The sequence below is a fragment of the Tasmannia lanceolata genome, unplaced genomic scaffold, assembly GCF_043159265.1.
Source record: "Tasmannia lanceolata isolate RefF3 unplaced genomic scaffold, GAP_Taslan_0.1 ptg000016l, whole genome shotgun sequence".
Lineage (NCBI taxonomy): Eukaryota > Viridiplantae > Streptophyta > Magnoliopsida > Canellales > Winteraceae > Tasmannia > Tasmannia lanceolata.
This window is the reverse complement of record NW_027518693.1, coordinates 11,622,836-11,694,924: the sequence shown is the minus strand read 5'-3', so window position 1 is coordinate 11,694,924 and position 72,089 is coordinate 11,622,836. Positions and strand designations below refer to the sequence as shown.

At 38.1% G+C, this 72,089-nt stretch overlaps 4 protein-coding genes across 4 annotated transcripts; 3 read left to right on the top strand and 1 right to left on the bottom strand.

Moving 5' to 3' along the window:
- The first annotated feature begins 14,342 nt into the window (after positions 1 to 14,342).
- Positions 14,343 to 37,488, top strand: LOC143847891 (uncharacterized). Its single transcript, XM_077356680.1, has 7 exons — positions 14,343 to 14,913; positions 15,356 to 17,424; positions 17,921 to 18,345; positions 18,501 to 18,702; positions 25,113 to 25,226; positions 33,849 to 36,581; positions 37,061 to 37,488. Exons 1-7 carry the CDS (start codon positions 14,423 to 14,425, stop codon positions 37,486 to 37,488), a joined length of 6,462 nt encoding a protein of 2,153 aa, XP_077212795.1. The 5' UTR covers positions 14,343 to 14,422.
- Positions 37,489 to 39,980: 2,492 nt separating this feature from the next.
- Positions 39,981 to 42,623, bottom strand: LOC143847890 (uncharacterized). The gene is made up of 4 exons (XM_077356679.1): positions 41,975 to 42,623; positions 41,594 to 41,762; positions 41,245 to 41,387; positions 39,981 to 40,090 (listed from the first exon to the last, which is right to left on the bottom strand). Exons 1-4 carry the CDS (start codon positions 42,621 to 42,623, stop codon positions 39,981 to 39,983), a joined length of 1,071 nt encoding a protein of 356 aa, XP_077212794.1.
- A 4,734-nt stretch (positions 42,624 to 47,357) lies between these two features.
- On the top strand, positions 47,358 to 48,690 carry LOC143847889 (putative transcription factor bHLH107). Its single transcript, XM_077356678.1, has 3 exons — positions 47,358 to 47,461; positions 47,593 to 47,830; positions 48,226 to 48,690. The coding sequence occupies exons 1-3, from the start codon at positions 47,358 to 47,360 to the stop codon at positions 48,688 to 48,690; spliced, it is 807 nt and encodes a 268-aa protein (XP_077212793.1).
- Positions 48,691 to 58,902: 10,212 nt separating this feature from the next.
- Positions 58,903 to 63,835, top strand: LOC143847862 (beta carbonic anhydrase 5, chloroplastic-like). The gene is made up of 9 exons (XM_077356662.1): positions 58,903 to 59,304; positions 59,412 to 59,479; positions 61,968 to 62,129; positions 62,207 to 62,255; positions 62,473 to 62,586; positions 62,707 to 62,760; positions 62,953 to 63,035; positions 63,112 to 63,220; positions 63,405 to 63,835. Exons 1-9 carry the CDS (start codon positions 59,191 to 59,193, stop codon positions 63,600 to 63,602), a joined length of 951 nt encoding a protein of 316 aa, XP_077212777.1. The 5' UTR covers positions 58,903 to 59,190; the 3' UTR covers positions 63,603 to 63,835.
- The last annotated feature ends 8,254 nt before the right edge of the window (positions 63,836 to 72,089 follow it).

Sequence of the window (72,089 nt, the reverse complement as noted above, 5' to 3'; positions counted from 1 at the left end):
GTTTCAATATTCAAGATGCTGTTACATATCTACTTTGTTGAGATTTTTAAGGGATTGGGTATGGAGGTGAGTTATTGGGCTTAGATAGAGTTGAGTGTGGTGGTTAAAGTAGGATATGTGCTAGTAATTATTAGTGAAGGAGTTACCTATTTTGTTATGTGGTAGTTATTGCTATTTGTTAGTAGGTTGCCAATTTCTTTGGCATGCGTGTAGATAGGATAGCTACGAGTTGTTGCTATTTCTTAGGAGTTATTATAAATAATTGCAGTAGATTTAATGAAGGGCTTGAAGAAACTTGTTACGAAAGTGTCATATTTCGGAAATAGTTTCAACTTTCTACCTAGAAGAATTCTTCTTTCAGAATTTTTCCATGGATCTCCCCTAGCATATCATATTATATATTAATAAGATTCTTAGTTCTTATGCTTGCCTTTTCGCCCACATGTAATCCAACTCTATTGTGAATAAACTATGAATATTCTACCATTAATCACAACCGAATGATTTTCACTGTGCAATGTTGAAGAATCATTTCCAGAATTCAAGTGGGTGGTAATGGACAATAATCAGCAAAAAAACAAAGAAAAACAATCGAATGGCTATGATCAATAGAAGGACATGAAAATGACTAATCCAAAAACGGATCAATTCCAAATTGTATGTAGGGAACGTAAACAGATTGGATGGTGAAAATGGTTTATACATCCACCATGTTAACAAGTATAGCACATACACAGATCATTCCTCACATTGATTGAAGAAGCATTTTAAATCTATTCACTTTCGTGAAGTGATTACTCATGAGAGTTCTTCCAGCTTTTAGCTACAGTCAAGATATATTGTAGCAGGAATTTGAATATGCCACCGAAAAGAATCAATACTCAGCAATTTTAGTGTACCAGTAAGAATCTATACTCATTTGAGAATATGAATTGAAACAGATTTGATATTCATATTGATCTTTTTTATCTGTAGCTTGGCCAACATGGAAGAAGCATCCACTGCTTTAATCCACAAAGGACATAGCATATGTCGTGGAATTCCATGCCTCATGTTTGGTAACCATCCAAAATTCCATGGAATTTAAAAAAGGAAAATGCTAAAATGAAACTCACTTTAATGCTCCTTCCTATAAGACTCTTATTGGGCCCCACTTTGGTCTTGTTTAGAGCACTTTCAAGTCTCATCTCTGATGATTCGAGGCCACGAGGATAGTTCATAGTAGCAATTAGACAATCTTAACCATCCAATATGTGTTACCATTACTCACATTAACCCAACCTGGAAAAAAAAACCTTTACGGGGTCCTCTAATAGGATGGTTAAGGCCCAGTTTGCTTCGGATTTTGGGAACGGATAGTGAGTCCAAAACTGATTAATTTTGAGTCCTATGATCAGTTTTGGATTCACAATTGGTTCTCAAAATGGAAAAACAAGCACGGCCTAAGACAATATCGTAAATTGTAGGCTACGCACATCCTTGTGGCACCTTGCCAAATCAATGATCCCAAACCAGGGACGGAGCCAGGAATTTGCTCCAAGGGAGCAGAGAATGGTTGTTAGGACATGACGTATAAATAGGCTGCGCCCGGTAAATCATCTCCACAGGATGATCCTAACCATCTGATCTAGAGGTTTTTTTTTACAGGAATCCTCTATAGATCGGAGGGTTACGATCATCCCGTGAAGCTAGATTATGGGGTGTAGCTCTTTTATGTTGTTTCCTAAGGAATAAATGGTTCAGATCATTCTATGAAGTGGGCCCACGGTACTTTAAAAAAAAAATTAGATACACTAGCCCTTATTTGTACTTGGCCCACTTCATAGGATGATCCAAACCATTCATTTATTAGGACACAAAGTAAATAGCCTGCACATTGTAAATCATCTCAATAGGAGGATCCTAACCCTCCGATCTAGAGGTTTCTTTTACGGGAGTCCACTATAGATTGGAGCGTTAAAATCATCCCGTGGAGATGGATTATGTGTTGCTTTTTTTTTCCGTTGTGGCCCAACAAATAAATGGTTCGGGTCATCCTATGAAGTGGCCCTTATTTGTACTTGGGAAAGCTCACTGTAGTGTGAAAAAAACCGACCCTCTCTCTCTCTCTCTCTCTCTCTGCGCCTGCACGACATATTATGCATGGATTTACAGAGAATAAGGAACGTACGTAGCCTAATTAAGCATTTGATGTGAAAGGAAAACAAAGAAGGAATAACTAGAAAGGAAGTCAATGATAGAAAACACTTCACAAACTGTACCTGTTTTTTCTTTAGAATTCTCAGCTACTTCCTTAACTGCCATCACTGAGAACAGAAGAGCAGACAAAAGAAAACCCAAGAAAAGAAGGCCCTTTGTAGCCATTTTCTCAAGAGAAAGACAAGGATGGCTAGGGCAATAACCCGCTATCTTTTATATATATATAGGAGAGAGAGAGAGAGAGAGAGAGAGAGAGAGAGAGTAGTAGTAGTAGTAGTAGTAGTATTGGACCCGCCTGCACTGGCTTGACTTTAGCTGCCGGACCCGCCTGCACTGACTTGACTTTGGCTGCCGTTTGTGGAATTTAAAAAAAAGAGTGTTTTGAGAAAGTCTCCATGAACCTTCACGGGAGCTTGCTTGGGCAAGGCCATTTCATTTGTAACTCCCGTTATGCACGTGGAGGTTAATCAACAAAAATGTTCTCGGGCAAGGGCATTTCTTCACTAGTAACTACGCGTTTAATAGAGAAAAAAAATGGACGGGAAGAAAGAGTCTTTGACTTATGGTTGATTTGTGGATTTTCGACAAACGTGAAACAGGCACGCGTTTTGCGCCAACTCATTCGTATGGAAAATGAGGGTACAGAGTTTCTCATAGGGTGGTTATCATAGTCAAAGGACATGCATCGCAACATATGTCCAAGCACAAGGGTAGCAAGATCCAAACAATATCAGAACATAGGTATCAATGCAAGAAGATCATATATCAAGTTTAATCAATGGGCATAATCAAACGAAGGACAATGCAACTTCAAGATTTTCGGCTTACTCTAAAAAGCGAGTTATTGCTATCACCGACCGCCCACGTGTCGGAACTAGCTAGTTCCTCACATATCACATACCTGTCGATAGGGCTAGCGTTCCTTCCCACTGATGGGATCCATATAACCAGTGTACTACTCCTAAAATGGTAGGGTTCTTATAGCCAATCCACCGTGCGTATGACATCCCGAGGGGCAGTGTCAACTCTATCAACTCCGTCATTGTAACCATAGAATATGACCCTAATTGAAATGCATACATTTGTCTAATACACTTTGGGGACAATGATAAGAGATATATTTTACATCTGAGAGGGGTTATAATTGGGGATACAATTGGTTCTGGGGCAGTTCCTATATCAATGGGAAATGCCATACATGAGTGCGGTTTGAACTATTGATTTACATAATTGGAAGTAAACAATTAGGTTTACAATGAAACCTAGAAATCAATCACAAATCCAATTATTGATTCTAGAGATATAGTAATGTGGATAAGACAAACTTGTTTCAAGCACAGATAGAGCCATAAGCAACCATTGTTTCAAACCGAAGATGACGGGTTATTCACATTTCATTTGATATTCAGAGGCAAATTGGAAGGTAAGCAGTGGTAATTCTAAAGATCCCTCTGTGAAAAATATAGATGTCTCCTTCGTTATCCCTAATATGTGGAAGTATTAATGTAATTTCATAGTCATTCAGTTTGAATGCTACATGAAGAACGTAATCCAGCCGATAGAACACAGAGACCTAGGATGTATAAGATCATAACATTAGTGACTCTCCAGATTTGGATTCCTATACATCCACTCATGTAGTTATGGGACGTGGTCCAGGATGCAACCACTGCCTCCACGTGGCCTCAGAATGCCGTCACTGATCTCAACCGAATCGTATTGCTCACTCAAATGTGAAGACTATTCGTAAATTGTAACACTAGAAGACTGTTTTTTGCGAATAAAGCAAGGTAGAAGACTGCTTTTGCCAGAAACCCTGGTACAAATTCAACTGTGCTGCTCTTTTCTTCTGGAAAAGAGGGCCCCAATATGACTTTCTGCTATATTGGACTGTATGAATTTTAAGAACTAAAAAAAGAAAAATAGAGGAGGTTTCACTGTTGAAAGAAGAAAACGGCACATTTTTATTCATAACACTCATCATCATAAAACTACTAACATAGCCATCCTTATAAAAATGCCACTGTCGGCAACACAAAACACTCGTTTCTAGCTTTCGTTTTCTAATCGAATTCTACTTATAGCGTGACTCTGTTAAAGATAAGAACAAATAAAAAAACCTCACATGACTAACTCTAGAATAGCTTCTAAAATATTCTAGAAGACACGACTTTTGAATATAGCCGGACTCTATCACAACTTTAACGTGCAAACTAAAAACACTTGGGTAGGCTTGGCTTGGCCCAAAAGACACCGTTTGTATTCCCGTCATCTGATGAAATTTTTTGAACTTCTTTTCCGTCAAAACTTTGGTGAAAATATCCGTCACTTGATCTTCAGTGTTACAATGCTTCAAATCAACTTCTCCTTTGGCAATGACTTCTCTAATGAGAAGGTGTCAAGAGAAGGTGTCTCACATGATATGTTTTCATTTAAAACACATGAGGGGGCTTCCACATTATTTTTTCAATTCCAAGCTTCTTTTTCATTTAAAATAACATCACGACTTATGATTAATTTTATGAAAATAGGATCATAAAGCCGGTACCCTTTTGTCTCCACACTATAGCTAATAAAAATACACTTTCTACTTTTATCATCTAACTTTTGTCTTTTTTCAGATGGAACAAAAGCATAGGCTATAGAACCAAAAATTTTAAAATGACTCACATTGGATTTTCTTCCACTCCAAGACTCATATGGAGTTTTTTCTTGAACTGCTTTTGTAGGAGCGCGATTGCATAGGTATATCGCTGTTGCCACTGCTTCAGCCCAATAGTCATTAGGCAATCCCTTGTCTTTTAGCATGCTCCTTGCCGCCTCAACAAAGGTTTTATATTTACGCTATGCGTCTCCATTCTATTGTAGGGTACAGCTAGCTGTCAACTGTCTTTTGATTCCACTTTCTTTACAGAAATCCTGAAATTCTTCGGAAATAAATTTACCACCATGGTCAGTACGAAGAGTAATAATAGGATGACCACTTTGATTTTTGACATGTGCCTTGAACTGTTTGAAGATAGAGAAAGCCTTATCTTTTTGTTTCAGAAAATATACCCATGTCATCCTTGAGTAATCATCAACAAATAGAATGAAATATTTATTCCCACTCAAAGAGAAAGTTTGCATAGGGCCACAAATATCGGCATGTATAAGCATCAAAGACTTATATGCCCTCCAAGACTTACCTCTTGGAAATTGCTCACTGTGATGTTTTCCCAAAATGCAAGCCTCACATACTTTTCCATCATATTTCAAAGAAGAAATACCAATAGTCATAATCAATTTTTGCAATAAGGACAATCCACCAAAATTCAAATGTCCATATCTTCTATGCTATAACATAGAGTCATCATTATATGCACTAAAAGCATTGAATACTAGTTTTGAAGACATTAGTGGAAACATCTTGTTTTCTGTCATCTTAATAGACAAAACTAGTTTCATACTTTTCTTATTATAAAGTTTACATTCTCCTTTCCTTCATCAAAGATCGCACGATACCCCTTTTTATCAATTGGCCCAAACTTAGCAAATTTTGAGCCAACCCAGGAACATACATAACATCTTGAATTTGTCTCTTGCCAACTAGTGTAGAAACTACGATGGGACCAATTACATGGGCATTAACATGATTGTTACCACCCATCCTTACTCGTGGTTTAACAGTTTCATCTATTTCAAGAAAATAATCATTGTTCCCGGTCATGTGGTTACTACAACCACTATCTAAATACCATATGTCATCATTCAATTCAACATTGGCAATTAGACATGACAAAAATTCGCAACTTCTTTTTCAACTTTTTCATCACTTTTCTCTTCATGATAATTTGCTTGTTCCCTAACCTTTTGATGACAATTTTTTTCAATATGACCATACTTTTTATAATAAAAACAATGTGGTGAATTTCTATTTTGATTTCCACTATCCTTATACCAACAATCCTTATCAGTATGATTTGATCTTTTGCAAATGGAACAAAATAAAGAAGTAGATTCATGGTTACCTCCACTTTGATTTCTTTGATAAATACTGAATTGGCCTCTACCTCTTCCTCTACCGCGGAATCCACCACGTCCATGACCTCTTCCTCCAGGGAAAATTTTATTTGAATCATTTGATATTTTCTTCAAATCCATTTTTGATTGAAACTCTTGCTCTAGTGGATTTTCTGTAGTCCTATTCAATCTCTGCTCATGTGCTTGCAAAGAACCCATTAATTCATTCATAGAATATTTAGTTAAATCTTTAGACTCTTCTATGGCAGCAACTACATGATCAAATTTATTTGGAAGACTTCTTAATACTTTTTCAAGCATTTTTTTATTATCTAATTTCCCTCCATAAGTTCTTATTTGATTTACAATAGAACTCACTCTAGAGAAAAAAAACTTGAATTGATTCAGAATTTTTCATAATCAAATTCTCAAATCACGTCGAAGGGTTTGTAACTTAACATAAATTACCTTCGTAGTACCTTGGTATTCTTCTTGAAGCAAATCCCATTAGGGCTGTGCATTCGGTTATAACCGAACCGGTTTTGCCGAAAATAACCGAACCGAAAAATTTCGGTCATCTAAAAAAGGTAACCGAAACCGTAACCGAAATATACACTAACCGAACCGAACCCAAACCGAAACAAGAATTCGGTTGTTCGTTACTTCGGTTATAACCGAAATGCATTTCCCCATTGAATCTGTAAAATCGATTCAATCTGTAAAAAAAAAAATAGAGAGAAGAACTGCAGAAGGAGGAGAGGGTTTTTGGAGTCCTACCGGGAGCCGGAGAAGAGGAGGAGGAGGAGATCCCAGCAAAGAAGAGGAGGTGGAGCCATGGAGGAGATGCCACCGGAGAAGGAAGAGGAGGAGATCCCACTGCCCGCCGGAGAAGGAGGAGTCATCGGAAGGACCTCAAAAGCGTTGTTTGGGCAAAAATAAAAGTGGAAAACCTCAAAACTCTAGAAAGCAAATGCCCAAAGAAAACTAGAAAATCTGAAAAGGGGGTGTTTTGAGTCTTTTGACTGTTTGTTTATCAAAATTACTAGAAAACCCCTTTAAGTCTTTTAAGTTTCCACCCTTAATACTTTGTCTTTTCCTGGGAATGATGTTTCCCTCCCCTTTCATACAAACTTGAAATTTTGAAATTGACAACCCATGGTTTTAATGAAAACCAGCCCATTGTTTTAAGGAAACCATGTGGTTTTAGTCAAAAGTAGTCAAAAGCTGTTGAAAGGCAATGATGAGTGATACATTTTTTAATTCACTAAAAAACAAATGAGCATAGGAAGGGAACAGATGGGGACAAATAAAATAGCATATGGCAATCCTCCCCAATCGGTTTTTCGGTTCTAACCGAATTATTTTAATAAAACCGACACCGAAATCGAAAACCGAAATTTATTAGTAATAGAAACCGAAACCGAACCGAATTACCATTTAACCGAACCGAAATAACCGACTGAATTCGGTTTGGTCGGTTATTACGGTTATAACCGTATAGTGAACAGCCCTAAATCCCATGCTTCTTTTGATGTAGTTGCAGCCATGATCCTTGGAAATATTAGTTCATCCATGGCTTGTTGGATGAGGAAAAGAGCTCTTGCATCTTTCTTTTTACTCTCTTTCAATTCGTTCTTTTGTGCCGTAGTCAATCTTTCCATTTCTGCAAAATTTTCATACTCATTCTCTACCAATTCCCATAATTCATAAGACATAAATAACGTCTTAATCTTAATAGACCAAAATTGAAAATTATTACCTTTAAATAAAGGTACTCATTCTCTACCAATTCTCATAATTCATAAGACATAAATAACGTATTCATCTTAATAGACCAAAATTGAAAATTATTACCTTTAAATAAAGGAACACTTTGCTAAAAATTTGAAGAATTGGTGTTACCTGCCATGTTGCCAACTTACCGAACCCTTGCCACCAGTGTTTTTTTGAATTCGCCCTAGCTATTTTGGTCTCCAGTTGATTTAGAAATTCCAAGACCTTATGCTTTGATACCACTTTGTAGGAAATTTAAGAACTGTAAATACCCAACATACCCCCCTTTTAAATTTTTGTCCCCCTCTTTTAAAGAGGGGTGTTTTTGTCAGTTTGAAGTTGACTCAGATTAGGGTTTCTTAATAAAGCCTATAAATACATCTTATGAGATATTAAGAAACCCTAAACCATCTTTGCAGCCCTAAGAAGAGATCTTCGTGGAGAAAAATAGGAAGAGCGCGATTCAAGAAAAGAGATCGCAAACCAAGGTAAGATTATTAATCTTTAATGGTTAAACGAATGAAAAGAACCCTAAACTGGGGATTTGATGTGAAAAGAGGTGTGATTAGAGTCTTGGTTTTAGTCTATGGCAAACTCCATGGTAGATCTTGGGTTCCTTGGGATTCGTTTCGTGTTGAACTCCCCAAAGAACTCAAGATCAATTTGTTTGCATCCATAGAAACCTTGTTATTTGAGATTTTCGAGCGCGGAATTGGATTAGATGGATTCCTCTCGTCGATACGAGTCCAACGGATCCAACCACTCGCGAATCGAATGTCAAACGAAGGAGTTACGGCCGTTTTAGTGCAAAAACGGTGAAAAATCGCGTTTCGGAGAAATCTGGGTCCGCGCATGGGACGGACGTCCGTGAGTACTAAGTTTGGCAACAGTAGATCCGCGGACGTCTGGAATTCTCGGATGTTCGACGCGACAATTTTTCCAAAACTTCAGAAATTCATAACTTATTCGGTTCTTGTCCGTTTTCGACGTTCTTGTACTCTACGGATATGTCGAAAACGTCATCTTTCTGTTAAAAATAGTTTCAATAAGTTTTGAAAACTTTACAATGATGAAAATCTCAAAAATACTAAAAGAAACCTAGGATGGTTTACCGATTCGTTTCCGAAGAGACACCAAAGGGTGTCTGATGTCAATATGAGGGCATATATGTCCAATAGGAGAGAAATTAATAATGAAACTCATGGAGAATATTCATATTCTTAATTGCAGGAAACTAAAGTGATTAAGAAAAATGAAATTTTTTTGTCATTGAGATATGTAATAACGTACTACTTTAGGTATTATAAACCATTCTCATTTGAATCAGTATTGACTTTGGAAACCTGTATTGATGCCTTTGAACCTTGGAATTTGCTTTAAGTCTAGCATGCCGTTTTGTTTCACCTACTGCTACTTTAAAACCTTTGAAACAACTGTATGAATATCTATCTGGACTTTAGACCTTTGGAACCATCGTTTTGAATTTTGAATCTTTAGAACTATTTGAATATTTAGAAGTATCTGAACCTCTGAAATAACTGTTCTGAACTCTGAACCTCTGAAATAACTGTTCTGAACTCTGAACCTCTGAAATAACTGTTCTGAGCTTTGAACCTTTGGCATAACTGTTCTGACCTCTGAACCTCTGAAATAACTGTTCTGAACTCTGAATGTCTGAAATAACTGTTTTGAACTCTGAACCTCTGAAATAACTGTTCTGAACTTTGAACCTTTGGAATAACCGTTCTGACCTCTGAACCTCTGAAATAACTGCTCTGGACTCTGAACCTTTGGAATAACTGTTCTGAATCCTGAATCTTTGAAATAAGTGTTATGAATATCTGTTCTGAATTTTGAACCTTCGAAACTACTATTTTGAACTTTGAATATTTTGAACCATTTGAATATGAACCTTCTACACTTTTGAACACTTCTGTGGAGGCTTGGATGATTTCTGGACCCTGCCATATGGGGGTAAAACATTTGGCAACTCTGGACCCATCGTGGGGGTAGTACACTGGAACTTCTGGCCCGTCAGTGGGATAAAATGCTGGCTCTGTCGACTTGTATCTGAACTTGAGGAACTAGTTCTGACACCGTGGACTGTCGGTGGATAAGCAATAACATGTCTTCTGACACCGTGGACTGTCAGTGGATAAACAATAACATGTCTTCTGACCATGCCAATGATTCTGAAGTGTATTTGAACTCTGAACACCATATGGCTTTGACCATAGTATTTGAATTTTGAAAACATTTGACTTTGATCAGAACTTAGACATTGAATTGCCTATTGCACTTTAATTCAGAACCATATTTGACATGCACACATATTTACCTTGTGCCTATTATTCAGCTGTGAACTCAGTCTTCTGCTTTGACTCTAATATCCAAACTATATTAAACCTTGGCATGCTTTGACTGTACTTAGAGTAGTATTTTATTATGTACTGAGCGTTTCAGCTGACTGTGGTTATAAAATATTTTCAGGTTTTGACCCTCGTGAGGTTAACGAGGAACATGACGCTTAGTTTTGGAATTTGGATTTTGACTCAGAGATTAGCTTATTTGTTTTCAGTTCATTAGGAAGTGAGTACTTTGAATAAGATGTAAATACCATATTATTTATTTCCGCTTTGACTCTTTGGGGAGAGATGAGATTTGATTTGACTCTGATGGGTCCGCATTAATTGAACTTTCATATTTCAGTTATGAATTACCAGGTTATTTTGTTATTACTTTGTAGTCTTGTACATTTGTGGGATTCGTCTTGCAGGTGTACGACGCTGTCATGTCTTACGCCTAGGGTGGGGTTTGGGGCGTGACAAGAACTAAAAAAGGAAAAATAGAGGAGCTTTCTGTCACGCCCCAAACCCCACCCTGGGCATAGGACGTGGCAGCGCCATACACCTGGAAGACAAGTCCCACAAATGTACAAGGCTACAAAGCAGAAAATAAAAATAACCTGGCATTCATAATTAAAGTGTCACAGTTAAATTAATACGGACCCATCAGAGTCAAATCAAAACTCATCTCTCCCCAAAGAGTCACAGTGGAAATAAGCAATAATATAATAAGGTCTTTACATCTTATTCAAAGTACTCACTTCCTAAAGAATCTGAAAATGAATAAACTAAACTAGTCTCTGAGCCAAAGTCAAAATCCAGAACTAAGCGTCCTACTCCCCGTTAACCTCACGAGGATCAAAACCTGAGAATAATATATAACCACAGTCAGCTGAAAAGCTCAGTACATAATAAAGCACTACTCTAAGTACAGTCTAAACTTAAGAGGGTTCAATAGGGTCAATTAACAAAGTCAAAACTGAATGTTGGATTCTTGACTGAACAATGGGCACGAGATAGATATAGTGTATATCAAATATGGTTCTGATTTAAAGGTGCAATAAAGCAAATTCAAAGTCTAAGTTCTGATCAATTCAAAGGTTTTCAGAGTTCAAATACACTTCGGAGTCATCGGCATGGTTCAGAAGACATGTTATTGCTTATACACCGACAGTCCACGGTGTTGGAACCAGTTCCTCAAAGTTTAGATACAAGTCAACATGGCCAGTGTTTTATCCCACTGACGGGCCAGAAGTTCCAGTGTACTACCCCCACGGTTGGTCCAGAGTTGCCAAATATTTTAACCCCATATGGCAGGGTCCAGAAATTATCCAAGCCTCCACAGAAGTGTTCAAAAGTGTCCAAGGTTCTTTTTCAAATAGTTCTAAGCATTCAACCAGAACAGATATTCATAACAGTTATTTCTAAGGTTCAGAATAATAGTGGTAAAACACTAGATAGGCCAAACAGAAACATACATACTAGACCAAAGCTAGTTCAGTAGTTCAAAGGTCTCAATACAGATTTCTAAAGTCAATATCGATTCAAAAGGAAAAAAAGGGTTTATAATACCCAAAATAGTACGTTATTACGTACCTAAATGCCGTTCGTTCTTTCCTTAAATCTGATTATGTTTCAATGTTCCAATCTGACCAGGGCATAGACAACAAAGAAGGGTGTTCTTAGAATTACCATTATCATGGAGTCTTCAAACACTCCTGAATCTATTTTTATCATAAAGTACGTCTCCTGCTGAGTCCATAGAGTACAAAAGCATAAAAAACGGATAAGAGATGAAGAAGTTATGATTTTTCAAAGTTTTACACATTTTCAGGGTTCGGAAGTCCAAAGGTTTCTTCGAAAGTCCGAAGGCCTCGGACCAATTCTACTGGCCTCCCTTCGGAAGTCCGAAGGTCACAGACCAATACTACTGGTCTCCCTTCGGAAGTTTGAAGGTTTCTTCGGAAGTCCGAAGGTCGCAGACTGGGTTTTTCGGGAAAATTCCAGATTCGTCCTGAAAACTTCAAGAGGCCATAACTTCTTCGATTTAGCTCTGATTCGTGCGAGGTTGGATTCGTTGGACTCGTATCGACGAGAAGAATCCATCTAATCCAATCTTATGCTCTGAGCTCAAACGTACGATTTATGAAAAATCGTTAAAGATTCTCATTCAGATCTCCATACTTAAAAATTCAGAATTCGGATTCTTAATAATCGACTTTGAGTTTGTTGGAATCGTAGTGTAATATCGAAACCAAGAAAACTCAAGATCAATCCGGAGGTTTCTTATTCCTAATCCATATTGATCAAAGTTCTTATTTCTTTTCGATTTTCAAACCCCAGATTTAGAGTTTCTAATTATCCAAAGCTTTCATAGTTCATAGATCTTACCTGGATTCACAGCTTTGACTCCGAATTCGCGATCACCTTGCTCTTCTTCTTCTCTTTCTTCAATTTCTCTTTCTAGGGCTGCACAACTGTTTAGGGTTTGTTTATCCATAATAATCTATTTATAGGCTTTATTAGAAAGCCCTAATCAGAGTCAAACTTGAACAGACAAAAACGCCCCTCTTTTAAAGAGGGGGACGAAAATTTAAGTGGGGGTATTTTTGTGTATTTACAGTTTCACTGTTGAAAGAAGAAAACGGCACTTTTTTATTCACAACACTCGAATCATAAAACAACTACATATATAGATGCCACTATTGTTAACACAAAACACCGTTTTTAGTTTGCACGTTAAAGTTGTGATAGAGTCCGGCTATATTCAAACATGCACTGCCTCGACTTTGAATGTCCTTTGTGGAATTTCATCAAGGGGCTTTTTATGAGGAATTTTCCATGAACCTTCTAGGTTGTGGAGCTGACCTTCATAACCATTCATTTCAGAGGGCCAGAGTGTGTGTCCATTTCCATTCATTCAATCCCAGCTTACCTACCAAAAGAAATTGAGAGAAAGAACCTGACTTCTATATTGTCTGTGTGTGGAAATTCATGTAGAAAATATGCACTCAATCTATTCATGTAGAAAATATGTGTTTTTATCATCAAGTTTTTAAAAAGTTAGAAAAGGGCATAAGTGTAAGATCCCACATCGGAAAAAGACAGAAAGTTTCTGGGCTGTATATGTGAATTCTCCTTCTCTTGTGTAGACGCATTTTCAGCATCTCGAAGGGGTGGACCCCACGGAGTGGGCTAGGCACGGATAGTGCTGTTGGAAAACAAAACCAAAGAGGGTAAAAGACTCGAAACCTGACCATATTTACACAGTGGGGTCGGGGGTGTGGCACTCCCTTGACTTTGAATGTCCTTTGTGTAATTTTGACAAGGGGCTTTTTATGAGGAACTTTCCATGAACCTTCTAGGTTGTTGAACTGACCTTCAAAACTATTCATTTTAGAGAGAGTGTGTGACCCATTTCCACTCGTTCAATCCCACCTTGTCTACCAAAAAAATTGAGAGAATGAACCTGACTTCTATATTGTCTGTGTGTGGAATTTCAACTAACTGGAAATTCATGTAGAAAATATGCACACAATCTATTCATTGTAGAAAATATGTGTTTTTATTATCAAGTTTTTAAGAGGTTAGAAAAGGGCATAAGTGTAAGATCCCACATCGAAAAAAGACAGAAAGTTCAAGGGTTGTAATGTGAATTCTTCTTCTCTTGTGTAGACGCATTTTCAGCATCTCGAAGGGGAGGGCCCCGCGGAGTGGGTCAGGCACGGTTAGTGCTGCCGGAAAACAAAACCGGGGAGGGTAAAAGGACCAGAACCGGATAATATTTACACAGTAGCGTAGGGGGCGTGACAATAAGCTTATAGATGTGTAAGTGTAGACAGCCTGAAAACTCCATATATGAGTGTTCTTCTCTTGGTTATAAATTCAAGTCCAGAGTACCAAGGTTCTGTATCTCATGACTTTGAGTTTTCTCTAATCCTATGGAGTTTTTCTGTGTGAGTTGTCATTGTAGAGAGTTCGGCTCATTTCTTATCCTTTTCTTGTTTTTCTCACAAGCCCACTTCTTGCTGTTGGAATCGGCCGCCACTCCTACCACCTTATTACTCGCAAATGAGACTGATCGTCTTGCTCTTCTCGCCTTCATGAATCAAATAGAAGATCCTCTAGCTATCTTGAGATCATGGAATGATTCTCTTCACTTCTGCGATTGGTATGGCATTAAATGCGATCGCCAAAATCAGCGGGTTATCTCCTTGAAGCTTGTGGGTCTGAACTTAGTTGGACCAATTTTTCCCTCCATAGCAAACCTCACCTTCCTCGAGGAATTCAACCTCCGGAACAACAGATTCCATGGAGAAATCTCCCAAGAAATTGGTCGACTGTCCCAATTGCAGACTCTCAATCTTAGCAGGAACTTTTTTCAAGGTGAGATTCCAACCAACTTGACCCATTGCACTCAACTCAAAACCATCGACTTAAATCACAATGAGCTTGTTGGAAAAATCCACAGTGAGTTTCTTATCTCTCTTTCAAAGCTTCGTATATTGTATCTTGGGTATAACAATCTCACAGGAAGCATCCCGCCTTCTGTTGGGAACCTTTCATCCCTCACTGATTGTTGTGCCCAAAATCGGTTAACAGATAAGGCAGTGACGTAAGAGCTGAGCTGGAGGACTCGAGGAGCCGAAGTGAAGGAAATGAGTCCTACGGAACTGTGTTCTGCACAGAAGCAAACGTGGTTAGAATGACCAACCCGGAGTGTTACTCCAGACAGGCCCTTCGACACTCAAGTCAGTATCAGCAGGAGTGCAGAGCTAGTTTAAGAGTGGTGAGTGAGAAGTTATTACCCTTGTTTATGAGCTTTGGAAGCCCTTTTATAGAAGGAAACCTAGGGTAGTTGGGGAGTTATTACTCCAGGACAGGTGTCGGCCAGCTATAGGTTCGAGCTCACCTACTCTGCCGTAATTACCAAACTACCCCTGCTGACGTGGGATCTGCGGTGGGCCACCCTTGGGCCACGTGTCGACAGCTAATAGGCTGCTGGTTTTATACCCCATCACTGATCTTTATCTAAGCCACAATAATTTGGAGGGAAGAATTCCAGACGAGCTAGGCAGAATAGCAGGTTTGGAATATCTTCAAATTGGTAGCAATGAATTGTCTGGTATGATTCCTACCACACTTTACAATCTCTCATCTTTACTACTTTTCGATGTGACGGGGAACCAATTGTTTGGTAGCCTTCCACCCCACTTGGGCCTCACTCTGTCAAGCCTTCAATATCTTTATGTAGGACAGAACCAATTTACAGGACCCATACCAGTTTCATTATCCAATGCTTCAGGGCTCATTGAACTCGAATTTTCCGGGAATAATTTTGATGGGTCTTTGCCTTTGAATCTAGGAAACATACAAAGTCTCCAATACTTGAATTTAGGCAGCAATCAACTCGGAACCAAGGGTGGTGACGATTTGGGTTTCCTTACATCTTTGACAAATTGTAGCAATCTGGATTTTTTAGATGCAGTTCTAAATAATCTCAATGGTGCATTGCCTAGCTCCGTAGCTATCCTCTCAATCAATCTATCACACCTATCTTTAGGCGGAAATCAGATATTTGGAAGTATTCCTGTGGGGATTGAGAATCTTCTGAGCTTAACAGCACTGGGTATGGATAATAACATTCTCACTGGTGCCATCCCAATTGGTATTGGGAAGCTTACCAGGTTGGAGGGTCTGTACTTGTCAAGAAATAGACTTTCTGGTCAAATTCCATCTTCCTTTGGCAACCTTACTCGTCTGAATGAACTCTACTTGTATCAAAATTATTTACAGGGAATTATACCTTCCACCCTTGAGAAATGTCAATATCTTCAAGTAATAGAACTTTCTGATAACAACTTCACTGGCACGATACCAGTACAAGTTCTCAGCCTTCCTTCTCTATCGAATTCCCTCAACTTGTCCCGAAATTCTTTCATTGGGTCCTTACCTTCAGATTTTGACCTGAAATTTCTTCAGAGATTGGATATTTCCGACAACAAATTGTTAGGTGAGATTCCGCTCGCGCTAGGAAATTGTCTTAGTCTGGAGTACCTTTATATGGGGGGTAACTTCTTCCAAGGAAGCATTCCTCAATCGTTGAAAAATTTGGAAGGTATCAAAGAGCTAGATCTTTCGCACAATAACTTGTCTGGGCCATTCCCAAAATATTTGGAGAACTTTACTAATCTAAACTATTTGAATCTATCTTTCAATGATCTTGGGGGTGAAGTACCAAAAGAAGGAATATTTAAAAATAAAACTGCAATTTCAGTCCTCGGAAACAGCAAACTCTGTGGAGGCATCCAAAACTTGATGTTGCCCGCATGCCCCAACCAAGATACTAAGAAACAGAGAAACTCTCTTGCCCTTAGAGTTATACTCCCAGTAACTGGTGCACTTGTATGCTTAATTTTGATATCATGTTTCTTAGTGGTTCTATATTGGAAAAGAAAGTCAGGAAAGAAACACATTCCTACTTCTTTCAATGCAGATCGTCATTTAAAAATTTCTTATGCTGAGCTCCTTAATGCAACTAATAGTTTCTCTTCGACCAATTTGATCGGCTCGGGAAGCTTTGGTTCTGTATATAAGGGAATTATAGACCACAATGAAACAATTGTTGCAGTAAAAGTACTCAACCTTCAACAACGAGGAGCCTCTAAGAGTTTTTTGGCGGAATGCGAAGCCATGAGAAATATCAGACATCGGAATCTCGTTAAGATTATAACTTCATGCTCAAGCATTGACTTTAAAGGTAATGATTTTAAAGCTCTAGTTTTGGAGTTCATGCCTAATGGGAGTCTTGAAATGTGGTTGCATCCAAAAGGAGGGGAACGTCAATCGAAGGATTTGACACTCACTCAAAGGTTAGACATAGCCATTGATGTAGCCTCGGCATTGGATTATCTTCACCACCATTGTCAACCACCAATAGTTCATCGTGATCTAAAGCCAAACAATGTTCTACTTGACGATGACCTGAATGCCCGCGTGGCTGATTTTGGGTTAGCAGTGTTCCTTAATGAAGCATCCTCTAATTTATCCGGAAATCAAAATAGCTCAATCGAGATAAAGGGGTCTATCGGGTATCTTGCTCCAGGTACCATTCTATTCTTTTATCATTTAAATATATCTTGTAGGGTTTTAATTAGATACAAACTGCATGTAAATCATGACATTTATTAGCACAAATCTGCATACATCTATAAACACATTCCCTACGTCGCTTATACCATTCATGAATATGTTTTAAAAAGAACCGATTTTGTTTCAAATATTTCTAAATAAATTTAATTGCCTTTTTCCTTGGATGGGAAATCAGTTCTTTATTTTTTTACTGTATAGAGAAATGGAACTCTTTTGATACAGTCTCAAAATTATATACATATAATTTTCAATACATACAGTACCTTACATTCAAACAAATAGTTCTAATAGTTTTGTGTCAAAGTAATGCTTCAAAATTGGCCTTAATGTCTCAGATGCAAATAAGATTATTGTTTGTCCATCATAGTAGAATATATTCCCTCTCTTTATATAACAATGGTTCCTTATTTCACTTATTTATGTCAAAATTGTGAGTTTATAAATGGCAGAGTATGGAATGGGTGGCAAGGCTAGTATTCATGGAGACGTGTACAGTTATGGAATACTTCTATTGGAGATGTTCATAGGAAAGAGACCAACTGATGACATGTTTCATAACAATCTAAGCCTTCACCAATTTGCTAAGATGGCAATAGCTGAACAGGTGATGGAGATTATAGACCCACAACTGCTCTTAGGAGAAATTGGCGATGAAAGAAATAACAGCTACATAAGTAGAGAGTGCTTGGTTTCTTTGGTTAGAATTGGTGTGTCATGTTCTATAGAATCACCAGCAGAAAGAATGGATATGAGAGATGTTGTGATTGCGCTGAATGAGATCAAAGACTTATATCTTGGGGTTGGGATCTACGAAGATAGACAAACCAGAGGACAATTCTTACTTGAAGATTCTTCTTACCTCAGGAATTACTGTTGAGATTCCATGGCAAGGAAGAAATGGACTGAAATAGAGATTATTTTTGGTAGGTAAGTGGGTTTTGCTTAAAATGGTTCAAGGGATTAATAAGATTCTTGATATGTAGCTTCTCATCTTTTCGATTTAAATACTAAATTTTTTTTTGTTGCTAGATAAGCAAATTTTATAGGAAAGAAGATGCTCTACAAAATTGGGAGGCGAACCTCAAAAAGAAAACAGACACATTATGCTATCACATTTCGAAAATGCCCAGCCCAAAACGGGAACCTGATCAAGAAATGCTGGAGGAAGCCAACAATATTAGGTTAATGGAACCTGAATTGAGGGGGCTTTTGAAGCATCATCATCAAGAAAGTCAGTGATAGCATCCGAGGGAATCAGGAAAATCTCAATGTTAGAAGTTTCATGGTTAGGAAACCAGTCTGCCTCTTGTTTCCTTTACAATATATGTAGGAAATGTTCCAATTTCTAAATACTTTTGAATTAATATGTACATCAAGATGATTCTGTGTGAGTATTGAGACTTTGTTGCCGTGACCCTATCAGCTTTCAATTTTTTATCAGTCTTTGTTTGGACTTCACAGGAGAATGTTTAATAAAAGAAGATTTGTTGCTGTTAAGGTTTGCCAACAAAAAGGCTTCTTATAGTGATGACATTGTCTGAAAATTGTAGTCGTGGACCAATCATACCAAACTTTCATGTACCTTGAAAGTAGGGGTGCACCTTGAAAGTAGGGGTGCAACTCGGGACGGGTTCGGTCGGGTTGAGGCCAATCTGACCCGACCCGAGGAACCTCTATAAATCGGAGGGACTGAATGTTAGAAGGTTGATCCTAACCCTCTATAGATCAGAGGGCTAGGATCAACCTATGGAAATGATTTCTGGGGCACAACCTATTTAGGCTGTGGCCCATCTAATGGATGGTTTGGATCATCCTATGGTGCGAACCATACTTCACTTTTAATAAAGTGAGGAGTGCGATCATCAAAATACAGTAGTGCTGATAACATTTCCATTTCTTTTATATTTATTAGAACATATGAGATCTCACCATTGGATCATCTTGATGGTGATTAGTTAAGAAAGTAGATTAGATGAGGTAACCTAAATAAATTAGGATATTATATTAGATAAGGATTATTTCTTTTCATGTTTATCATAACATCTTTTTATGTTTATAACCATGGTTTAAAATTTCGACCGAAATCCGAAATTTTGGATACCGGTGGGGACCGAAACCGAAAATTTCCGAAATTCAATTTTTCGCCATTTACCAAATTTTGGTTTAATGACATTATTTATTAAAAAAAAAGTGTTACAAAATTTCATCCGAAATTTCGGAATTGGAATTTCGGTCCGGAATTTGGAACCAAATTACCAAATTACCGAAAAAATCATCTCCCTTTCAGCAATAGCCCATTTACCATGATTACGTGAAAATGAAAGTATGCTATGCTACTATATAAGATTTCCATTGCACTGAAACAAGTAAAATTATAATATAAAGGTGAGAGCTTCAAATGCAGCCAATTCGACAAGGCCTTTCTTTGTGTGGTGTTCCTGTCTGGACGCAGTGTGGGTCAGTGCTGCAACTAGGTCCACCATTATCAGGTCCGCTGCGGCGTGGGTCAGTGGTGCGACTAGGTCTGCCCTTATTAAGTGGCCACCGTGCATTCAAAATACGTCTTTCTTCTAATACCCAACTTTCATGTTGCATGAAATCTGTTATCAAAACTATTAGCAATTTTTGTTTTAAAGCTGAACAAGACAGACAATGTTAAGAGTGACATAAATTGAAAAAGGAATTCTAAGTATGAAATAAGCAATTTTGTTGCAATGGAAAATAAAAGGTCTGATTAATAAACTACAAAGTATAGGGTAACTAATGAATTAAAATTGTCCAACAAGCTAAATTTAACTAATTTCATGGTTGTATGGTAGACAGATGAAGATGAGGATGTAAGTGAGTGTCTAAAGAGTGGGTAGCACAAATAATAGCGGTAAGTTGGGTAATTAAAGAGGTGCTTCAAGCCAACTAAAGAATAATGAGAAATAAGAATATTGGACATGGATTTGCTAGGCAATTTCGAGGAAAGCCATTTTGCGTCTCAATTTTGCAGGAGAAAAAAGCCACAAAGGTTCACTTTTTTTTTCCTGATTTTGTCTTATTCTAATTTCCGCGAAATTGCCTAGCAAATCTATGTCCAATATTCTTATCTCATTTTCTTTAGTCGTCCCAAATTAAAAAAAGGGGTGAATATATCATTTCCCTTGGTCAGAATCTTATTTAAGGGTGAAAACACCAACATCTGAATACTTCTTTGAAAAAAACCCAAAAGCATCTCACCTGTTGATTAGGTCCAAGTCTCATTATGAAGGGAGATCACATACGTAGATTAAGGGAATACGAAAACCTGATCCAGTGTTAACTGGGTCGCTATTACAAATGTGTTTTATCATATGATATAAAAAACATTCAATTTATCACGATAACATTAAAATTATAAGATAAGTACTTGGTTACTATATAAGATTTTCTATTCAATAAATTGTTATGAGCAGACTATAATATAAACAAGGATGCTTCATGTGTGTGGAGCCTAGCTCCCCTCAACAGCCAAACCGACATGGCCCTCATTCATTCACGGCTGTTCCACTCATGACACAGTCTTGGCCAGCGTAGCAAACAGGTGTGATAGGTTCCCCTAGTGGCTTCATAATACGTATTTGGTAACTGTGATCACAAGGATTATCTATTAGGTTCATTGATGGACCACTATTTAACTAGCCTACTGATTGGCACTACTATATTTTGATAACTGCACTAACTAAGCTTGCCTTTAATTGTTTAAACATCTGTCGAAGGTAATTACAGTTCCTACAAAGCTCTCATAAGTCAATTAAAAAGGAAGAGACAGGTTGATTTTATTCAATTATCAAAACATGGTAGTGCTAGCATCAGTAACATACAACTACTGCAATAATATAATCACAAGTTACAATAATATAAACTTTTTCCAATTGAATGTAGTACGTTTAGCATTTTCTTTTTTAAAACCTGTACAAGAGACTACATACTAGATGGATATGTGAAAAAACGATTTTGATTTCGACTGATGTTTAGAATGACATAGAGATAAAAAAATGACTTAATTATATTTTTTTTTGCAACACAGTAGGGATAGTGTAATAACCCAAAACATTTTGCTCATCCCAATTGGGGTAATTTCGTCCTTGCCTAGATTGGGAATTTAATAATTATATAACGGCCCGTTTGGATGCAGATAAGTTTTTGATTTGGATTTCTCACATTTGCAGCCCTTTTTGCATTGTAATTTGGATCCGATACTGACATTGAAAAAAATCAGATTTCCAAATAAGCTGTGCAAATAAGAAATTGGAAATTCACAGATCTGGAAGTTTCCTTCACCCTCTTTGCTCCTCAACCTCTCCCCTCCAATAGGAAGTACCCCCTTCCCTCTCTCTCTCCCTCAACATGAGCTGCCCGATCTATTCATTTTGTACTCAAAACTCAATTCCAAATCCAAATAATGAGGTATCCAAACTGGCCCTAAGGGTAATTTGGTCAGCAGAGATTAGGGTAAACCTTACCCTAAGTATAAATACTAATCTCACTCTAATTTCATCCTTTTTTTTTTCCATCAGAAATCCTAAACCAAGGTGCAGGACGCTAGAATTATGTGGGAGAAGAAGAGGAGACAAGTTTTGACGCAGAACGGACGAGCGATCGGTAACGGCGATGATGATCCGAAAAAAACTAACAAAAAATGGTGCTCAAAAGCTAACCCACGTTGGAGGGAAACTCCAAGAAAGAAGTGTAAAAACACCTTTTCTCCACAAGAAAAGAACACTTTTCATTCAATACTTTAATTGTCAAAACCCAAGCTCTCCCTTCCTCATCTACTTACAATCTATATAAGAAAACTAAGTAAGAGCAACCTAAGGACGATAATAGAAATTACTTAAAAATTATAAGAAAAAAAACAACAACAGATGATCAATTTTGCAGCAGCCTATCTTCACGTATTTTCCTCAAATCAGTAACTTGCCAACTCGGTGGCTCTCCTCTAAATTCAAGACAGCAGCTTGCCAATAATGCAATGTAAGAATTATTCCAAAAATCTTAAAATTAGCAAGAACCAACTCACTAATGGAGAAGTTGGCAATTTGACACCCCCCCCCCCTTCTCTTAGTATGGAAATAGAAGGCAGTGATGATACTTGTCTCAATTAATCTTAAGGATAGCAAGATACCCAAATTGGAATTGGAATTCATCGCCACTTGTCCCTCCATAATTGGTTGCTACTAGAAAGTTGTTGTTTCAGAAAATTCACACTACAATAGTTCCTAAATTAAAAGTATAAGGGCTGTCATAAAAGACCTTCTAAAAATAAGAAAAGGAGGCTTGTGAGGTTTAAAAGGAATTATTTGTGGACGATTTTTGGGTGGTCAATCCATGCCATGTAGTCATTGACCACACAGTCATATGCTCCTGCATAAGTTTGGAGGATGGAAACCGTGATCGAAGAAAAGAAACATCATTGTAAGGTTGTTCTTCCTTAAGTTTGCCCTGTATTCGTTGTTGGTAGTTTTCATACCGTGAGTGGGTGATAATTCCTCATTCTCATGGCTGGGTATGATTTCGTCGTCAAACTTTAGTCCCTTGAGAACTCCTTGTCACAGGATTCTCATCGAACTCTTTGATCATTTTTGGTGCTTGATGAAGAAGATATGGAAATTTATGGCCTAAACACTAGTTTTTCCATTGATTTCCATCCAACGAGATTCCGGTGGCCAAATCAGGTTTGGTGGATTCCCCTCGTCATGAGGATTCCAACGGATCTAACCACAATCAATTTGGATGATTGGTGAGGAAGTTTTGACTCCTCAAAGTTAAGGAAAATCGATGAAGATCACAACCCGGAGAAAACTCAGATCGCCTTCGGCGATTGACTGGGCATGGGCGACCGTGGATGCTTGGTCAACCACGAGAAGGGCTCTGTTTTAAAAAAAAAACAACTTGGTTGGTCCAGCCGGCGGGGACGAGTTTTCATAAGGACTTTTTTTTTCTATTGAAACTCCAGTTTTGGGTGCATTCTTCGCAATCTTTCTGTTATACTTAAAACCTGAAAACCTATCTAATGATATGGTAATTGCGATTGATAGGGGTTATGTTATGTGTATTTTCTTATGTTTTATGTGGGGTTAGTTAGTGCATAGTAGTGGGTATGTGTTTTAGTGTAATGGCCATTAGTTGTGGCTAATGTGTTTAGGGTAGCAGGAGTTAGTTACTCGTGATTTGTCTTGTTAGTGGGTAAGTGTGCTTGTGATGTGACACTCCCTCTTGCTTGTATTTATGTAGTAGCAATTCAATGAAAAGAGAAAAACAAGAATTTTACAGCACAAATGAGACTTTGTTCTAGGAGAGTCATGGTTTCTCTCGAATCGAGCCATTAGGAGGTCCGGTTGCCTCGAATCAACCTCTCTCCACTCATTTATATTTTCTATTTTGTTTATTTGTGCTATGGCCAATTAAGCACGTAACAAATTGGTATCAGAGAGGTAGATCCTACAACATGGCTGTGCCGTCAGAGATTTTGGAATCCCTATGCGATGATTTCCAGCAAATCAAAGTGTTTTTTTTTTTTAATGATGGAAGAACACCGGCAATTTGCGGAAAGCTTGGAAAAAATCAGCAAAGAGATAAAAGAAATGCGTAAAGAAAGAGAAAAGTTAAATCTCGAAAGTGTTGATGTTCATGTGGAGAAAAATGTGAGAATCGATAGCGACAAGAATAGTTTTGTTGAAAACACCACTAAGGATCATCATGATCATTTCATCATTTTGAGGCGGCTTCATGAAAAATCTTATTTCGTCCCAACTTTGATCACGATGGATTTTGGAGGCGTGGTTCAACTGATCGCGACCATTAAGATTTGGGACCCTGGTGGAATAAGTTTTTCTCCATTAATTCGACCTTGAGGACAAAGTCGTTTATAAGGGGGAATGAATGTTATGTGTATTTTCTTATGTTTTATGTGGGGTTAGTAGTGCATATATACTAGTGGGTATGTGTTTTAGTGTAATGACCATTAGTTGTGGCTAATGTGTTTAGGGTAGTGGGAGTTAGTTACTTGTGATGTGTCTTGTTAGTGGGTAAGTGTGCTTGTGATGTGGCACTCCCTCTTGCGTGTATTTATGTAGTAGCAATTCAATGAAAAGAGAAAAAGAAGAATTTTACAGCACAAAGGAGACTTTGTTCTAGGAGAGTCATGGTTCCTCTCGAATCGAGCCATTAGGAGGTCCGGTTGCCTCGAATCAACCTCTCTCCCCCTCATTTATATTTTCTATTTTGTTTATTTGTGTTACGGCAAACTAGCCACGTAACAGGTGAACCAGCTATCTAGCTTGGAATCCGGATTGTCTAGCTTGGAATCCGGATAGCTCTATTCCAGGTATGGTGTATGGCAGATCTTTGGTGTTTTGATTCCCTATAAATAACCATGTTGGTAGCCTGGATTTTATGAACTAGGATGTGGCATGCCATAGTAGTATTTTTCGCGATTTAGTGACATGAGTTGAGATTCGTTGCATGTTGTTCATATTGATTCAAATGAACAGATGTAGCCTAATTGAGCTTCTGATGTGAAAACAAAACAAAAAGGAATAATTAGAAAGGAATAGGCAAAGATAGGAAATATTCCTCAAACAGTACCTTCTGTTTCTTCCTTATAATTCTCAGCTAGTTCTCCAGCTGCCATCACTGAGGAGAACAGAAAAGAAGACGAGAGGAAACTCAAGACAAGTACTGCCTTTGTAGCCATTTTCTTAAAAGGAAGAGAAGGATATGACCACGGTAATATCAATCCACTCTTATGAGAGAGAGAGAGAGAGATTTTGGATTTTGGGTCAAATCTGATCCAGACCATTCATCTCCGAAGCCATAAAATAAGTAGCTCTTAGGACAAGACAATGACTGTTGGACACAATTTTTAAATCACAATGATTTGATTAGGAGGAAAGACGGAGGTGATCAAGTAAAAGCCAAACAAAAGAAACGAGAAAGAAAGACACAAGAATTTATTTTTTTATGATCATCGAACATTCACCCAATAGGAAGGGCCACTAATGATGTGACCAAATCAAAGTCTAATGGTTGGCTTCGGTCCCCTACTCTCCCTAGTCCATACCACATGGCAAGCGTCGTTCTCTGCATAAAATCACTCCCAAAGATGACACTATATTTATGGGACTTGCTGGGGTCCAACGCAAAAGGCATTTCTCGGGAGGTCTGTTGCATCATAGAGCAGCCACATAGGCTCACTTTCCAACAAATTTTGTCATTATTAATGAGGTGGCTGCTCTCTGATGAAACAGACCTTCCGGGAAATGCCTTTTGCGATGGACCCAAGCAAATCCCTTTATTTATACACCAGAAAGAATTTTGTTTGAAGTTGAATTTCACTAGGCTCCGTTTATTTTGACGTAAAAATGGATGTAAATTTTGTTTTACGTTGTCAGAAAACAAAATTTACATCCATTTTTATGTCGAAAGAAACAGAGCCTAGTGAAAAAATAAGGCTGGGCACGAAATAATTTCACCATTTTATACGAAGACAATAACAGTTGACCCTTTATTCAATGAGAGTGATTTTATTAAGAAAAATGAACGAGGTGATGAGTACAAGCCAAGCAAAAGGAAACAGATAATAAAGATACAAAAGAATGGGGAAAATAGTCGAATTGAATCTAAAGCTAGCCTGTCAACTCCGGCTCTAGCTAGCCGATATGCCTCACTATTTGCCGACCTCCGAACGACTTGTGGATTTTTTTTTATGATCGTCTTAACATTCACCCAATAGGAAGGCATACTAATGATGTGGCCAAATCATCTACACAATGACAAAATCAAAGTCTGATTGTTAGACATTTTTTTTAATGACTATGATTTTATTAAGAAAAAAGACCGAGGTAATCAAGCACAAGCCAAACGATAGGAACAAATAAGAAAGATACAAAATAATCATGGAGGAAGGTAGTTGAATACATCCTAGGCTAGTGTATTGACCCTGACTCTAGCTAGTGGATATGCCTCACTGTTTGCCGACCTCCAAATCACTTGGCAAACTTTTGTAGGTTTGTCTTACATTCACCCGATGGGAAAGGCTACTAATGATGTGGTGAAATCGTCTACACAAGACAAAATCAATGTCCAATGGTAAGACACATTCTTTTAATGACAATGACTTAATTAAGAAAAAAGAATGAGATGACCAAGATTAATTTTCAGCAATAAAGGCGAATCCATGTGCATATATCGATATGTAGATATACAATCATTGCAACCAGTTGATGCCCGTTATTGTCAATCTTCCACATTTAGGTTATGTTCATTAACCTTCATGCTAACGGCTTTGCGCCTTTTTCATTGCGAAGAATGGAAATTTTGGGTAAAGAAGAGAATTGCATGTGTTAAGCTGTCTGTTTCTATAAATCCGTGCTTCCATGCAGCTAAAACTGTTGAATTCAGGAGGCGAAGCGAGTTTCTCCATCCAATTCTCTTCGCCTGGTCTTAAAATTAGAGGATGAGAACCCTCAAATACCAATTTTTTCATAAATAATTTGATTTCTCATTATTAAAACTTATCTAGTACTTCAAGATGAGCGTTTCCTCAAGAAAAGCTTAAGAACATCGAGTTTAATTGCATTTCCATAAATTAGGTTCTATAATAAGTATTTATCTTAAATGTCTAAAGTACATAGAAGGTTATTTTGGTCATTTTACAAATCAAGAAATTCTTAACAAATCAAGAATTTCTTAGATGGTTCAAAATTGAATTCATTGTTCAAATTTGGGACCATTCTAATGTTTATTTTTAAAGAAAATATCAGCTTTAATCACGACAGTATTTTTGTAATAGGTTTAAGTGGTAAAACTCTGAATTGCTTGTCGAAATTTTTCTATTTTTCGGATAATTGTAACCTAGCTTAACCATAGAAAGTTTCTTTCGAGGGTAGTTTTTCCCATTTGATTCTACTTCATGAAATCTTTTTACCCTAAAACCAAACAGCCCCATAATGTACAACACTTTTGGGAAATTTCTTGGTGAATTTTGGTCATTTACACTATGGATGGCCATTCACCGTGATATTTTAGAGTTCCAAGACTATCGTGAGAATACATGTCTAAAGATAATTTGAATAAGAACCATTGATTTGATGAGCCACCATCTAAATCTTATGTCGAATAGAGATCCCATCCATCAGATAAAGAGGTGAAAAACCAAGAAGCACCGGTAATGTTTATTAGGTCTAAATCTCATTTTGAATGCAGATATCATGAGATCAAGGGTTTTAACTTAAATTTACAGAGTAATATGTGGAAACTTACCTCCGGCCATGGCGATTAGATTCTAGGTTACACTTTCTGATCACGATCCACTCTGTTACGAGCCTAAATCGGTTCGCAACGGATTGATCTTCTTAGAGGGAAGATCGGCCTCTTAACCCACTTCGAGGGAAGGGTCGTCCTCCTTTGTGCGCAAACACAATTTCTGGGATAAATTCTTCTCTTTTTATTCATTAAATCTGCTACAATTATTTATAGATACTAACTTCCTACGTGCAACACTAACCCCTAAACTTTAGCAAACTTTCGTAAAAAATCGCAAGTGATAGAAACAACCTATACAAATCGTATTAACTAAAATCTACCTCCATACCCATTCCCTAAAAAATCTAAACAAAATAGTTAGGTAACACACTCTAGCAACGACAACACTCTCCCCACTACCTCCTCGATCCACGAAGGAGAACCACTGATCTTATTGAGAAAAATCTGCCTGGCAAATTCAATATGATCATGCACAAATTAACAGAAAAGTAATAGTAAAACACGCCACAAGATGAAAAGCGAAATTCTATGTGGTTCGGCCAAGCCTACATCCATGGGTGAGAAACACGATCATCCACTAAGAAAACAATATACAAGGATTACAATGGATTAAACCCAAACCTACAAATACACAACCCTTTCCTTGCCTTCTCACCTAAGACCGTACACTCTCTTGAGAAGAAAACCCCTTTTACGAAGCTGACCTTTCTAGCAAAGAGGACTAGGGTGTGTTTGGCGTACCGTTTGAAATCGCGTTTTAAACGTCGTTTTTCAAAAACATCGTTTTGGTTCAAAACGGCATTTTCATGTTTGGTTGGCTAGATCAAAACGGCATTTTAAACGCCAAACGGAGGTATTGTGTGTTTGGTTGCAAATGCCCTAGTGGTAAAATGACCAAAAAGGACATTGTTTTAGGGAAGTTTCAAAGAGAGAGAGAGAGAGGGGTGTTAGGGCAAAAAAAAAGGTGTAAAAATGGATTTTGGTGAGGGCAAACACGTAAAAGCCTACAGCCCAAAAACTCTGTTCAAAACGGCGTTTTGCAAACAGACCTCCCTCCCTCCATTTGCAAAACGCGTATTTCAAACGGCGTTTCAAACGGTGGCTGCGCACCCAAACACTCCCAAATGGCTGTTTGGCCCCAAAACGGTGTTTCAAACGCCAAACGGTGTTTTAAACGGTACGCGAAACACGCACTAAGTGGTTTGAATTTAAAAAGGTTAACTTTAAGAAATGATGTACGAGACAATTTCACCTCTGCCGGGACTAAATGACTAAATGTTGTTGGTTGGTACCCGGTTAGAAATCACCCATAAAAGCTAGCCATTAATGGGAAGGGTGCCCAAGTCTGTAGAAGCCCTCAACATTAGTTTCTTTTTTCCCATGTTGGATTGTTGCTTCGGGGTGGCACATATAATCGAGACGAGGTGAAATCCACTCTATCGGAACTTTTTTTCCTTTTAGAGCACTGCTAGCAAAACGAGAATCCATTTTGTGAATAAAAACGGGCATTGACCATTGGAGCCACGTCCACTAAAAGACTAAGGGAGCTCAAATCCCCCGTAAAGCAATAAATAAATCTTGAAAAAGGTCAAATCATCAGTGTGACAGTGTCCCATTTTTATTTTCCACACGGGATCCCGTTTTCGAAGTGTTTTCTTTTCTTTTATATTTACGCTCCTTTCTTTTTAGTTTAAAACTTTTTGTATTTGTTGTGGATAGATTGTTAGGAATTGTACCATACAAAGAGAACAACCAAAGAAAAACAAGGAGTATGGATACAGGACTCCAAACTTTTTTGCTATTATAGATCCTATTTATATCATATAATTTCAACAAGTGATTTGCTAGAGACCATCACAATCATACGTTATGATGCTTCGTTACAATATAAGATTTTCAATTCAGTACATTGAAATAAGTACGATTACAGTATAAACGAAAGCTTCAAAATTCAAATGTGTCTAAGTCAGCAGCCATGTCGACAAATACTTCCTCTCTTCGGATCTCCAGTCTGGACACACATTTTCTAAGAGAAGCAACTTGGAGAGTCCGACGTGTCCACTGGCACTGTGATAAAAGGATTATCTATTAGGGTAATGAATGGACCACTATTTAAATATTGGACTGGCAGGTGAGGAAAAAACTAGAATGATTTCAAATGATGTTTATAGTGACATATAAAGTGAAAAATGACTTATTAAGTGTCAAACAAGCTAAATTTTTTGAAATGCAAAATAAATATTTTGATATTAAAAAGCAAATTAGGGGTAACTAATGATTCAAAGTGTGTAACAAGCTATATTTAACTAATTTCACGGTTGTATGGTAGATTAAAGGTGATGAGAATGTAAATGAATCTCTAAGGCTTTTTTTGGCTGCACAAAAGTGAGGGACCTATAGGGGTTTTGCTGAGTTTTTGTGTGTCACCTCAGCAACAACCACTATTTGGTTGCCTATAGTGTTTTGAAATCTAGGAAGACTTCCTGGAATGTCTTATGCTTGTCTCAAGCTAGTATGGTGATGTGGCGTAATTGTCTCATCTAAGCAAAATCCAAGAGGTTTTTCGCTTGGATTTCTTGAGAATGATGTTTCTCTCTCTGTACTGAAAATGACACTGCCTATTACTACTCTACACAACCAAACACTATTTGCTACTATTCTAATAGGTAAGTTCTATGTAACTACAAGGCTTGTCTCCTCCCTTTTTACTACTTACACTACTACCCTACGAGGTAACTACCTGCAACCCAACAGAGCCTAAAGAGTAGGTAACACAAATAATAGAGGTAAAATGAGTAATTAACAATGTGCTGAAAGATAACTAAAGAATGTGAGAAATAAGAATGGACATATAAATGTACCTATCATTAAAAATTGAATTCGAGACCTAATTTGATACCAAAGACACCATAATATGAAGGGTGATGACCTTGTGATACCGTTCGGATCGATGAATGCAATCCTTAGGGTTGTGGAGAGATAACAAGAGGAGAATATTTTGCAAAAATGCTTAGAGAATCTTTTCTTTTTCAACTAAAACTCCATTACAGATGTTTGCTCGACTTTAAATAGAGAAATGCTTGACCCAAAAAGTTCAAGCTAGCTCACTACAAGTTAAGGGAGTTACAAATATCATAAATAGCTTAGGAACTTCAAAATATTGACTAGTCAAAGACCTACAGACATAGTCAACTAAGTTTGCCATAACTCTCCAACCACTTGCCAAATTAAGATCTTAAATATCCGTTGGAAAAAGAAAAGATCAAACTTCATATAGACCTGTTCTATCCAACAACAAAACTTAACACACACACTTTGGATTCCCCTAATTGGATGGTTAAAATGATCCTGTAATCCTAAATTATAGGCTACCAACATACTTGTGCCACCTTGCCAAGACAATGATCCCAAACTCAGACAATTCAGCACAACTCAAACTCTCTCTCTCTCTCTCTCTCAACCAAAACAACAAATTATGCATGGATTTACAAAGATTAAGGTATGTAGCCTAATTCACTTATTAATGTGAAAGTAAAACAAAAAGCAATAACCAGAAAGGAATATGCCATTAAAAAAAAAAAAAAAAAAGAGTGCAAAGATAGCAAATATGTCCCAAATGGTACCTCTTTTTTCTTTAGAATTCTCAGCTAGTTCTCTAGCTACCGTCACTGAGAACAGAAAAGCAGACAAGAAGAAACCCAAGACAAGAAATCCCTTTGTACCCATTTTCTTAAGAGGAAGAGGAGTATATGACCACGGCAATATTAACCCACAATCTTATGAGAGAGAGAGAGAGAGAGAGAGAGAGAGAGAGAGAGAGAGAGAGAGAGAGAGAGAGAGAATTCGCCTTTTATTTTACAATGGAAACTACCGGCGTCAGAAAAAAATTTGGGTCAAATTGCTTAGTCTTTGGTGATCCAAACTATTAATCTCCTAAGCCATAAAATAGGTAGCTCTTAGACAAAAATATCCAACTTAATGGACATTCCAAATCCTCCTATTTATCTAGTACAAGACAATTACAGTTGGACACAATTTTTTTTAATCACAATGATTTTATAAAGAGAAAACATCAAGGACAGTAGAAGCCAAACAAAAAGAAACGAATATATAAGAAAGAAACAAAAGAATCAGTGGGAAAGATAGTCGAATTACTCCAAGACTAGCCTGCTAACTCCAGCTTGTTAACTCCACCTCACTGTTCCGACCTACAAACAATTAGACATTTTTTTTTTTTAATATCGTCTCAACTTTAACCCAATAGTAAGGGCCACAAATGATGTGGCCAAATCGTCTACGCATAGACAAAATCAAACTCTAATGGTTGGCTTTGGTCCTCTAGTCTCTATAGTCCATACCACATGGCGAGCGTAGGTTCTCTGCATAATCAGTCATGTAATATTTACTCCCAACAAGGTTTTGATTAAATTAGAATTGGATTAGTGAAAACATAAGGTTGGATACCAAATAATTTCATTATTTTATACCAAGAAAATGACAGTTAGTCCCTTTTTTAATGACAATGATTTCATCAAGAAGGACCGAGGTGATAAGTATAATCCAAAGAAAAGGAAACAGATAATAAACTATGGGGGAAGATGGTTGAATAACTCTAAAGCTATCCTGTCATCTCCAGCTCTAGCTAGCCGATATGCCTCACTATTTGCCGACCACCAAACGACTAGTGGAATTTCTCTTAGGATCATCTTAACATTGACCCAATCTGAAGGGCTACTAACAATGTGACCAAATCTGCACAAAGACAAAATTAAATTCTGATTGTTAGACGCTTTTTTTTAATGACAATGATTTTATAAGGAAAAAGACCGAGAAGATCAACTACAAGCCAAACAAAAGATAAGAGAAATGTTGTCAGCACAACCATATTTTGATATAGGAACAAACCCAGCTGTCTTTTCTTCTTTAATTGGCGCTTGAGAGCATTTTTGGTAATCGTAATAACCTTTTGAGAGCTCTTTAAACCAGTGTTTAAAAACTCATTGACACGACAAGGAACTCGCCCGAGTCGACAAGGATTTTTCTTGGCCGCATTCTGCGTTTTGCCCTACAGAGTCACTCTCCTGAGTTATGACCATGTCAACCGCATTCTTGGCCACATCTGCGCCGAGTCGGCTAGGATTTTTTTGGCAGTGTTCCGCGTCACATCCGCGTTTTTAAACATTGCTTTAAACACAAAACGACAAGATGGGATAGTGGAAATATCAAAATATAGTTGTGCTGAAATCATTTCCCAATACAAAATAATCATGAGGAAAGTAGTCCAACAACTCTAAGGCATATTGACTCTATCTAGCCTATATGCCTGTTTGCCGACCTCCAAATGACTTGGATGAATTTTTTAGGGCCGTCTTAACATTCACCCAATGGGAAGGGCTATCAATGGTGTGGCCAAATCATATACACGAAGAGAAAATCAAAGTTTAATGGTAATTGGAATCGGTGTCTCCATAGTCCATATCACAGGTAGTCAGTTCAGTGGATGGCACTATTATATTTACACCCACGAAGGATTTGATTGAAGTCGAATTGGATTATTAGAACGAAGTCCATCTCGTGGGCTATCTTTCCTAACAAGAAAGGATTTCCGATATTTTATGAATCAGAAACTAGGAAAGGTTTTTCTTCAGAGTGTTTTCCAACTGTATCTATATATTGGGAATACTTGAGTGGGCTCCAGGTTGTTTTAAAACCTTATAAATGTAAATTTGTCTTTAATTATTAAATACCTTCTAATCTATCTATCAATACTATTGGAAAAATATTGAGTGGCCGGCCACCGAGTCTATATAGAATGTTGTAAATGCTATAGGTATTAAGTACCTTACATTCTTAAGCTTTGAACTCTTGAAACAGAGCACAAAGAATGAATATATCTTCTCTTCTTCCTCAAACTAGAAGGTTCATAGGGACTTCCTCATAAAAATGAGTTGTTTAAATTCCACAAACGGCAACCAAAGTTAAGTCACTGTGGGGTCCAACACTGGAATAAATGAAAAAGATGCTCCATATATGAGTCCCTTCTCTTGGATGTCCCGGGTAGTATTATAGCACTTGTTTTTACAGTTTCTCTTAACATGATGGAGTTTTTCAATGTGAGCAGTCGCTATGGAGATTTCTGCTCATTTCTCATCCTTGTCACCCTTTTCTTTCACACCCACTTCATCTTGTCATTGGAATCGGCCCCCACTCCCACCAACCTATTACTAGCAAATGAAACTGATCGCCATGCACTTCTCGACTTCAAGAATCAAATAGGCGATCCTCTAGCTATCTTGAGTTCATGGAATGATTCTCTTCACTTCTGCAACTGGTATGGCATTAAATGTGATCTGCAAAATCAACGGGTCATCTCCTTGAAGCTTGTGGGTCTGAACTTAGTTGGATCCATTTCTCCCTATATAGCAAATCTCACCTTCCTCACAGAATTCAACCTCCGAAACAACGAATTCCATGGAGAAATCCCCCAAGAAATCAGTCGTTTGACCCAATTGCAGACTCTCAATCTTAGCAGGAATTCATTTCAAGGTGAGATTCCAACCAACTTGAGTCATTGCACTCAACTCAAGACTATCGACTTAAATCACAATGAGTTAGTTGGAGAAATTCCTGCTGGGGCTCTTACCTCTCTTTCGAATCTTCATATATTGTATCTTGGGTATAACAATCTCACAGGAAACATCCCACCTTCTGTTGGGAACCTTTCATCTCTCACTGATCTTTATCTAAGCAACAATAATCTGGAGGGAAGAATTCCAGATGAGCTAGGCCTAATAGCAGGTTTGAAATATCTTCAAGTTGGTAGCAATGAACTGTCTGGTATGATTCCTATCACACTTTACAATCTCTCATCTTTAGTACTTTTGGATGTGATGGGGAACCAATTGTCTGGTAACCTTCCACCCGACTTGGGCCTCACTCTGTCAAGCCTTCAATATCTTTATGTAGGAGTGAACCAATTTACTGGACCCATACCAGTTTCATTATCCAATGCTTCAGGGCTCATTGAAGTCGAATTTTCCGGGAATAATTTTGATGGGTCTTTGCCTTTGAATCTAGGAAACATAAAAAGTCTCCAATACTTGAATTTAGGCCGCAATCAACTCGGAAGCGAGGGTGGTGATGACTTGGGTTTCCTTACATCTTTGACAAATTGTAGCAATCTAGATTTTTTAGATTTAGTTCTAAATAATCTTAATGGTTCATTGCCCAGTTCCATAGCTAACCTCTCGATAAATCTATCACACCTATCTTTAGGCGGAAATCAGATATTCGGAAGTATTGCTGTGGGGATTGAGAATCTTGTGAGCTTAACTGTATTGGGTATGGATAACAACTTTCTCACTGGTGCCATCCCTGCTGGTATTGGGAAGCTTAACAAGTTGGAGGGTTTGTATTTATCAAGAAATAGACTTCATGGACAAATTCCATCTTCCTTTGGCAACCTTACTCGTCTGAATGAACTCTATTTGTATCAAAATTATTTACAGGGAATTATACCCACCCTTGAAAAATGTCAATATCTTCAAGTACTGGAACTTTCTGATAATAACCTCACAGGCACAATACCAGTACAAATTCTCAGCCTTCCCTCTTTATCAAATTGCCTCAACTTGTCGCGAAATTCTCTCATCGGGTCCTTACCTTCAGGTGTTGACTTGAAATTTCTTCAGAGATTCGATATTTCCCACAACAAATTGTTAGGTGAGATTCCGCTCTCGCTAGGAAATTGTCTTAGTTTGGAGTATCTTTATATGGGTGGTAACTTCTTTCAAGGAACCATTCCTCAATCGTTGAGAAATTTGGAAGGTATCCAAGAGCTAGATCTTTCGTGCAATAATTTGTCTGGGCAAATCCCAAATTATTTGGAGAAGTGTACTAATCTACATTATTTGAATCTATCTTTCAATGATCTTGAGGGCGAAGTACCAAAAGAAGGAATATTTAAAAATACAAGTGCGATTTCAATCCTTGGAAATAACAAACTCTGTGGAGGCATCCAAAACTTGATGTTGCTCGCATGCCCAAACCAATCTACTAAGAAACAGGGAAACTCTCTTGCCCTTAGAGTAATAATCCCAGTAACTGGTGCAGTTTTATGTTTAATTTTGATCTTATGCTTCTTTGCGGTTTTCTATTGGAAAAGAAAGTCTAGGAAGAAACTTGTTCCTTCAACTACTTTGATGGAGGATCATCATTTGAAAGTTTCTTATGCTGAGCTACTTAATGCAACTGATGGTTTCTCTTCTACCAATTTGATCGGATTAGGAAGCTTTGGTACTGTATACAAGGGAATTTTAGACCACGATAAAACAATTGTTGCAGTGAAAGTGCTCAACCTTCAACAACAAGGAGCCTCTCAGAGCTTTATGGCAGAATGTGAAGCCATGAGAAATATCCGACATAGGAATCTTGTTAAGATTATAACTTGCTGCTCTAGTATTGATTTTAAAGGTAATGATTTTAAAGCACTAGTTTTGGAGTTCATGTCTAATGGGAGTCTTGAAATGTGGTTGCATCCAAATGGAGGGGAACATCAATCGAAGGATTTGACGCTCATTCAAAGGTTAGACATAGCTATTGATGTAGCCTCTGCATTGGATTATCTTCACCACCACTGTCAACCACCAATAGTTCATCGTGATCTCAAGCCAAACAATGTTCTTCTTGATGATGACATGAATGCCCATGTGGCTGATTTTGGCTTAGCAATATTCCTTAAGGAAGCATCCAATAATGTCTCCAGAAATCAAAATACCTCAATGGAGATAAAAGGATCTATTGGATATCTTGCTCCAGGTGATTATCTTTTTATTATTTATATATCTTCTAAGGTTTTTATTTGTTCCAAATTGCATGTAAACCATGAAACTTATTAGCACAAATGTTTTTACATCCATAAACACATTTGCAACTTCTCAAATATGATGCATGAATATGTTTTCCAAATAACTGATCTTATTTCTAATTTTCTTAATAAATTTCATTGTCATTTCCCCTAGATGGGGAATCAATTCTTTTAATATATTGATAATTGGTACTCCTTTTCCCTTAGATAGGGAATCAATTTTTTTACTATAGTCTCAAAATTAGCTTATATTAAAAAATAGTTCTAATAATTTTGTACCAAATTAAGGCTTCCAAAGTGGCCTTAATGTCTCAAATGCAAGTAAGATTGTTGTTTGACTATCATAGTAGAATCTCTACATTCTCTTTTTATAGCAATAGTTTCTTATTTCACTATTGTTCTGTCAAAATTGCGAGATTATAAATGGCAGAGTACGGAATGGGTGGCAAGGCTAGTATGCATGGTGACGTGTACAGTTATGGGATTTTTTTATTGGAGATGTTCACAGGAAAGAGACCAACCGATGACATGTTTCATAACAATCTAAGCCTTCACCAATTTGCTAAGATGGCGCTACCCGAACGAGTGATGGAGATTATAGACCCACAACTGCTCTTGGGAGAAATTGACAACGAAGGAAATAACAGCTACATAAGTAGAGAGTGCTTGGTTTCTTTGGTTAGAATTGGTGTATCATGCTCTGTAGAATCGCCGTTTAAAAGAATGGATATGAGAGATGTTGTACTTGCACTGAATGAGATTAAAGACTTATATCTTGGGGTTGGGATATCTGAAGATAGACAAATTAGAGCCCAGTTCTTACTTGAAGAGTCTTCTTACCTCAGTAATTACTATTGAGATCTCATGGCAAGGAAGAAATGGACTGAAATAGAGACTATTGTTGGTAAGTAAGTTGGGTTTTGCTTAAATTGGTGCAAGTGGCTAATAAGATCCTTGAAATGTAGTTTCTCATCTTTTGTATTTAAATTAGTTTCTCATCTTTTGTATTTAAATTAGTTTCTCATATTGGATTTTCCCTTCTCGGGCCGCCCGCCCCACCACCATCCCCACCCCCCTTTTATTCAATATTATTTGCCATTTCAAAAAAAAAAAAAAATAAATAAAAAAAAAAAAAAAAATATATATATATATATATATATATATATATATATATATATATATATATATATATTAAATACTGTGTTTTTGTTGGATATTTGAAATGCATAGGAAAGAAGGAGCTCTACAAAGTGGGAGACGAAGCTCAAAAGGACACAGACACATTATGCTATCAACAATTCAAAAAACCGTAGCCCAAACATGGAGCCTAATCAAGAAATCATGGAGGAAGCCAATTATATTAGATTAATGGAACCTGAATGGAGGGGATTTTGAAGCATCATCATCAAAAAAGTCATTGATAGGATCTGAGGGATTCAGGAAAATCTCAGTGTTAGAACTTAAAAGTTCCAAGGTGAGCAAACCAGTCTGCCTCCCTGTTTCCTTTGCAATATTTGTCGGAAATTTTCCCACTATTAAATACTTTTGAATCAATATGTATATAAAGATGATTCTTTTTTACTTTGTTAGTATTTAAACTTAGTCACTTAGATCCTATCACATTCCAATTTGATCAGTCTTTGCTTGGGTTTTTTAGGAGAAGGCTATAGAGGAAAGAAAATTTGTTGGTGATAAGGTTCACTGACAAAAAAAACTTCTCATAGAGATGACTTGCCTGAAAATTGTAGTCATGGAACAATCCTAATAAACTTTCATTCACATTGAAAGTAGAGTGCAGTGGATATAAGTGCAAGCCACCAATCCTAAGAATCAATAGTAGGGTCTATGGTAGATGGACAATGCCTCAAGGGTCATTCTTGTATACACCCGGTTTTGGGATACTGGTAACATGGTCATTGCAAGTTTGCAACTTAGTGATGCTCCTTATTGTGGCCCCACAATTGTGGGTTCAAATAAATAAATACTGTGGGCCCACCTAAGGCGTGTAGCAATAAATGAATGGTTTAGATCATGCATATAGGTAGTCTCCAGTTGCCTATTTTTGTTACTTTCCACGAGATAGGAGCATTTTGGTTATTTACTACAAGGGCATTTGGTTCATGTTTCAAGAGATTAAGGTATTCTCTAGTCGTTTTGCATGAGATAAGGGTTTGGTTTACAAATAAAACTAACTTAAAACAGCCTTATTTGTTGATAAGCACAGCTTTAAATACCCAACGAGGCCCTGATACAATGATGAATGAGCACCACCATCAACTTGCGGGCCCATTTGGCATAGAAATTAGACCAAGTTAACAACCTATTACTATGTATTTTTGGTTAATAAGTACGAACCGTTGCGATCACCTTGATCAATTATCCGAGGGTCTTAATCCACAAGCCTCTTTATGGTTCGAATCTAAACCATTGGCATTTTTATTTCTTAACTTGGGCCGGGGGTCACCGTTCTGCATGGGACCAAGACTACATGGGCCGTCTCATGATGATCTACAAGATCAATGGTCTTGCTTACACATTCATATCCCCATGTAGTACCTTAAAGTTGTTTAACTTGCTTTCCCTTTGTCATAATAGGCTAAGACCAGAAAGCTCGTAATCAGGCTTCACATGTTTTTACTTGTAGAATATGATGAACAAGAATACCAAGAACAAGAATAGGAGAGAGATTTTTTTTGTTGAAAAAATAAAACGTCACCGCCTCTCTTTCTTTTTCATTCATTCCATATATCAAAATAATTAGAACATCCCTTTAAATAGACCTTGTTGCTTCACAAGTTAACAGCAACTAGAGTCTTCACGTTTTCTACCTTTTTAACAATCCTAGCTGCATAAAGACTCAACCAGATAAACTCTATTTCCTATAAACTAGTGTTTGACATCTACTACGAATATTCTAGAGACCTTTGCATGGTCAACTCTATAAAAACAAAATAGCTAAAACTCTACGCACCAAATCACCGACTCAACTACAAATACTAAAATCGTAGATGACTTGAGTGAGCTTGGTTGGGGCCCAGAAGGTTACACGTTTGAATTAATTTCCAGCACGCCCCCTTAATTCAAACTATGTGAATGATTGTACTCTCATCATATGAAGAAATTTTTTGAACTTCTCTTCCGGCAAAGCTTTTGTGAAAATTTCCGCCACTTGATCTTCAGTGTTGCAATGCTTCAAATCAACTTCTCATTTGGCTGTGACTTCTCTAATGAAATGGTGACGAATCACAATGTGCTTCGTCCTTCCTTGATGAACTGGATTTTTTGTCAAGGCAATTGTGGATTTGTTGTCACAAAAAATCCACGTAGGCCCGCTTTGTTCTTCCTTCAAATCACGCAAAATCCTTCGTAGCTAAATTGCTTGACAAGCTGTAGTTGTAGCAGCAATATACTCGGCTTCTGTGCTTGAGAGTGCCGTAGCTTTTCCTATCATCAATGAAACCTGCCCAATCACTATCAGAAAAATAAATTAATTTATTGTTAGTAGCTTTTGAGTACACAATACCAAAATTGATTGTGCATTGGATGTATCACATAATTCTCTTTGCTGCCTCAAGATGATGCTTGCTTTCTTTGTTTGGTGGCAAATCCACCAATGTCCAAGTGTTCTTCTTTGTAATTGCATCAATCTCTTCCTTCATTACTTCACACCATTCTTTCTTTTTTCACTACATCAGCAAAACTAGAATGCTCCATTGCAAAACAGGCAAACTCACATGAATCATAAATATCAGCAAGACTTCTCATTCTCGTGGGAGTGAAATCACCAGATGAACTTTATGACTCATCAGGATTCGGTAAACAAATCTCTAGAGAAGGTGTCTCAGATGTGTTTTCATTTAAAACACATGAGGGGGCTTCCATATTATTTTTCCAATCACAAGCTTCTTTTTCATTAAAAATAACATCACGACTTATGATTAATTTTTTGAAAATAGAATCATAAAATCGGTACCCTTTTGTCTCCACACTATAGCCAATAAAAATACACTTTCTACTTTTATCATCTAACTTTTGTCTTTTTTCATATTGAACAAAAGCATAGGCTATAGAACCAAAAATTTTAAAATGACTCACATTAAGGTTTTCTTCCACTCCAAGCCTCATATGGAGTTTTTCTTGAACTGCCTTTGTAGGAGCGCAATTGCATAAGTATACTGTTGTGGCTACTGCTTCAGCCCAATAATCATTAGGCAACCCTTTGTTTTTTAGCATGCTCCTTGCCGCCTCAACAAAAGGTTCTATTTTTTCGCTCTGCGACTCCATTCTGTTGTGGGGTATAGCTCGCTGTCAACTGTCTTTTGATTCCACTTTCATGGCAGAAATTCTGAAATTCTTTAAAAATAAATTCACCACCACGGTCAGTACGAAGAGTAATAATAGAATGACCACTTTGGTTTTCGACAAGTGTCTTGAACTGTTTGAAGATAGAGAAAGCCTCATCTTTTTGTTTTAGAAAATATACCCATGTCATCCTTGTGTAATCATCAACAAATAAGATAAAATATTTATTCCCACTCAAAGATAAAGTTTACATAGGGCCACAAATATCAGCATGTATAAGCATCAACGGCTTATATGTCCTCCAAGACTTACCACTTGGAAATTGCTCACGGTGGTGTTTTCCCAAAACACAAGCTTCACAGACTTTTTCATCATAGTTCAAAGAAGGAATACCAACTGTCATATTCAATTTTTGCAACAAAGACAATCTACCAAAATTCAAATGTCCATATCTCCTATGTCATAACATAGAGTCATCACATGCACTAAAACATTGAATACTAGTGGAAACATCTTGTTTTCTGTCATCTTAATAGACAAAACTAGTTTCATTCTTTTCTTATCATAAAGTTTATATTCTCCTTCATCAAAGATAGCACGGTACCCTTTTTTTATTAATTGACCCAAACTTAGCAAATTTTGAGCCAACTCAGAAACATACATAACGTCTTGAATTTGATTCTTGCCAACCAGTGTAGAAACCACGATAGGACCAATACCATGGGCATTAACATGATTGTTATCACTCATTCTTACTCGTGGTTTGACAGTTTCATCTATTTCAAGAAAATAGTATTTGTTCCCGGTCATGTGGTTACTACAACCACTATCTAAATACCATATTTCATCATTCAATTCAACATTGACAGTTTGACATGACAAAAATATGTTATCTTTTTTTTCAACTTTTTCATCATTTTTCTCTTCATGATAATTTGCTTGTTCCCTAGCCTTTTGATAACAATTTTTTTCAATATGACCATACTTCTTCCAATAAAAATATTGTGGCAAATTTCTATTTTGATTTCCACTATCCTTATACCAACAATCCTTATCAGCATGATTTGATCTTTTGCAAATTGAGCAAAATAAAGAAGTAGATTCATTGTTACCTCCCCCTTCATTTTTCTGATAACCACTGAATTGGCCTCTACCTCTTCTTCTGCCGCGGAATCCACCACGTCTACGACCTCTTCCTCCTCGGAAACTTTTATTTGAATCATTTGATCTTTTCTTCGAATCCACTTTGATTGAAACGCTTGTTCTAGTGGTTTTTCAGTAGTCCTATTTAATCTCTGCTCATGTGCTTGCAAAGAACCCATTAATTCATTCATAGAATATGTAGATAAATCTTTTGACTCTTCTATGGCAGCAACTACATGATCAAATTTAGGAAAAAGACTCCTTAAAACTTTTTCAACAATTTTTTGGTCATCTAATTTTTCTCCATAAGTTCTTATTTGATTTACAACAGAACTAACTCTAGAGAAAAACACTTGAATTGATTCAGAATTTTTCATATTCAAATTCTCAAAATCACGATGAAGGGTTTGTAACTTAACATAAATTAGCTTCGTAGTACCTTGGTATTCTTCTTGAAGCAAATCGCATGCTTCTTTAGATGTAGTTGTAGCCATGATCCTTGAAAATATTGGTTCATCCATAGCTTGTTGGATGAGGAAAAGAGCCATTGCATCTTCTTTTTACTCTCCTTCAATTCTTTTGTGCCGTGGTCAATCTTTCCACTTCTGCAAAATTTTCATAACCACTCTCCACCAATTCCCATAATTCATAAGACATAAATAACGTCTTTATCTTAATAGACGAAAATTGAAAATTTTCATCTTTAAATGAAGGAACACTGTGTTGAAAATTTGAAGAATTGGTGTTACCTGCCATGTTGCGAACTTACCGAACCCTTGCCGGTGTTTTCTTGAATTCGCCCTGGCTTTTCTGCACTTTGAAAATCCCAAGACCTTCTGCTCTGATACCACTTTGTAGAATATGATGAACAAGAATACCAAGAGATACCACTCTGTAGAATATGATGAACAAGAACAATAACAGGAGAGGGATTCTTTTTGTTGAAAAAATAAAACGTCACTGCCTCTCTTTCTTTTTTATTCATTCCATATATCAAAATAATTAGAACATGCATTTAAATAGACCTTGTTGCTTCACACGTCAACAGCAACAAGGGTCTCACGTTTTCTACCTTTTTAACAATCCTAGCTGCATAAAGACTCAACCAGATAAACACTATTTCCGATAAACTAGTGTTTCCGATAAACTAGTGTTTGACATCCACTAAGAATACTCTAGAGACCTTTGCATGGCCAACTCTATAAAAACAAAATAGCTAAAACTCTACACACCAAATCACCGATTCAACTACAAATACTAAAATCGTAGATGACTTGAGTGGGCTTGGGTGGGCCCCAGAAGGTTACACGTTTGAATTAATTTCCAACATTACTTTGTTGGAGGTGATAGGATGATCAATTTGATCATCCCCTACTTTCTGGCACTGATCAATTTGATCTCGTACAATCATGCTGAGCTGGGCCCCACATGTTTTGATTTTGTTGGAGAACTAGTACAATTGACTGGACCCTACGGATACTACTGCACATCCACATGTGATGATGATAAGATCAATGATGGGCTCACTATGATGGACGAACACAAAGGCACAAAGCATCTGGTCTTCTTATCCTTGAAGGGCCCATTACAGCACACCGTGGTCCCACATTTGATTGATCTAAACCGTCCATCTGGCATCCTTGAAGGGCCCATTACGTGCATCTTATACAGGTTTTGGCCCGCCATATTCAACTATAGATGAACGATTTAGATCAGTCAAAGGTTGGACCCACCTCGCCATAGTTGGTGCGTCTCATGCATCCAAGAGAGATCTACTTAAGCTCCCCATACCTTATTTTGATATTCGCACATCTCTATTTAGAACTTCTCAAATTGGGTGTTACAAGAAGCTTTTATATGGTGTCCACGCTCTGCTGCGACATAATCAGGGCATCGCCCTTGATATTCGATCCAACCACCAAAGGACTTTTTAAGTGGGTTTTGTTGGATCAAACATCAAGGTGCACGCGTATGTCGTACTCCCATCCCATTGTGCGAAGTAATGCATAGGCATCATATAATTTCCCATTGCAATTTATGAATCCAAGTGTGTGCTTTGAAAATATGGTATTCGTACTTACATGCATGTATTCTAAAAAAAAATACAGTGGGCCCATTTTCTTCAAAGATTCAAACCATTCATTTGTTTTTTTAGTGGGTAAGCTGGGGTTTGGCAGGACCCCATACGCCATCCCTAACTCGGAACATTTGAGAGAGGGAGAACCAAAACTCTTGGGATAAACAAACACTAAACCTTAGAGTACTTCGAAATGCTTAGTACTTGTGAGTTATATAATTGGCTGGTTTGATGGGAGTATGTTGGGCTCTTTGGTAGCATCTTAGGCAAGTTTTCTTTGGAACTTCCATGATTCATTTGATTCTTCGAGTTCTAGACTCTCTTTTTCATTGTCCTCTTGCTCAACTGGGATCAGATTGAATAGATGACGATGCTCATCCACCCAGGATACTTTCTTCCTTCGAGCTTATTTTGGGACCTTCTTTGTCGGTTGAATCATCTTTATTGTCTAGGGCCCACTTACAATTTCTACCTAGCAGAAGTGGAAGACTTTAAACCATTCATTTGTTGGACCCAACATAAATGAATTGTTTCAATTATAGAATTAGTAATGGTGGTTCCACAATTTTTAAATGCTTGAATGTATGTGTGGACACCATATAAAAATATTTATTTTTCATGCAATTAACCAATGCAATGTATTATGAATTTTTTACTACTTAAATTGGAAAAGTTTTTGAAATTACCTATCAGGTCCGCTTTTCAAATTATTGAATATAGAAATTTGTCATACTAAAAAAGAGAAGATGCAAACACTTCTACTTCCCAAAAAATATTTTTAACTCTTCCATTTTTTTCTACCATTTTTCCATTTTTTAACTTCTCTCTCTCTCTCTCTCTCTCTCTCTCTCTCCTCTTTTTCTTCTTCCCACTATTCCTTCCTTTTCTCTTTTCCTTCCTATTATTTTTCTTCTTCTTCTTCCTTTTATTCTTATTCTTCTTGCGCTCTTCTTTCTCCTCTTCTTCTTCTTCTTCTTCTTCTCCTCCTCCTCTTCCTTTCTTCTTCTTCCCCTTCGTTATTCTTCCTCTTCTTCTTTTTTGGAGCACAACGGTTGAGTCTTCAGAGAGAGAGAGATAATGTTTCACAGTTCGCTAAAAAGGAAGAAAATATTATCTATAAAATATCGTTTGTGTTGGAGAAAGAAGAAAAATAAAAACAAAATAGAAAACTTAAACAAAATGCTGTGAAAGAAGATGTAGATTAATACAGCGAAAATCGTGAACTACAAAGATATACAGCCCATATAGACCTTTTGTAGCTCTTAAAACTTTAAGAGTGTTTTTTATTGTCGGAATCAGGAATCAGAATAGACATTCCATTCCTACTCCAATCACCTGAAAATTGAATTTCCATTCCCATTTTAAATTTTGGATAAACATTATTTCATCAAAGGAATAAGCTAAAGTTTGGGATTGTCTGAAGATGAAGGCCCAGAAGGCCATTTTCGAAGAGGTTTTCAAAGAGAGAAACTGGCTAGGGCTAGGGATTGTCCAAGACAGGGGCGATGCCACTTGTAAGGAAAGGGGGGCAATTGCCCCCCTTATTTTTTGGAAATATATATATATATATATATATATATACCTTTATTTTTTAATATTTTTTTATACTTACCCCTTTTTAAAAAATATGCCCCCCTTTCCCATCATCCCTAAGATAGAAAATAACTTTAAAATTTTAATGTTACCATTTTTATCTCCCTTCTTTGTGCAAAATTTACTATAATTTTTGCCCCCTTGTGCAAAATTTTAGATAGAAATTTTTTCTATCTTAATTTTAAGATAGATAAAAAATTACTATAATTTTTGCCCCCCTTGTGCAAAATTTCTAGCATCGCCCCTGGTCCAAGAGAAATGCTATATAGACGATTTTTCCATCATGAATTTATAGTGACTCTGCGAGAGATTAGGGTTCCATTGATAGTCTTTATGGAAGCTGAGAATCATTGGTCAGAGAGAGAGAGAGAGAGAGAGAGAGAGAGAGAGAGAGAGAGAGAGAGAGAGAGAGAGAGAGAGAGATCAGAAGGCCATGTGAGACAGGTCATCTACGGGGGCTGACGCTTGGTGACCTAATGCCAGGGCAAGCAAATTTGGATCGGGATCAGTTTAATGTGTGTAGATTACCTTATTTTCAATAAGTAGATATCCTTATTTTTTATAAGTAGAGTCTAGGTCTGCTTCACGGACTGGAAAAGGGCAGGCTGGTGGAACATCTGACCATACATAATTTTTTCAACACCGGAAGAGAACTTTCTACATGAGTGAAGAAGGTGATTGGTCCCCTTCCTTTTCTAAAGCCACGAGAGAGAGAGAGAGAGAGAGAGAGAGAGAGAGAGAGAGAGAGAGAGTACCAACTCTTTGGGAGGTAGAAGGAGGTAGAAGAATCCGCCCAAAATTTCGGTGTTATGCCTAGGATTATTTGCGCCGACAGGGCCGAACCAAACTCCGAAATCAGCGGAGACAGAATTTGACATTGATTCCCGATTCCAGCAATCCAACGTGCCCTAAATACGTACTTCCATTAAAAAAATTCACTAGTCTTAATTGCTTTTTTACAATGCTATCTTTTTTACCACAATAAATTGTCTCTCTTCACCGCACTAGCTATTTTAACAATCTAAATTGCCTTTTAACCATTCTTAAAAAGAATGAATACACACTAAATTGCCTTTTAACGATCTAAATTGCCTTTTTACCATTCTTAAAAACGATGAATACGCAATACCACTAAAAGAGTAGATTTAATACTCTAAATTTGGTTTTTTACCGCTCTAAATTTTTTCACGTTCTTAATTATTTTTAGTCGGCCTATGATATCGGGCTGTCCATTTTTTGATGATAAATTTTGCTGAATAATTGTCGGCGCCGGCATATTGCGTATTTGCGCCGGAAAATTAATGCACCGGGTTCCTCCTTTTCCCACCCTTCTTTACTTCATTCCCCCCTCATTTTTTTCTCCAGACACCCCTTCCTCGGAGAAATTAAGATCCATATATTGCATGGTTTTCCACTCTATGTAAATATTTTTTTCGCCCCCACTCTTTCAAACCATATAGACTGGACTGCCACCGCTCTCACTCTCGTCAAAAAATCAACCCTCTATTCTTCTAACCGGATATTTCTCACTTAAAACGAGTATCGCTTGTTATTCGTTGCAAGATTTTTGATTTGGAAATATCTGGGTTTCGCCCACTAAAGATTTCGGACCATGACTATGGTTCTAAAGAGGGAAAGATTTCAACAGATTTCATGGGGAAAGGATCTTACACCATATCTATTCTCCCTCGTTTATGAACACGTTTCCACTCTCAGGTAACTTTTCCTACTCCCATTGTATATAAAGTAATCTCATCACTTTCTAAACCACAAAAGCTTGTTTGCTTTCTTCTTTTTCTCTTATCTAGTGTTTCAGCTTCTTTTTTCTTGTTGCTGCCATTTTTAAGGTTGAAAATGCTTCCTTTCCAGAGTTATTATGGGCTTCAGAGTGGGGAAAATTTTTTCCAGGGTTTTGGAGGGGCCATGGAAATGGAAAGAGGAGTTTCAAACTTGAGTCTGAGATCGAAAGAACAAGAGAGAGAGATGTCTCCTTCGGAGAAACACAGGCAGGCAGAAAGAAAAAGAAGAGATAGAATCAACGCTCATCTCAATACCCTTCGTACACTTCTTCCAACTACTACCCAGGTACGTTGTGTTTGATACATAAAGATACAAGAAACCCATCTAACGGTCACGATTTTTTGATTGTGGAATGCTGAGTTCCAGATTAGGCCATCAAATAAAATGACTCCCCCGCCATAATAAACGGTTTAAAATGCAATTTAAACATTTTCCTTCAAAAAACAGAGTTTTTTGTTGTAAAAAATTTTAAACGAAGGTATTAAAAGAAAACCACATTTAAAACGAAGTTTTGCTAACTATGGTCATAATTAGCAAAAAATAATAAAAAATACAGACACTAGTTGGGGTGGCCCTGGGAAGAAAAAGGGGTGAATATATCAGCAGACTGAGGTAGTGCAAATATCATTTTCACTCATTGTAATTCTTATTTCTTACAACTAATTTATTTTTTGTTTCAGACAACGGACAAAGCGTCGGTACTAGCGGCGGTTGTCCCGCGCGTAAAGGAACTAAAGCGTAACGCTGCTGACGTGGCATCCAATGAAAGCCAAGGGAGTATGAGTCCGATCCCAACTGAGACGGACGAAGTGAAGTTAGAGTCGGACCCTGACTCTTCTCTCATTAAAGCCTCCATCTGCTGCGACGAACGTCCGGACCTGTTTTCCAAAATTACCACCGCGCTCCGCTCACTTCAGCTCAAAGCCGTTAAAGCCGATATAGCCACGATAAGGAGCCGAACCAAAATCATTTTACTTATAAAAGGAAGTGAAAAAGAGGCATCCCCCAATATTTTCCCAGCTTTGCGCCGCGCGTTGAAGACCGTGATGGGAAAAACCGGAGCCTTGGGCCCGCTCGTGTTGCAGAATAAACGACTACGTCTCTCTACACAGCTTACCCAGCAACCCCTTTTTAATTTAAAATAACGTAATAAGGCTACTGATATTGGTGCCAACATGTTTTGATAATGAGACGAACTCATCTTGTTTGATATGTTAACAGGCTAATAGGATTTGAGAGCCGGTTAAGACGTATAACATGAGGAGACTTTGTCTAATTATCAAAAACATGGTGACTCCAATATAGGTCCTCTCCTATAATAGTTGATTATAAGAACAAAAGACATGATTTTGTTTGTGGGTTTTCAGAAATCATGCATGTGGATATAAGTTATAGCAACTTTCATTCTAAGATTAGGGGGTGAGTTGTAGCCTGTTAGGGACAGCTTGTCCCTTATTTGGCACTCTTTGGAATAAAGGTAAATTAGGGGGTGGGGGTGAGTTGGCTTTGAGTAGTGAATTTCTTGTTATTTGAGGTAAATTAGCTTGGTTTTGCTGATGTTGATTTGTAAGTCATAATGATACCCTTGACAGTGTTAATGAAAAGATGTCGATCAGCAAGAATGTATGCTACCTTTTTTCTTGATGGGCAAATGTTTCTTTAATCTTGCAAGAATGTATGCTATCTTGATTAATGAAAAACGAACAAATGCACCAAAATGCGGCAAACAAATAAGTCAATATCCCATTTGTAAGATTAAAGAAACAATGGCTAACTAATGAACTCTTAAAAGGTTGGTTTAGCCATTACTGTTGATCAAAGGGGCTATGATTGCACAATGAAGGGTAAGATTATTTGGGACATTGAGATTCACCGCCCCAATTATTGCACACTTTGTTGTGTTAAGCAATGTTCTCAATGGGGATAGTAATCCTTAGATAATATTGCACTACTTGAATATTTTTATCTTGAAATAGCCCATGAAATTGGCTACCTTGTTCATATGTTAGGCATCTAATAATTAATATTATTGGTGGCCACATTTTATACAAGGAATTTTAGAAAAGTAATTGTCATGCCCCCAACTAATAACCAGTCCTAGCACGACACAGAGCTGCACGTCTACGAACCTCAGTCCACAGAGAAGGCATTCTAATCACGAAGCAATATGCAGAGCAGAACTAAATGAAACAATCACATAATTAAAATCTGATTTGACTGTCATAAATATAATTTATAGGTCTACCGTGGAGATTAAACTTGGTGTCCAACCCGGACTACAATCAATGGTCAAATAAATCAACTAATAACAGTCTGATAAAGAGATAAATGTGTCATAAATCCTAATGTCCAATCTTCCTACTCCCCTGATCCCGCCAGACATATACGATCTCCTACGGTTCAACATCTGTAAATAAATAATAAAGCGTGAGTTAACGCTCAGTGATAAACAATTCCCATATAACACGTAAAATTAACAAGTATAGGAATATCATGGACTTGAGAATTAATACATGTATCAAGCAATTTAATCTCACCGGCATTTCAAGAATATATTGTATAACTGGTATAATGAAACTGGCGCAATAAAACTAGCTTCCTAGTCCAGATAGTCAAGTTGCCTTTTCCGTTAAACCTGCGGAAAGCCAAGTCCCTACTAAACTTGTGGGAGACCTTATCCCAGTAACCCATAGGCCCGGAGATCATGTCCTCGATCACTAAATCTGTGAGTGACTATATCCTCATTGGCTAGTGAGATCTCATCCTCGCTTTTCTTGCGGAAGATTACACCCTCGATAAAACTGCGAGGGATCACACGCTCGATAAAACTGCAAGGGATCACATCCTCATTAAACCCGCAGGAGACAACTAACTGCGGCTCATACCAAGACACCTAGTAGACTAATGCAAGTTCACAAATTCTGTGACGACCCATCTAGATCCAAGAATTGTCCCATAATGATCTTAATTGTTTTAGGGCGATGATATTTTCACTCCCCCTGTAGTACGCATGCGCCTCCCTTATAACGTGAACAGTGGGCAACTTTAATGCTTTTTGACGTCAAACCACATTAAAAGGGGAGCGAGGAGCGAATGCGTACTGCGGGGGGAGTGAAAATATCATTAACCTTGTTTTATGATAAACTTGGACATATTCCATGTCCCACTGTCTATCTCTGACTACTCCAAGTCAATTCTGGCATTAACTATGTATGTCTAGTGATTTCACAGTTGGAAACACACTAAGAAACACTTGTAGCTGAAGCTATGTATCATGAATAAGTATTCGAAGATATTAAACTTGTGCGTAAAGGATCAAATCTAATAAGGAACTCATTGGATGGAGTTTGGTGAATCATCCAGGACCCTATATTAATCTTTAATCTTCTATTCTTTAAAACATGGAGAACATCAACACTTAACTCAGGACCCTATATTAATCTTTAATCTTCTATTCTTTAAAACATGGAGAACATCAACACTTAACTCAAGAATCAAGGATCAAAAACTAGATTTCATACTTTGGGTCATTTTCTCCACTCTAGAATTCTCCTCAGCCTCCTCTTCGTCCACGTTATAGGGTTCTTATCTGGAGAATTATTGCCCAACATTAGTATTTATACTCTTTAGGTTAGAGAGCCCTAAACCAACTTGAATTTCTGACAAAACTACCCCTCAATTGCTTTAATCAGTAACGCAATTAGGGGTATTTTGGGCAATTTCATTAATTATAATGATAGGCGATAGGTGTTGCCTATCATTATGGGTGTAAATGGATATTCGAAAATTCGATTACCGTCCGCATTCTAATTCGTTTAAAGCGAATATTATCCGGATCCGTTTCAAGCAGATATTATCCGAATCCGTTTATGAGATTTTCGGTTCTTAGCGGATGCGAATCTGGTAAATGGTATATTCGATCCATTTAACATCCGAATCCGAGAAGTAAATTCTTTTTATTTATTATTAATAATATCATTAATATTTATTTTTAGTAATGACACACTATCTTTTGTTTCTAAAAGAAAAGTAAATTTTCTTTTTAGAAAAAAACAAAAACAAAAAGTGTTTTGGGTAGGAAAGGAAGTAATCTCTCATTTTAAGGGCATTCTTAATATCATTTCCATCTAACCTCCTCCTTCTCCGGTTCTCCCCTTCGCCCGACGGGAGGCCGCCGAGAGGACGGATCTGGCCGTTGAGAGGACAGATCTGGCCGTTGAGAGACCGGATCTGGCCGGAAGACTGCAGCAATCAAGGCGGGATCTCCTCTCCTAACTATCTCTCACAAGTTTCTGAGATGGGTTTGGAGAGTTTGGAATGAAAGAGGGGATAGAAGAGCAGAGAAAAGAAGACTACAGCAATCAAGGCGGGATCTCCTCCTCCTCCTCCTTCTCAGGCCGTCCTCCTTCTCCGGCGGGATCTACTCCACCTCCTCCTTCTCCGGTTCTCCCCTTCTCCGGCGATTAGTAAGAAACTGCCCGACGGGAGGCCGCCGAGAGGACGGATCTGGCCGTTGAGAGGACAGATCTGGCCGTTGCGAGACCGGATCTGGCCGGAAGAGTCGAGGGGCCGTCGGGAGGCCAGATCTAACTGTCGAGAGGCCGGATTTGGCCGGGGAGGTCGCTAGGAGGCCGGATCTGTCCGGGGAGACCGAGGGAATCCGGGAAGCCATCAGGAGGCTGGAGGCAGACACGAATCGGCTATCTGCCAGGTGAGCAGGTAAGGGAAGGAGGTGGGCGAGAAGAGGGAGGAGGGCGGGGGAAGGCTCGTGTGCTTCCCGAGGAACGATCGGATGTTAGATCGGAACGGACAGTCGAGTCAACGGTGGATCCGTCTCCGATCGCCGGAAAAGTAAGGAAATTGTATAGATCGGCTGTAGCTCGCCTCGTCTGACGGTGGTACAGATCCGGCCACTTTTTTCCGGCTTCTTTCTTCGTTGCAGAGAGAGAGAGAGAGAGATCAGATCGGAGGGTTTTTGAATCGCATCTGCACCGACCTAGATCGGTGGATTCGCTGAGTCGACTCAGGATTTCGATCTCATCGGGTGGAGGGAGATCGTCCATTTTGGAGAGTGAGAGAGATTTGCGCCTCTGTTTTTCTTAAGGTCAAATGGAGGGCCTTGACTCTTCTCATGATGGCTCTGATGAGGATATTCCTCCCCACTCATTTGGGCGTCTAAACTTCTGGTCTCCTGGCATCAATGCTATAAAAAATTCTGCTGCAAGCGATTCCGAGATCGAACCTCTTTCTTTCTCTGATCTGGTCAAGCACAAGATCGACCTGATTCCTAATCCGAATAAGACTTTGCTGGACCTCCGCGCTCTCCGTGATGATGAAGGATTTAATAGCATTCGGTTATCAGTTCCAGAGAAGATGCGATATCTCAAGCTTATAGAAAAGGAGCTCAGCTCTCCTATTTCGAAAGCTTCTTCATCATCAAAAAAGAGAAAGAATGGGAGAAGAAAATCAAAGGCCCAACCTCAAATCCATATTGAGGGTGAAGAAGATATATACTCCCTTCTCAGCTCAAAGTTGCAATCTCAGAAGGAAGCATTACTCTTATCTGAATCGGATCCGTCCTTCTCTTCGGAAGTCCAACCTTGTGAAGCTGAGTTCTCTCTTGGCAACCCCTGCTCTCTGAGTGAAACTGCTGGACATGAAAACCATTCTGATGGAAAAGGTGTAGAGATTCAGATGGGATTTGCTAAGACTATGAGGATAAATGCCTCGGTATTGGGGTCTCCTTCTGAACCGCTCCTTTCTAGTCCTCTTCTTGAGAAAAAAGCTTCTCCCCCTGATCTCAAGTGTAGCGACTGCTGGCCTCTCCCAGCTGGTCCTACCCCTTGTACCTTTCGTCTCCCATCCCCCTCTATCATTGCTAGTCCTATTGGCTCCTGTCAGATGCTGGCCAACTGTCCTCCCAGCAGCTCCCATAATCCTTCTGGATCTTTCCCTGCTCGAGCTAATGGATCCATGGATTCTGCTCCCTGTTTCCTTTCTTCCAGACCAGCTCCTTCCATCTCCTCAATTTCAGAGGGCAAATGGAAGGAAGTGTTTGGAAAGAGTCGAACCAAAGCAGTTGATACTTCTGTCCCTTTTTTCAACCCGGTAACTACTGAAGATGGCATAATAAAGGCAGCTTTCAAGGAGGGTGATTTTATTGAAGCAAAGTCTAAATGGGAAAACTGTCTTCTGGGTTATTTTCTTGGTCGGAGGCCCTACTTCACTGCTATTAAAAACCACTTATTGAGAATCTGGCAGCTGAAAGGGGACTTTGATCTAATTGCTCTCCCTAATAGCTTTTTCTTGTTCAAGTTCAACCTGGAAGAGGACTGCATTAAAGTCCTGGAATACCCCACCACCTTTGGGGGTCGTGCTCTCATCCTGCAGAAATGGCTTCCGGGCTGTTCTTTGGAGAAGCTGAAACTTTCAACTATCCCAATTTGGATTAAATTCCCTGCATTGCACCTGAAATTCTGGACTCCTACAGGTATTGGAAAGCTATCTAGCATCATTGGCAAACCTTTATACATGGATTCTCACACTGCTGAGGCCTCAAGATTACAATTTGCTAGAGTTTGTGTCGAAATAACTGCCGAAAGCCCCCTTCCTGATGTTGTCCACATCCAAACCCCTACTGGAGATGAAACTCAGGTTGTAGAATATGAATGGAAGCCCAAACCTTGCAAAACCTGTCTTGATTTTAGTCATTCTTCTGAAGGATGCCCTAAGAACCAAATGCCTCCTCCCCTTCTCTCTGTTCAATACAGAAAGGAATGGAGGCCAATCACTAAGGATAGTGATAAAGCTGTTCAGCTAAGTTCTGATTTTCCAATTGCTCATAATAGGATCAGCTTGGATCATCCTGAAACCCCTTATACCAATAGTGCCTTATCTAGAAATAAATTCTCAGTCATTGGCTCTGATATCCCCGAGACATCTACAAAGCAGACCAAGCCTCCGGACCTTTCTCTCTCTTTATCGTCCCCATCGTCTGAAGGTCCTTGGAATTTAGTTCAGAGCAAGAAGAATAAAAAGGGAAAGTCAGCTGCTTCCCTCCTTAAGCCGCCATCTATCTCCCCGATCCCCTCTACTGGAATAAGGTCCCCATTTCGTGGGCTCATTCCGGGAGGCTGAGAATTGGGGTCTGCTTTTGGTGCTGGTGTTTTTGGTTCTGCTGTTAGCTCTGGTGCTGTTTGTTTTTGTGGTAGCTGTTCGAATTCTGGCAGTGTTGTGGCTGTTGTTTTCATTTTGCTGAAGCGGTTAGGTTTTTGTCTTTGCCGTTTTGTTGGGTGGCCTTTGGCTCCCTTTTGATAGTTTGTTTGCCCTTCTTCTGATGTGCGAGGGGCTTGCTTTTCTGTTTTCTTGTAGTATCTTTATTGATCTTTTTAATATATCTGGTCGGGGTCCGCCTAACCCTAGCTTACCTATTTCAAAAAAAAAAAGGGCATTCTTGGAGTTTGACATGGCTTCTTTATGAAGCAACAAATGTGGGTTGTAGGATGAAAAAGACAAATGGATGATGGTGATTGAAAGAAGATGGCATAGTTTCTAGAGAATTATAGAGCAAAAAGGCCATAGTCATTGATGGTAAATGGACGGCTCAGATCAATTTTCCAACTTAGGGTTATATAAAAACCCAAAATGCAATTAAAAGATGGGACTTCTAAGGTTTGCAAGGAGAAGCAAGAGAAAGGAGGAGGCTGAGACACCATCTTCGGCATTCCTTGGTGCCTCCAATCCCACCAAAATCCACCGCCGCCCTCTCCACCTTCTCACAGCCACCTCCATCACCGCCAGTCACCTCCATCTCTAACCCAATCATCATCTCCATCCCCATTTCTCTTCATCTTCCACAATCAGCACTCCCACTTCCACTGTTCAAAATAGCCCAAACCCATTCCATCATATACATAAAAAAAGAAAAAACCCAAAGACCACTACCACTACCATCATCCATCCCCACCGCCTCTCTCTCTCTCTCTCTGCCTTTGTTTTAAAAGGAAGAAGAAAATCTCATATATTTTAGGATTTGAGAGTTAATTTTGTGAAGAGAAGGTAGATGTATGGTTTTAGGGTTTGGAAAATTTATTCGAGGAGTAAGAATGAGAAGAAAGATAAAGTGCTGCAATAAAATATTTGAATTTACCGGATAAACAGATACGGATAATATCCGAATTCGAAAAATATTTGACGGATACGAATTCGGTAATAGATATTAAATATCCGTCAAATTCGAATCCGAATCCGAATTCGGATAGTGTATACTGTAATCGAATTTGGATATAACCATATCCGATTCGAATTCGATCCGTTTACACCCCTACGTATCATCGTTGCTCCTTACTCCTGGCCACGTGACACTTTCTTCATTCATCTCTTTGTCCTTATTCTGCTCGCTTTTTTGGTGCACCAAATTTTATAATTGTCTATTTGGCAAAAAGAAAACCTGGCGACCTACTATTGCCACTGCTTGGTAAGAGTCCCTCTGTCTTCATATGTCATTGATGCCACTGTCACTACTATCCTAGATTCTATGACTACTGTGACTACAATGTCCATTCAAGAGATTGAAGAATATTTCCTAAATAGTTAAATATACTATATTACATACCGTATGTATTTTGAACAACGTTTCTTAATGAATGTACTCTCTTATATCCTTTATCACTGAATTTTTGTATTTTATGTTAAAAATAAGATAGTATGAAGTATTAGCATAGGAACAATGTTAGTTCCTTGTTTGAGCAATAAGATATCAGAGATTATATATAAATGCACGGAGCATTAATTATTAGAGTTCCAACTATATTGGGGCTGACATGAATGAAGGATAGTAAATCTATCCGTGAACAAAATAAACACGGGCTTGCTGAGGGAAATGATACCTACTCTCTTGTCGGTGATATACCCACTCCATGTTTCCATAATGATGCTTTTCTCTTTATTTTCAACTTTCTTGAGGCCCTGTTTGGAATGTAGGATTTTTTTGGATACGTAGGGGCCGTTTGGATATGCGGATTTTAGAATCTTGATTTTCCTCAAAATTGTAGATGGGAGACGAGTGAAGAAAGAGATCACCCATCTTTTTCTGATTTCTCGCCCTTCTTTCCGACAGCAAGAGCGCAGGAGATCTTCCCATGTTTCCAGGTTTGAGAAATCTCAGGATGGATGAGAGATTTCTAAAACCTGGATTTCTTACTTAAAATCCAAGAAATGTTGTCAGGACAGCTTGCAGCACCTTAATTATGAACCCTCTTTTATACTATTTTCAAGCTAAAACCTGGATTCTAAAATACGCGTATCCAAACGGCCCCTTAGGAAAGTAAAAATATTTTTAAATTTTCTTATTCTTATGCATGAAAAAAGATAACTTGAACCAAATATATTCAATTTTTTACTAAGAGGGACCTCCAATTTATAATAATATCCCTCTAAATTAACCTTACTCATTTCCCTCTAAACTGTGGGAATTTTTTTTTGTCAGAAATGTTTTTTCTTTCAATCCAAATTGGGATTGAAGGAAAAATATTTCTCATAGAAAGTTTGATTGTAAGAAAATTTTTTGTTTCCAATTTAAAGTAAATGATGTGGTTATGACTTAGTTAGAGAGATATCATTATAAATTGAAGGTCTCTATGGATTAAACTTGAATTATAGTAGGTCAACTTACTTTTTTTTCTTGTGTAATCAAAAAGTGTTTTGCTAAGAGTGCCACCCGTTAAGGTGCACTGGAAAAGAAATTTTACTATCATTTTACATATACTTTCAAAATTTTACACCTATTTTGAGGTTTCTTTATCAAAACATGTGTAAAATTTCTTTTCCAATGCACCTTAACGAGCAAAATCCATCAAACAATGGAAAAGCAAGAAATTCAGGAAATGTTTTTGTTTTCCAAACTTTTTCCAAAAAAATTCATGCATGCAAACAGGACCTAGATGTAATTCATGCATAAACTAAGTGCTTTTATGACTAATACTTTGAGCTTAGGTCCTACAAAATACAAGCTGCCTAGTTCCCATAAAACGACTAATTATATATGGATGAATGTTTAACTGAAGGGCGCCCTTGCCAAAACAAGTGGCAAGGGCACCCCATTGGATCCACATCAATAAATCACATTTATTATTCATTTACTTCTACATTTTCAGTGCTACAAATGCACTTTGGTGATCACGGATCCAATGAGGGTGGCATTGCGGCTGGTTTTTGCCAGGGCATCCTTCATTTTAGCATTCCTATTATATATTTTTTTCATGGGAAATGTTATCAACACAACCATATTTTGATATTTGCAAAAACCAAGCTGTCTTTTCGTCTTTAATTGGCTGGTGAGAGCTTTTTGGGAAAGATATCAGCTCTTTAAATTAGGGCAACAACTCGAGCCGGGTTTTACCCAACCCGACCCGAAAATAGCCTGGTTTGGGTTCAGGTTTCATGGGTTTCGGGTCGAGCCGGGTTGAGCATTCAAAAGCCCGCATGAATCTTGGGTCGAGTTGGGTTTGAAGGGGCCCGACCCGACCCGACCCGAGTTACATAAGTTATAATATGTACATTTTTTTCTATTGTTAGTTAAAAGTTAAAAGTGAAAACCCGCGCACCCACTATTATTGTATGTGAGTGTAATTTCTGCTTCTATGATTTGAGTTGATTCAAGTATTTGATTCAGCATTGTTTGATTGTAATTACAACATTGTTTGATTACAGCATTGTTTGATTCAAGTGTAATGTGAGTGTAATTACATCATTGTTTGATTCGAGTGTAATGTGAGTGTAATTTCTGCTTCTATGAGTTGAGTTGCCTTGCCAAACAAGAATTTTCCTTAAAAAATTGCGTCAACGTGAAAAAACCCAACTCGACCCGACCCGAGATTTATCATGGGTAGGGCCGGGTTTGGGAATCGTCGGTTTTCCGAAAAAAAACCCGACCCGACCCGAGTTGCAGCCCTACTTTAAATCTTAAAAGACAAGATGATTTGTGAAATTATCAAAAATGGTTGTGCTGATATCATTTCTTCTCACTATTTTCGCCAGGGAATAGTGAATTCTATTTTTAAAGGAAGTTGACCAATGGGAGGCGCCCTCTGTCCCTTTTTCTGGAAAGGGCGCCTGTGAATCTAACATGCATATTTTGTGAGATGTTATTTTATAGAGGAATGCTAGACTCAAGGGCGCCCTTGCCAAAATAAATGAAAGGGCGCCCCATTGGTTGCTATCACCAAAGTGCATTTATAACATAAAGGCATCATAGTGCAAAAGTCAAAGAGCAATAAATAGCAACCAATGTGGAGCCCTTTCATCTGATTTTTTGTAAGGGCGCCCATGAGTTTAGCATTCTTCTAATTTATAACCCTTAAAACGTCAAACATGGTTTTCTCAGATCGATACAATCTCTGAAAGTTTGCACCGGAGTCTACTCCCATGTTATCCGGCAGGACTCCTGCTCACCGGGCGCACGTTAGCCGCCATGCTTTTACCTTGCGTCAAAAAAATCTAATCTTGCGCCTCATTCGTCGTTGAGCAACTTCGTTTACTCCGTCGCCCATTGTCTGCATTCAATTCTCCTTATAACTGAAATTTGAAAAACCCTTTTCCTTCTTTCATTCCCAACAAAAAAAAACCCTCTTTTTTTTTACCTAAAAATGGCAGCTTTTCCAACATCTCTGCACAAAGATCTGTTGTCCTGCAAATCCCTCACTCCCCCTTTTGCCAATTCCTTTGTGGGTTTTCCTAGAATGTCGTTAGGAACTCAAAAGGTATTGTTTTTATGTTCTTTTTTTCCTTGTTGGTCTTAGGGTTTTTATTTTTTTGTTTCTTTTAAGTTATTTCTGTTTTTCCTTGGATCTTTGCTATTCTACTGCAGATCTGGGGTTCTCCGTGGAAAAAGGCAAGAATTGACGACACCCATTTGAGCCTCGTGGGGTTTGTGAGGTGAGTGAGTGTTTTTTTACCTTGTTTGGTTTAAATTAGAAAAGATGAAAACGAGGTACAATATTATATTTTGGTATGAGAATTCTGTCAATTGTGGTGAATTTTATAAATGGGTATCCGATAATTCAGTTATAAATCTACAGTTTCTGTGGGAATTGTGGTGAATTTTGAAAAATGGGTATCTGACAATTCAGCTGTTCTTTGATCTAGGATTTTGGATTTGTTAATGGTGAATTTTCACAAATGGGTATCCGATAATTCAGCTGTTTTGTGATTTAGTACTTCTGAATATGTTAGTGGTGAATTTTCAAAAATTGATATCCAATGATTCAGCTGTTTTATGATTTAGGACTTTTGACTGAATCTTACAGAAACTCACATTGCATTGATTTTCAAAAATGGGTGTCTGATAATTCCGCTGTTTTATGATTTTGGACTTTGGATTTGTTAACGAGCATCGACTGAATCTTACAATTAAACTCACATTACAATAATTATGTCATGATCTTGATTGATCGTTTGACTTGCTTGGTCAATCTCAATCTTCATCATTTAGTTGCGAATTTCAGTCATGTTCTGCTTTTGCTTTATATCATAGAGCTAATTGCTTAGCTTTTTGACTGGAACTGAATACTTGTCTTAACATTCATGGTTTTATTTTGATTACTCCTTACATTTGAATGACTACCCTGTTGGGGCCCTTTCTATTTATTATAACAAAATTTGTGCATTGATTTGGGGAGAACTTTGTTGCACGAAGTTGTAAGCTTCTAACTTTGATTGTTAGATGATGGATATATGGGAAAAACTGTGCTTCAGAATTAGAGGCTTCTATGTAACTTTTGGGACCAACCTTAAGGGAAAAAAACAGATAATATGGAGTAGCTGCAACTGAAATTAAAACAAACAGAGAACAGAGAACAACAACATGCGAACAACTGATCACTGGATCAAGAAAAATGCGCTGATCTACGCCCCCCAACTGGTTAAAAAAATGTGGTCTGGAGTCATCAAATGTTGAATATCCTCAAAGTTGAGATCCAGAAAACCTGGAAACAAGTAATTGACAAATATACATGACAGACTATGAACAAGATGGATGGAGAAAAGATATTATTATCTTTCTCACGAGACATTCTTTAAAAAGTGAGCCATTCAAAAAAAAATCTTTTAAAAAGTGACAAAGTCAAATTCATACTCATTTCTACTTTTTCTTCTCATCTCTTTCTACACCAACTCATTACTTCCTACACACTTTCTAACTTGGTGGGAGATTTTGTTAGTAGTTGGTGTATCTGTTAGTTTGGGAAGAAAGGAATATTCTGTGGCGCATGCTCCATTTGGTGTGGCATCTAGAAAGAAAGCAATTGTAGTCTTTGATGCAAAGGATTCTTGTATCGGATTTATTGTGTTCAGAATTAAGATATCCATCATCCTTTTGGCCATGGCTTGTTTCCCTCAGTGGGTATGTTTAGTGACTGATACTCTCAATATGTGAAGAGAAATTGCATGGGATAGATCTGTAAAGGTGACGAAGTCTGCTAGTTGGACTCCTCTTGCCAATACCATAAAATTCAACTCTAGACGCACATAGATCTACATAAGAGTATTGCATAGTTCTAGCTGATAGCCTTCTCTTGTGTTCATGCAATTAGTGTAAGAATCAAGTATGGAAGCAGACAATAGAAGTATGGCAGATGTAGTAGCAAAGAAAATTTGATGAAAATATTTCCTAGATGATATTGGTCTCACTCTCAGTCAACCTCCAACATTATTTTGTGATAACCAAAATGAAATGAAGAAGGCAGCAACTCAATTCAGCATGCATGGATAAAACATAATGAAGTTTATGAAAACATTATTTGTGAGAAAGTACAAGCTTAGGTGATCATAACAAATTATTTTCTATGAGTTGGCACTATCCACAGACAAGTTCCACTACTTGAGGAACTAGCTGAATATGCACACTCCATTAGCTTGAGAGGACTTTTAAGAATCTTCCCTTATGCGTTTATTCCTAATGTCTAAATTTTCACATCAAGTGTTGGTGGTAATGTTGTCATACAAGTACATGTGACAGTGGATACGTCAATGTTATAATTTAAAGAAAGGTATCTCAGGGAATTCTCTCTTTCAAAGTGTCTCACTTCATTAATGAATAATGGTTTATAGTTTAGTGTATAAAATCAGAAAATCAAATTTTTTCCGTTTTCTGCATGTTTGCTTTCTTAATAATCATCTTCTCAAAAATTGAACAAAAAGTCGGTTTTGTAGGATACTTTAATTTGTTGCACATGTATGACTGTGGATATAAATTACATCACTTTTCTTTGAGCCTTCTTTAGTAGTTTTTTCTGTTGGATTCCCATGAACCCAAATCAAACTTCACCAAAATTTAGCAGGAATCCGCTGTGTTCTGTCTCAATCTTTTGATTTGATGTTTATCTGATGCATTTACATTATCTGAGTATGGCTCCTCCATTCACAGGGGAAATACTACTTCAAGATTAGAGGCTGCAAAGGAACATATGGGTCTGACTCAAGAACTTACAAGCCATCAGTTGGAAAACTTAGACAAAACTGGCCATGATTTTGATCTGTTTGATGAATTGAAACATAGGTTTCTGAGATTCAAACGTCACCAATTCTTGTAAGAAGAAGCTATCACTAACTTGAGATTAGGATTTTTTTTTGTTTTATCTATCTATTGAAATATGTTTTCAACAGAGAAAATTCAGTTCATTTCCAGAACCTTGCTGAAGCTCAAGCACCAAAGGTGATACAAAACAAATTATACTTTCAGTTTCACATTCTGATTTTCTGTCTATTCAAATATTTCAGTTCCGCCAAATGGAGAATCAGTTCCTTTTTTAGCTTTGATCTTATTCTCATTTATATCAAATTTGTAGGGCATGACATATGATTGATTTCTGCTTCAATCTGCTTCCAAGAGGCTAGTGCAATTCTTCGTTAACTGATAAGTTCAAAAACAGTTTTTGGTGATTGCATGTGCAGATTCTAGGGTCTGCCCTTCCATAGTCCTTGGATTGCAACCTGGAGAGGCCTTTACGGTTCGGAGTGTTGCGAATTTGGTTCCCCCAATTGGGGTATTGATTATAATACACCTGCTACATTTGCTTTATGGTTATTAGGTGCTTGAAACCATTGTATACAGTACCTCAATTCTTGAAAGATTCTTGATTTGTCTTTCATCTTTTTATTTGCAGAATGACCGCTCAGAAACTAGGGCAGCACTTGAGTTTGCTGTAAATACTCTTGAGGCCAGTTTCTCTCTCTCTCTCTCTCTCTCTCTCTCTCTCTCTCTCTCTCTCTCTCTCTCTCTCTCTCTCTCTCTCTCTCTCTCTCTCTCTCTCTCTCTCTCTGTTTGTACATACACACACTGTGTGCATGCTTGTTATACCTAGAAGAGTATATATATTAGTTGAAAATGAGAAGTATTAATATCTCTGCAGGTTGAAAATATATTTGTCATCGGCCACAGTCGTTGCGGAGGCATTAGGGCCCTTATGAGCATGCAAGATGAAGTTGATTCCAGGTAAATTTATATTAATTTTCTTAGAGTTGTTGTTTTCTGTTTGTGTTTTTCATTTTAGTTCATCTCTATTTGCCAGTGGTAGCTTTATTAGGAGGTGGGTCTCTGTTGGAAAGAACGCGAAGTTGAGTACCATGGGTGCTGCTGGAAATCTCAGCTTTGAACAACAGTGTAGACACTGTGAGAAGGTGCTCCACATTCTACTCCCTCCATTGCACCCTCTTTTTTTGGTTTTTCATTTGCATTCATTACTCTATCTGTAATACATGGGTCTGTCACATGCATACACATCTACAAGGTCAGAATAACATATGGGTTTGACACTCGTATATTTGTACATTTATATATGAGGCTTTATTTTTATTCTTGCAGGAATCAATTAACAGGTCGATGCTGAATTTGCTTACATACCCATGGATAGAGCAAAGAGTGAGCCAAGGGATTCTCTCTGTTCATGGTGGCTACTATGACTTCATCAATTGTACATTCGAGAAATGGACGCTTGATTACGCGGGAAGTATGGGAGAAAATAGCAGATATGCGATCAAAGACCGATTATTTTGGTGCTGAATTTATTAATTGTTCTGTAGTTCACAGATATCTCGGTCTTGGTCGTGATAAGTAGATGCAATAAAACCTTTAGCCTCTAAGGGATAAGATTATTCCCATATTTAAGGAATTTCGACCTTGATGTATGATTGTATTTGTATAATTATGAATTCCAATTGTGTAGCCTGCTTGACAATCAACTGTGTGCCATTCGAAACAAAAAATCAACTGGGTTCCTAGTCTCTTCATTGATAGTTGCCTTACTTTCTGGTTTTCTTGAGCACAGACTTGATTTCTGCATTTTCTCCACCATTAAATTGTAAGATAAGATTGCTTCTACTAGGATCAATTGAGTGATGCTTACTTGATTGTTGGGTTTTGACACTTCCCTTTTCTTTTTTTTCTTTTTTCGATAGGTTTGACACTCCCCTTTTCCTTGGCTCACACGAGAAATGATATATCACTCCATTGTTTTAATAATGACACCACTTTCTTTGTTTCATATTTTTCTTAATTATTGGTTGGTGGCAACTGCAATTCTCAAAACCCTAACAACAGCGAATAAAAATAGGGTGATGATAAATTCGCACCCTCTGTGGGATAATTCGGACACCTTTTACATAAAAAGCGTTGTAGTCTGCCACATACCCTCCTTTGATGGGGTATGAATTTATCATCGCCAGGGTAGTGATAACCACCCCCCACGCCTACCCCCTCTCATCATAACAAATTATCGTTAGGATATATGAAGGGGTGGAGGAGCAACCGTTAGCTCCAAAAGCAATAAAAGATAATGTGGTTTTGTTTTTGTTTTTTTTTTTAGAGCCCGGGGGGTTGGTGGGGGAAATATCACTTCCCTAAAAATAATGTATAATGCAAGAAGGATTCTCATTTGTTGTGGAAACTGACACATTAGATCCAGGAATCGACATGATGAATAACCATAGTTTGCAGTGAAAATTATGAACAACATAGGCATAATCAGAGGGGCCACTTGTTCAATCATCCAAACCATTTATCTACTCGGCCTTGGGATGGATGGGGCATAGAACAAAACTCTTACGTACTACGACTTCACCAAGGCAAACCAAATCTAGGCCAGGTTTTGGCATAAGACCCAGTAGACCAAGTTCAGTATTCAGGCCTGATTAGTTGGGCTGGGCTCAGGCAAACCTTGGCCTAATGCTCTCCTAGACAGAACCCCGGTAAATCCGTAAATGGATAATTGCAGATGCTTATTGAAAGAAAAAAATTACTTTATAATCCGCGTAATCGGATTCAGGAACATTCACTTTGGTTTTCAGAAAATCCTATTTGTCCAGCCTATAAACAGATTATTTCAAAATAATATTAATTAGCCCCAGGTAATAAAAAACCAGACAGGTTGTGTTTAATCATGTGCGGAGGTCCGCTAATGGAGAGGCGGATGGTTTGGCTAGGGGTGGAGTTAGTCGTTCGGAATTGGAATGGTTTGATTTTCTCCCTCCGTGAGTATTATTTTGTAATTTTTCTTTCTTTTTCTTGTTTCCTGTATTCTCGGGTGTGGTCCATCTCGGTCCCCCCTGTTCTTTTTATGATATTTTTCACCATTTCAAAAAAAAAAAAAACCAGACAGGTGACACACAAGTTCGTATCAGAACCTGCTTAACAGAACCCAAATTTAACCATTCACCATACACTCAGCTGATGTAAGCCCAAATAAGAATTTCATTAATTATCTATCATACAGATGAACATATAACAAGTAAAGCCTTAAAAAACATATAACAAGTAAACAATAACAACATACTAATCACTCTGAATACATATACAAAGCGACCGAAGTCAAAATAATTAAAGTAGTCACCCCACACAGATGAAAGCAAAAGGTCGAATAATTTGCAAGGCCCCATTCCCCGTAAAGAAAGCTAGTTCCATGCAAATATTGGAGGCATATAAAGAGATTGGCACCATGTAGAATTTAGCTTGAAGGGGGTGGTGCAAGGAAAGGGATGGGTGGAATTTTCAGTGTAGGAATGGAAGGGATTGTAATTGTGGGAATGGAAGGGATTGTAGTTGGAATGGATGGCAATGGAGGGATTGTTGTGGGAATTGTAGTTGGAATGGATGGCAATGGAGGGATTGTGGTGGGAATTGTAGTTGGAATGGATGGCAATGGAGGGGTTGTGGTGGGAATGGAGGGGATTGTGGGCAGTGGGTTAGAAAGCAATGGTGGCAAGGTGAGCTGAGGGAGTGTAGGAATGGTTGGCAAGGTGGGGATTGTAGGCAGTGGGGGCAATTGGGTAGTCGGAATTGTTGGAATAGTGGGTGTAGTCTGTAACAGATGGCGAGCCGCAAGGCTTACATCGATGCTTGACAATGCCACCGCAAGGAGCAGAGCGAAGAGAAGGCAGGAAGAGTTAGAAGCCATGGTTAAGTACTCTGTTAAGAAAATATGAACAAATGGAGAATGGTGTGGAGGAGCAAAGCCTAGTGTTGGGTATTTATAGGAGAGATTATAGGGTGTTTGGCTTCAGTGGTTGGGAAGGGGAAGAAGATTGGAGCTTTTTTTCTTGTTAGTTCACCTTCCCATCTATCTAAAACTATTAATGTAAAAGAAAGCCAATTACACTCCACGCAACCATTTGATTTCGTTGCACAAAGACTTCAATAAATATTTTATTCATGGCTTTTCCCTGTTTTCTATGTTTCTAAGCCCCCCCACCATACACGTGGCATGGATTGGTGGTTTTTGGGGCTGGTTTCGGTTGATCATTTGTACAATGAAGCTCCTATGATATGACAGCAATTTGACCATAAAAAAAAAATGAATCCAAGCATGCGTACATCGTAGCTCAACATATATAGGGCAGTTGGGCTGTGCCATGAGTCAATGTGTAAGACTGCACTCTGCAATGCCTACTAGGACATGAGGCAGGGCGGTGCCACGATCCAATATGCCAAATCCTTTTAAACCTCTTGCATGGCAAAGATGGGGCCCACTATTTTACACCACATCTTTTTGATAAGGTGAGGCCCATTATTTATACGCATGCATAGTATGGGCAGGGCCCACCATTTTACACCTGATATTTTGATATAGTTGGGCTCTTCATTTTATGCCATGTTTTGATGGGCTAAGGCCCACAATCTCCACCCAAACTCATGTTTTACACCCATGAATGGACCCACCATCTCCACCCAAATCCATGCATTAGGGTGGGCCCCACCTGATGCGAATTGTTATTGAAGTGAAAAGCAGAGAAAATGAATGTGACGAAAAATCCTGCCCAAAAACGTTCATATGCTTGGGATCCATCGGACTGTCTGGGTCCATCGACGCCTTCACTCTCACTAGTCACATGATCAATAGTAAATACAAGCAACACTCCTTGAAAAATTGCCAATTGTCACTATCTTTGCATGTACTTCAAAAAAGAAAGTTAGATTGTTCCTCAAGATAACTAGTAGTCCGCACTCCAACTCCCATTAGGCCCTGTTTAGATAGCAAGAAGAAAAACACCCCTTCTTTTTCATTTTAGACCTGTTATGCTCTTTACCCATCAAAAATAAATAAATGCACTTTACTAACAGCCATGTTCTGGATCCACATATACCAAGTAGACGTAATCTGGTCCGTTGATCTGATTTGTTAGTACAAACACAGCCTATTTCTGTCCACTGCACATTTGATTAGATGATCCTACTCCCTTGATCGATTGAGCCTTGCTTACAGTTCTACCAAGAAAATATAAATGTTAGTTTTGTAGGACGAGAATCATGTGGGTCCCATCATTAGTGATTTAATATCAACGGCCTTGATTACACATAATATCTCCATGTGGGCCATATTATTAGGCAATCCAAACGTTCATTTGTTGGGTCCCTAGTAGGGGTGTGTTGATATTATTATTATTCTTATTATTATTATTATTATTATTATAGAGAGAGAGAGAGAAAACGGTTCCTACACATATGTGTAGAGAGTTCTCTACACACTAGCTTAAAATACAGTGGGGGCCCACATTGTTTAGGTGATCCAAGCCATCTATTTTAAAGGCCCTCACAGAGATAGGGTGTCTACAAAAAATCAGATCCATAGGATCATCCCAACCCTACGATTTATGGAGGTAAAATGGATGTCTTTAAGCCTTCACAAATTAGTCCATTTTTTGCCTCCACAGTTCGAATGGTTAGGATGATCCTATGGATTTGATTTTTTGTTGACACCCTATCTATGTGAGAGCCTTAAATATGAATGGTTTGGATCACCCAAATAATGTGGCGCCCACTGTATTTTTAAGCTAGTGTGTAGATAACTTATCTACACGTGTGTAGGAACCGTTTTCTCATATGAGAGAAAATTTCCTACACACTTGTGTAGGTAAGTTACCTATACACTACCTTAAAATACAGTGGGGGCCCACATTGTTTGGGTGATCCAAACAATTCATTTGAATGGTCCTCACATAGATAGGGTGTCCACAAAAAATCAGATCCATAGGATCATCCCAACCCTACGATTTGTGGAGGTAAAATGGACGTGTATAAACCTTCACAAATTAGTCCATTTTTTGCCTCCATAGTTTGAATGGTTAGGATGATCCTATGGATCTGATTTTTTGTGGACACCCTATCTATGTGAGGATCATTCAAATGAATGGTTTGGATCACCCAAACAATGTGAGCCCCCACTGTATTTTAAGGTAGTGTGTAGGTAACTTACCTACACAAGTGTGTAGGAAATGTTCTCTCTTCTCTCATATATATATATATATATATATATATATATATATATATATATATATATATATATATATATAGACACCCCATTTTGACCAGGCCCTAAAGTTCCTAAAATAGAGTCGAGGTCTCGAAGTTGAAGAAATTCCTGAAAAGTGGACCCAAAATGAGAAGAAGGCTTGAGTCCTCTGCTGGGGAATTTGTACCCACGGATACGCGCAATAAGATGCTCAAAAACTCAAGCCTTCTTCTCATTTTGGGTCCACGTTTCAGGAATTTCTTCAACTTCGAGACCTCGACTCTATTTTAGGAACTTTAGGGCCTGGTCAAAATGGGGTGTGTATATATATATATATATATGAGGAAACTGTTGGTGCGCTTAAGCTCACCAAACTTATGGTGAGCTTAAGCGCCCAATCACATGGGGGCCCACTTTGTTAGGATGATCCAAAGCATTCATTTGAAAGTCCCTTACATAGATGGGGGGTGTACCAAAAATCAGCTCCATAGGATCATCCTAACCCCTCCATTTGTGGAGGACAAAAATGGACAAACACAAATCTGCCCATTTTTTGTCCTCCACAAATGGAGGGGTTAGGATGATCCTATGGAGCTGATTTTTGGTACACCCCCTATCTATCATAAGGCCTTGCAAATGAACGGTTTGGATCACCACAAAACAAGTGGGACCCATGTGATTGGGGAGCTTAAGCGCACCATAAGTTTGGTGCGCTTAAGCTCACCAACAGTTTCCTATATATATATATATATATATATAGAGATAAGTGTTCCTACACGGCCGTGTAGATAAGCTTATCTACTCCTCCCTTAAAAAGTACAGTGGGCCCACTCATTGTGGATGATCCAAAGCATTCATTTGATAGGTCTTATCATAGATAGGGTGTGCCCAAAAAATCAGCACCAAAGGGTCATCCTAGCCCTTCGTTTTGTTGGGCCTTGTAGAAACAGAATGGACGCACTGTGTAAGATGCGTAAGATGCGTCCATTCTGTTTCTACAAGGCCCAACAAAACGAAGGGCTAGGATGACCCTTTGGTGCTGATTTTTTGGGCACACCCTATCTATGATAAGACCTATCAAATGAATGCTTTGGATCATCCACAATGTGTGGGCCCACTGTACTTTTAAAAGGGAGGAGTAGATAAGCTTATCTACACGGCCGTGTAGGAACACTTATCTCATATATATATATATATATATATATATATATATATATATATATATGAGAAAATGGTTCCTACACATATGTGTAGATAAGTTATCTACACACTAGCTTAAAATACAGTGGGTAAGGCCCTCACATAGATAGGGTGTCCACAAAAAATCAGATCCATAAGATCATCCTAACCATTCGAACTGTGGAGGCAAAAAATGAACTAATTTGTAAAGGTTTAAAGACATCCATTTTACCTCCACAAATCGTAGGGTTGGGATGATCCTAAGGATCTAATTTTTTGTAGACACCCTATCTATGTGAGGGCCTTTAAAATGGATTGCTTGGATCACCCAAACAATGTGGGCCCCCACTGTATTTTAAGCTAGTGTGTAGAGAACTCTCTACACATGTATAGGAACCGTTCTCTCTCTCTCTCTCTCTCTCTCTCTCTCTCTCTCTATATATATATATATATATATATATATATATATATATATATATATATATATATATATATATATATATATAATCGAGCCTTAACGAGCCGAGCCTAGCCTAGCTCGGGCTCGGCTCGTTAAGGATTCAAGCCGAGCTCAAGCCGAGCTTTTACTGAGCCGAGCTCGAGTGAACTTCCGAGCCCGAGCCAAAATTGACACCCTTAGTCATAACTTTTCAATTATAGAGAATAGAAGGACTGAGATGGTCATACATCAGAAGAGAAGAGCAAGGAAAAGAAAGTGAAAAGAAAAAAAAGATAACAAAGGGTATAACATAGACCATGTCCACTCAAGGGGGTTAAGTCATCAAATAACTCCAATTCCTCCAAGGAAATCCCACTCCTGGCAAGCATATCTGCTACTTCGTTAGCGGTTCTCTTAACATGATCGACAGATAGCTCTATTACACCTGTCCAGTCTCTAATCTCATCCAAAAGTTGATCAAATCTCCAAGGGCATCTATGCAAAACACTGATGGAGTCCCCCTCTGCCAGGGGCGGAAGCACATATAGCATGAGGAGGGCCATGCCCCCCATCCCCCCCACAATGACCAATGCAGGCAAGCGTAAATTAGTACGGCCCCCCAAGTGTAAATTCCTGGCTTTGCCCCTGCCATCTGTCACGACTTTATCCCAAGGACCCACCGCCAATAATTTAAGACCTTGGTGAGCACTCCTTGCCTCCCCTTCATTGGCATCTGTGGTGCCAATGGGTCCTGCGAAAGCCCATATCATAGACTCTGCATGATCTCTCAAAGCCCCACCGATACCTGTTGGACCTGCGTTTCCCAAGCTCAACCCATCAGAGTTCAGGTTTCTATGGGGAGGATCGGATGATAAGCGAGGCATTCCTTTTATAAGATGGGATAATGTCTGTATCCCCATCTCCAGGGGGTGGTTTAGAAAAATCAAGGAAGTTCATCAGGCTTTATTAGAAAAGTGGCTATGAAGGTTTGGGGAGGAGGAGGAGCACCTTCGGGCTAAGGTGATTAAGTTCTTAGATTATTTTTTTTTCCTTTCCACGATTGAGAGGGAAATGATATGATTGTGTTAATTTAGAGGAATGTTATCTTAAATTGAATGTCCTCGGAGTAAAAATTGAATATGGATGGTTCACGTTATCATTTTTGGGGAGCAAAAAAAGTTGGAAAATCTAGAAATATATTTTGTTGAATGGTAAATGAATTTATTATAAGGAAAAGGGGAACCACTGACCAAAGGGGATCAGGAAAAAATACAGAAATAAACAAAGACATGGCTTTTTTTTTTCTCTTAATTTATGAACTTTTCCAAAAAAATCATGCAATCCAAACAGGGCCTAGCACAGGTCATGAGTCTAACTCAACTCTGTAGTATGCCTCTTGTAAGAATGGTTCCCCACTTGGCTTATTAGCCACTGATTTAGTATTTTGAACAGTCACAACCTAATGATCATAGCCATTTAATCAGTGAATTTTCTCTTGTTGAATTTGAACAGTTGGCTTTAGGCTTCCTTAATTGCTCATTTATATTGTGATCTATTGAACAATTAGGATTTCCAGATCAGTGGGGTTTTGGTATATTTCCCACCCTCGATGGGTCTAGCAGTTTGAAGAATTGCCAAATCAAGTGGGATTTTTGGTATGTAGCCCACTCTCCATGCATGGGTCTAGTATTTTGAAGTCACAACCTAAATTTTATAAACCATAATTTAAAATCTTGGATTTTACAAACTAAAACTTGGAGTTTATAAACTAAAACCTGGATTTAATAATCCGGGATTGCAAAATCCAGCTTTAGGATTGCAAAAATCCAGGTTTTAGCTTATAAAATCCAGGTCTTAGCTTCTATCTAAAATCCAGGGTTACAAAATTCATGTATCCAAACAGACTAACAGTTCTGTTGATTGGATGATCATAACCACCAGATCAGCTGCTTCGTTCTCTCAGCATTTCCATCTTGTCTATCTTGCATGGAAGATCAGAAAATATTTTTTACGAGAGGGGAGTACCATTATATATTTTTTATAAGGATTTTCCCTTCTGAGAAAAATAAAAAGAATATGCATGAATGTATAAAATCCAATTTGTTGTATGATTTTTTACGTAAATAATACGGCAATAAAATGGAATATT

Bases quoted from the DNA above. Each gene is read 5' to 3' on its own strand.
- LOC143847891 (XM_077356680.1), top strand. From the start codon at position 14,423: ATGAATCAAATAGAAGATCCTCTAGCTATCTTGAGATCATGGAATGAT. The intron at 14,914-15,355 runs GTTAACAGATAA...TCTTTATCTAAG, and splicing joins GATTGTTGTGCCCAAAATCG to CCACAATAATTTGGAGGGAA. The intron at 17,425-17,920 runs GTACCATTCTAT...TATAAATGGCAG, and splicing joins TATCGGGTATCTTGCTCCAG to AGTATGGAATGGGTGGCAAG.
- LOC143847890 (XM_077356679.1), bottom strand. From the start codon at position 42,623: ATGGCTCTTTTCCTCATCCAACAAGCTATGGATGAACCAATATTTTCA. The intron at 41,763-41,974 runs GTATAAGGATAG...TATGGTATTTAG, and splicing joins CATGCTGATAAGGATTGTTG to ATAGTGGTTGTAGTAACCAC. The intron at 41,388-41,593 runs GTATGTTTCTGA...GTTATGACATAG, and splicing joins AATCAAATTCAAGACGTTAT to GAGATATGGACATTTGAATT.
- LOC143847889 (XM_077356678.1), top strand. From the start codon at position 47,358: ATGACTATGGTTCTAAAGAGGGAAAGATTTCAACAGATTTCATGGGGA. The intron at 47,462-47,592 runs GTAACTTTTCCT...GCCATTTTTAAG, and splicing joins GAACACGTTTCCACTCTCAG to GTTGAAAATGCTTCCTTTCC. The intron at 47,831-48,225 runs GTACGTTGTGTT...TTTTTGTTTCAG, and splicing joins TTCTTCCAACTACTACCCAG to ACAACGGACAAAGCGTCGGT.
- LOC143847862 (XM_077356662.1), top strand. From the start codon at position 59,191: ATGGCAGCTTTTCCAACATCTCTGCACAAAGATCTGTTGTCCTGCAAA. The intron at 63,036-63,111 runs GTAAATTTATAT...TCTATTTGCCAG, and splicing joins CAAGATGAAGTTGATTCCAG to TGGTAGCTTTATTAGGAGGT. The intron at 63,221-63,404 runs GTGCTCCACATT...TTATTCTTGCAG, and splicing joins AGTGTAGACACTGTGAGAAG to GAATCAATTAACAGGTCGAT.